The following is a 72,089-nucleotide window of genomic DNA, read 5'->3' on the forward strand; positions in this document are numbered from 1 at the left end:
AAAATCTGTCCAGCAGGGGACATTTTTGTTGCAACTTAGAAATAGGAAGTTTTGACCATGTCATGGGTAGGCCCTCATTATGCCCTGTTGGGCCTTAGTTAGAGGGAGTGTCAGAGGAGTTTTTCCAACCATAGTTCATAGGATTTTAGTTAGAACCATGTGTCACAAGTTAATTCAAGTCAGGGCATTTTCTTTCCAGAAAAATAGGGGAACCATGGACTTTAAGCTTAGGCCCAAGGAGGCCCAAGCTAGGCCCTTGAGCCACATCAAGTTTGGGAGATGCCTTATGGTCAGAAGATTCTAGTGTAGAAGTTTTGGAGGTAAGCTTGTAGTTTAAGAGTGTCTAATGCACTCAAGAACCCATAGATCTCATTCTGATATTTACTCCAGTGAGCACTTTCACTTAACACATAGTTTTAGAGCACTTATGAGTAAGACCTAGGTTGACCGCTATTGTTGCAAGATAGTATAAAGCCATTAGAATTAAAGGCCCAAGTGAGGGTCAATAGGTTTTGGATAGTTTAGTAAAGGCACATTGAGTAAGGAAGCCAAAATTTGGAGACTTTGTCTAGTTTAGCGACCAAGTGACTTAAGTTGTGAGTCGAGATCATCCAAGCCTAGTGTTGCATTATGATGTGTGTGATATTATTTGGTATTAAAATATGATATGTGAGTATATGTGGCTATGTGTATAATTATATTTATAAGGTGAATATAAATTGCGTGCATATAGGCCTAAGTGCCATTTGTGTTGTAAATAGGTTAAGTTGGTGAGAATATATTATAATGAGGATTATTATTATTATTATTCTAGGATCTCGATACGAGGGTAAACTTGCGATAAAGGTTGAGTGAAACTTCCAGTTGCTCCTACCAGCCAGACCAGACCAGCCTTTCTCAAGGCAAGTAATTCAACCTGTCTTTCGTATTCACTGTAAATGTGTAACAATTAGTTCATATATATATTGATGCAATTATCCTGAGTCATTTGATATACTTGAACCAAGCGATTCTTAAGTTTATCTTGAATTATATAGAAATGCCTTGAACCCTCAAGTACGTATTTCAAGTAGATCAAAAGTCTTATCACGTTAGTATATTAAAGTAATTGGAATGCAATGATAAAATAAAGAGTTGTTATAATACTTGATTGATCCTCTTGATTAACATGCTAATGATTCCTAAAGTATTGATATCTCACCTGATGCTTGAACCCCTATAGAAACTTTACCTTGATACCTAAAAGCCAGATATTCATCAAAGTTGTCCATAATTGATTGATACCCCTCTTTCTTACCCTAAAGTTCGACAATCCTGATATACCTTGAGGTAAAGATCATTTTCTTCATACCTTAACACCCCTAATGTTCATGAAGCTTATCTTCTTGATGTTCTAGTACTTGTACCTTGTCGAAAACCATTTCTATAACCCTAGTTTGGCATTACTCTTTCATATTATCCAATAGCCTTGCTAAAATATCCTTATCAAAGTTCTTGTATTTGGAAACCATTCAATTACCCTAATACAGTATAGTCTAGTGGATCATGGCCCTGAACTTCGGTGACAAATTTCCAGTGTTTCAAAGTTGATCTATAATCCCTTGATAAAAATGTTTACTACTTAAGAGATTTTATTATAAATCGGCATCAGTTTTTGAAATGATTAAAATGTGGATTTTCAGTCCCAAAGGGGGATAAATGTTTTCTTTGAATAGTGGATCTGGACTGAGACGCGAGTCCTTTCCACACTCATATTGTAGGCTTAAAAGTTGCCTAGGGATCCCATTAATGTTTTAGAACCCAGCGAGGTTCAGGATTACTTCGCGGCTGATCACCGGCTGTAATCCGTAGCGTCATAAAATGATTTTGTTTAAGTAATGATTTGAAAATGTTTTGATTCAAGCAAATGATGCCATCACCCAAAATTTTATCTCTTGTTAATATTGATTATGCCTTCGCATTGTCTTTCTTTTATATATATCTCGATTTATGCTTTGTACTGTATTGTTTAGCACTTGTTGAGCATTTGGCTCACTCCTTGCTTTACCCTGATATTACAGCTAGCAGCTATGGTTAGATTCAAGCAGACTGCACGTAAGACATGTGATGTAATAACCCCAATTTTTGGAATTTTTGAAACACGGATGAATAGTAACTTTAGCTGATGATGCTGATTAAGGAAAATTATCAGACCACGCTATATAGGAGTACTGTTATGGAAATTCTAAGATCGTATTAGTATTCTATAAAGTAAATAAGTATATGTAAAGATCGTCAGAATCCAAATTCAAACACTTTGATTTTTCCCAAAAATCCACCAGATACCGAAAGAATTGAGTATAAGGTAACATGATTAAAAGGATTTAAATTTAAGGATTATAAGAGAGGATCATAAAAGGAATATAATGTATTAAGAAAGGTTAAGGGAACCCAAGTAATAAGATCCCGGGTATGATCCCTCAAATGATAAACGAGAACGAAAGTTAAGCGAACCGTATAACAGATCAGCGATCATTAGCCAAGTAATTAGGAGTTAATCAAAGAGTTAGTGGATGATGATGTCATCACACCAACAAGAAGAGGACAAGTGTGGGAAGATGACATGGGAGGATGACATAAGCATGACCAAAAGGGAAGGAAGTGTTGGTTGATTATAAACCACACAAATATCACCATGGTTAAAAGGTAATTAATCAAAACAAAATCAAAACACCCAAGCCAAGGCAAAACAAATCACAAAACACAAATTAGAAGTTGACTTTTGCTTTCCAAGAACAAAAGCTCTCGGCCAAAACCAGAGCAGCAACTTCAAACTACCATATCACCTTCAATACTCACTCAAATTGTATGTTCTATAGCTCTTTGGAAAGGTATTGAGATGGCCTACAAATCTTGTTCACAAGTCTCGTCCAAATAAGCAAGGTAAGACCCTCATTTTGACAGTTCTTTCAATCTGACTTTTAGAAACTTCAAAACCTAACTTTGTGTTCTTGATTTCTTTGGTAAGATCAAGCTTGTAGGAGGCTCCTTAAGACTTCCTAGCTACCCTAATCACTCCAAGGAAGGTATAAAACCTCATACCCTAGCTTTACTTTTGAGTATTTAGGAGTGGTTTTGATTGTTATAGTTTATGAGAAGCATGATTCTTGGTTGTTTAAAGTTTGGTTGAGTTTGTAGAGAGTTTGATTGTTAAATCTTGATTAAATAGTTAATGAACTTAAGTAAGCTCTTAGTTCATGATTGAGAAGTAATATAAATTGGAAATCTTGAGTTGTTGGGGCTGTTGTAGTAGTGTATGGATGAAGTTTGGTTGTAACAATGATTGTGGGTTGATTGTGGATTGATTTGGGGTTGTACAAGTTTGGGAAATCGCGTAAACATAGCCGTCGTAATATCTGATTTACCCTAGACTGCTTTTGTTCTTAACATCAGTACCTGTGAACTCACTGTTAGGTTTTGACCATTGCCATGAATAGATAGTTCATGTTACGAGCTTCGTTTTGATATGTGGTTCGTCTGAATCCGATGTACGGTTTAGGAGAAACGACCGTTTTAAGTAACGACGTTTCGCGAACGAACCATTACCCCTCGCCTTACTTTGAAACATTGGTTAAGGACCTTAAATGACTAATTGGGGTATAAAACATTTATGTAAAGTGGATTAGGCAGTTGGTAAGGTACTCGCGAAAGAATCGCCTTAAAACTCTTAATGGTTAATTTATTAAAAATGGTGGAGCTGACGGTACTCGAGCGACTTAAGAGAATCATTGAGCGCAAAGCGAGCGTTAGAGTCTAATTGGATAAAGTATAGATTCATAAGCGACTTTGGTTTAATTCCAACTTATATATGGTTTATAGGTTACCAGACTCATCCCATGACTTTTACCACCCCCAGTCGCTCAGCCAAGTTTTCTACCCGTTATACTGTTGTTGTGATGTAAATATATGCATATGCATTATCATGTGATAAGTGCATGATTGTTATTAGCAAATCTTGCGATATATTGGAGCATGCTGATATGGTATATATGCATGTCTGTTTCGTAATCTTGATATCAAATTGTTGATTCAAATGCTTATAAACTGCATAATACCTATGCTAGAGATAAGCAGTAGTTGCGTATGCCCTTAGTATAGGGGACCCAAAGGTGAACATTTTTCTAAACCGGGAGTCGATGTTCCCGAGTATAATATATATATATATATGGTTATAGTTTTCAAAACTATTAATCGAAAAAGGTTTATTCGATAACTTTATTTTTATTTATTTAATGAATATTAGTTGAATATTCATTCGAGGACTTATGACTCCGTTTATTTTATTTAATGAATATTAGTTGAATATTCATTCGAGGACTTATGACTCCGTTTATTTTATATAATGAATATTATTTTGAATATTCATTCGAGGACTTATGACTCCGCTTATTTATTAAATAATATTCTTTATTTTATTAAAGAATAGTGTTTCGATAATCAAACTTATTTTCGATTATTCAAATAAAGATCGTACTTTCGTATAAGTATATCTTTGGTTATTTATTATTCATTTCAAGTATGAGTTTTAAAACTTCTACTTCAAATTATTTATATAGAGATTATCCTTATGGGAATATTATTTAAATAACAATATTCAGATATTTTCTAATATATCAGGACTGATTTATTTCATTAAATCAGCATTACTCCAAACATTCTTAAAAATGTTTTCGAGTCTTCAAAATGATTTTTAAAAGTTAGAGTGGATCCCAAAACTCATTTTTATATTTAAGATCTTCCTTTCGAAGGGGATTTAAATACTCGCTCAAAACCTGAGGGATCCAGCTCAGTGGTGTATTTTACATTCGCAACGAGGTTGCTGTTTTGAGAAAACATCTTTATTACTTGCCCATCGTTCGGGAAGTTCATCTATTTGAGTCGGCATAAGCAACATGGGCTCAGTGGGCATCCATGAAAGTGTAAGTGTCTCAGTGGGAGTCCATCAAATGCGTAAGTGGCTGAGTGGCAGTCCAGCATGAGGTCCTATTGCGGCCAGAGTGATGACCAGTGGGGAATTCGTCCATCTACTAGTAGAAAAGGTTACTTATTGGTATCTTTGCCTGATCAGCAAGATATCAGGTTTATGCCAAGGTTTTCCCCTTTCCAAATTCATTGGATATTGCAACTCTGTTTATAATTTTCATAACAGAGGTTTTCAAGGAGTGTATGAAATGTGTATATATATAGGTTTATACATATATCGGGACTTAATGAAGTATCTCGTAACTTCATTTCTTTTAAATGATATTTCAAAGATTCAATCTATTCAAGTCTTATCTTGTAGTCTCATCAGTGTGATGAACTTTTGAAACTGATTATAACTTGAACGGTGGTAGTTCAAGTAGTATTTGGAAAAGATATAAGTGTATTGGAGTATCTTGTAACTTCATCTTTTAAACTTATATCTAGTAAATGATTATCTTATGCATGTCAAAGATTTTCAGAAAAACGTCGAGACAAGGTTAGATATATGAGATCACCTTGCAACGATATTTTTATACAGTTATAAACTGGAACTCTGTGTATATTATACATGTCAGAGGATTTCAAAGATTTGAGAGGTATATATGTATATATATATACTGAATATTTTTGCGACTTGGTCGCGTTAAGATAAGAAACTTGGTTCATTTCTTTTTGACCAAGACTTTCATGAGTACTATGAGAATGCTCATATATTGTTAATTATTATATATATTATTTCAGTGGGCTTGTTGCTCACCCTTGCTTTCTTCTTTCATCACACAACAACAGATAAACAAGATGAACAGGATCAAGCTCCCAATTCGTGAGCGGTTAGGAAACGTTCCGCAGTTTCCTGTAGGCGTTGATGCCGTTGTAGCTGAGGTAGGAGCTACCAGTAGGCTAGGCTTTCAACTTTTGTTGTGCCAGACTTATGTATATTTATGAATTGTAATAATGGCAAAGAATATGTAAACTATTCAGAAACCCTTTTTATGGTGAAATGGTTTATAATTGTGGAATAAAATGACTTGTGTTATTTTTGGTATTCATCTCTGAGATTATAACTTGTGGTGTGTGTGTATATTGTGGGGTCACAGTACGCAGTAGTTGGTTGACTGTTAAGATTAAGTATTGATAAGGGAAATGGAACTCGTGAAAACCCGAATCCCCGACCCCGGATTTGGGGGTGTTACATGTGACGCTGATGCGTATGTCCGAGCTCAGGTAGAATAAGAGATAGTTTTGTGTGAGGACTCGAATTTAAAATCAGTTGTAATAGATGGTAGTGTTGGGCTGTTCCAAACCCTAAACTGTAAGATCTTGGATTCGGTTATGTTTACTTTTTTCTAAATATTGTAATAGTTATATTTATTTTGTTTGTTAAGTTGGGGGTGTGACACAATTACCCTGTTTGACATGACATTGTCAATTACACTATGAAGCAGATGTCTTACTCTTCCATCCTTGGCAATAGATGAGATGTCTTCAAGTATATAATCACCTTTCTCCTTTGGTATCATTTTTGCTGGTTGATCAACAAATGCAACAGAGGGCTTGGTAGGCTTATATGGTCCATCATTAATTCTATCAAGGTATTCTGGATTTGTGGCTTCCAGAAACATAGCCATCTTTACCTTCCATATAGGATACTCAGATGCTCTCAGTATGGGAACCCTAATACTCTCATATCAACTGTGGGTTTGATTGTTTTGAGTATCTTGAGTTTTGGTGGGCTTAGATGGAGTTTGTGTTTCGTCAAACATGATTGTAAACTGGATCTCACTGTTTGTATATCAACAGAGATGCTTTGATACCACTTTTTATGTCACACAACACTATAGAAGGGGGTTGAATATAGTGTTTATACAATCAAATCGATTTAGAACACAAGTATGTAACAGTAATCAAGTTTATTCAATATAATAAGCTCTATTACAAAATAGGTTAAACTACTCTGTCAGTGATGAACAATATCACTAAGAGCTGTTAGGTTACAATGAATAATGTTCTCGTGAATGATAATACTTATAGTGTAAACCCTAACCTGTGTTTATATAGTACACAGTTACAAGATATATTCTAATTGATACGGAATATAATTTTGTCTCCTAAAATATATTAATTAGATATTATCTTCTATAAGTCTTCTAGTCTTCTAACTCTTCATGCATATCTTCTTTTGTTTTAGTCCAGATCCTCTCCTGTAAATTAGCTGCATTCCTTATCTGAAGTACCCGAACTTAAGTCCTGATATAAATCCCGACGGCCTTAAGTTCTGATATAATTTCTGACTTCAGTAAGTCCTGATTTCCAGTAAGTCCTAATATTAATTTATGAGACTAAACACAACAGATTAGACATGACATCACAAATATATCTAACATAGTTTTAATGTATTATCCTTATTTGTAGTTGTCAATGATAGTTTCAGTGTGATCTCTGTTTTTTTGTTTCATTAGTTACATGGAATTATCTATCTGTATTTTTTCTTGACAATTAAATGAGAATTTTTCTTAATTTCCTGCATATCTTTTAGGCATTATACCATGAGTTGTGTAGTTGTTCTAATCTATTAAATATTAACTTATTTTTCACATTAAGGGAAGACGAAAGAATGGCACCAAAAAAGCAAAAGCAATCGAAAAAGACTGCATCACAAAATGTTAGCGGTGGAAGCCCTAAGCAGTTGGAGAATGTGGCGAACAATCATGAAAATAGTGAATGGCATGCATCAGAATCTCAACCGACTAACTTAGAACAACCAACAAATAATACAACTAATACTGCTACAAGAAAGTCTGGGGGTAAGCGAGGCGTATGTGCAATGTACAAAATGATTGTCAAGAAAGCTCGCGGGAAGAAAGTTAAAGTCACTTCTAATGAATGGGGGATTCCTAATGGAGAAACTAGATCCCGTTTGCAGTCTTATATTGATATGTTGGCCAGGACTACGATTCCAATCGACATTCCTACCTGGCCAAATGTAGACCCTGAATTAAAATCAAAGCTTTGGTTAGATCTTTAGGTACTCGATCAATTGTGGAAAATTATTATCAAATTAGACAATGAATAATGTTTTCCTGTTATGATTTTGTGAACTTGTGTTTTTCAGGCTACGTTCAAAGTTAAACCAGAAATTGAGGACATAGTCCTAATGTTAGCAGGCTATAAATGGCGAAAGTTTAATACTGATTTAACGAGAAAGTATGTGCTTCCATTTATTGGAGAAAAGAAGAAGCTGAGTTAGCCTCCAAGAGGATATGGTTATGTTAGTAAGTCAACTTGGAAAAGATTTGTGAGACAGAGAACTGATCCTAACTGGATGGTATGTTTTAATTTTATAATATGTTATTTTGGTGAATTTTTTGCATATGTTGCCATTTAGTTAAATTTGTAATTTTTTTTAGGAAATTTATCAAACACAAAGTGAAAGAGTGGCTCAGAGAAAATATCATCACCGATTGTCAAGAAAGGGCTACATCAGTTTAAAAGAAGATGAGGTAAGAAAAGTCTATTTAATTGTATAAGTATATTTAATTGTATAAGTGAAAGGGTAAATGTAGGTATATGGGTAAATGTAGGTAAGAAAAGTTTATTTAATTGTATAAGTGTATTTATGTCTTTTGATAATTTATAGTGTCTTTGTGATTAGGTAAACTTATTCTTTAAAAACATAATAATGTTTTTCGTTGATTTTAAAATTATGCGTGATTTGTTAAATATTTTAATAATATAAAATATGTATAAGATTGTTTTTATATGATTTAAGGCCCATCTAACCATCTTTTATGTGATTTAAGTTATTTATTAATTTGCTGGAAAATTTCCGTATGAATTTGGATTAATTAACTACCTGAATTAATTTTAATCTTTGAAAACTTATGTTCCCCTGCTTCTCTGAACCTTTAAGACCATGATCAGGCCATTACACAATCATAGATAATCCCAGTTCTTTATTTTTTTATTTATTTCTTTATTTTTATTATTTATTGCGTTATTTTTAACAGATAAAAAAAAAGGAAGGTTGAATCCGGGAGAAGAACCAAATAGAGCGATTTTTTGGCAAAAGGCTCATAAGCGGAATAATGGTCAAGAGGTCGATGAAGAATTTGCTGTTGTATGCGATAAAATTGTAAGTTTCAACTCCAATGAAAAATTGTGAAAACTAGTTAACTCCATTTTGGGTAAATTATTTTCTTTTGAACCGAACGAATTGTTGGAAAAAAAGAATAAGGGTGAGATACAGTTTTCTGGCGGTGAAGATATTCTGACTACGGCTTTGGAGAGTCGTGAGCATTCTGGAAGGGTTCGGGCTGTTGGAGGGTACATCACTCCAAAGCAATACTTTAAATTTCCGAGAGAGCAAAAGCTTCGAATCACAAAGGCAGAGTTGATGGCCCGTAATCGACAAAGGGATGAACTGGTTCATAAAAAGACGCAAGCTCTCGAGGCAGAGATTGCTTACTTAAAGTCATTGATAGAAAATGGAGGTACTTTTCACTCTTCGATGCGGTCTGAAAAGGCAAGTTACGATCCGGAAAAGGATAAAGAAATGAAGTCAAAGCCACCATCTGCAAGAGGAGTTGTGTTGATACCTGAAAATGATGAATGTATTCTTACAAATGCCCCAACTAGGCCTTCACCTCCTAGAAGTTTGGTAAGTTATTTTAATTTTGTTAGCAACATTGTGATTTATCTTACTAAGGTAAATCATTTTTACCTTAATTTTAAATTTTGTTATTTAAATATTATAGGCCCAATGATCTTGTGAGCTATCTGTGGAGAGAATAGAGAATAAGGTTGCATTTGGTATGGTATATCCTCGCGAGGATAATTTAACTAATTCAGTACATGGACTTGATATACCAATTGGACATCAATGTGTCTCCGTTGATGGCCTCATCAAACCAGATGCCTTGCTTTCCGCTGAAACGCGTGGTGATATGATGATTGTCCGCGATGCTCTAGGTTCTTTTTTAGCATGGCATGAGGAATTAATTAGCTATACAAATGTTACGGTATGATGAATAATATATATCTATAATATTGTCTGAATTTTGAAATTAAATTGTTCATTTCAAGATATTAAAAATAAAATGGTAGGTACATTTTATTTTGGTTTATATATTATCATCAGGTGCAGAAAAAAGAAAGGCACCGAACAAGTGCTGGAAAAATAAAAAAGAATGACGGGTTGCATGATTTGAAGGAACAATTCATTCAAGCAAAGCCAGGTGCGAAAGTGCCAAATGGCTTTAACCTATTATATAACCATGCAACAACTTGGATGATAACTGCCGGGGTTAGTATCCAGGTTCGGTGTGAGCCGGATGTGTTTGGACATAAAAAAATGATTTATTTGTTGCACGAGAATGTTGTCTCTTTATTGGAGTTTGAAATGTTGGGCCAAACTGTAGTTGCATCTTACATGGCGTAAGTTACCTTTTTTCTTTTCCCAATAGGACATGATCAGTTTGTTTTAATATTTGTAATTTTCCAGAATTTGCATTCTAATATCAGTAATCTTTCAATAGGCACTTGTATTATGAGATTAGTGAAATACTAGAACTGGCGGAGACATTTGCTTTTATTCATCTGGGATCCACATATCACGAGAATGCTGATTTTGAAACTTATATTTTAAACCGGTTGAAAGAGGGTAACCCGAATCTGCTATTCTTTTTGCCGCATAATCAGAAGTAATTATTACAATACTGAAAATTAAAAACATGGATAGTACAAACTTGTATATGACGTGTCCGATCTGCCTTTGGTTTTTTTTGTGAAAACAGTATGCATTGGATTTTGTTTATTATCTGGGAAGGTGAAGTATATATTCTAAATTTACTACCTCACCCGACACAATTTCCAGAACTAGAAAAGAAGTTATTGTAATATCTGGTATATATCGTGTAATTATTTTTGCTAATAAATAAATATTATGTATGTCCAGTATTTATTCTTTGAATTATTTGTTAAGTGATATATGTGTTTGGATGTTTAAAAAATAATACCAATTGAGTATTTTAATTTTTATATGTCCAAAATAAAATATAGATAATTGTCATATCTTCCTATTTATTTTTATGTTGATTTATGATTTTATAGGAAATATATGGATTTTATAAATTCTTTTTCAGAATCTTTATAAACTATTTTATACAATCGGGAACCAGCCGACGTCATCCGTTTTTACATTTTAATAACCAAAACTCTTCCGAGAACTCCTTCCTAACCTAATTGCAATATTCCGGGCATTTTCCATGTTTTGACTTTTTCGATCCAGCGTACGGTTTTTCCCGTGCGGGTCCCGGCGCGATTTTTTTGATACAAAATTTGTTTCGGTAAATCGATAAAATCCGTATTTTTTATAAACGGGATCTTTTTATTAGACTATTATAATTATCATTTCGTAATACGTGTAACCAGGCGCTGAGACCAAGATCGCAGTACAAATTGTACAAATTTGGATAATTATCCCGAAACCGGTAGCGTTTGGATCCGTATTTATAAATAAACATACTATTTTATATCCGGAATGATCCAACGGGATACTAATTTCCCGTAATTATAAATAGCCTTTACCGTATTTTATCTCGTACAGAAAATCATTTGCAGCCAGTAAATTATATAATTTTACAGAGAAAATACTTATATTCATATAAACTTTTGAGAATCAAACTGTAATTTCAAGGCGTTACCAGATTCCGATTGGAAAGCTCGAGTACTCAAAATGAAGGTCTTGAGGTGTTCTATCAGAATCAATAAGCCTTAACACTGCAGAATCAAAGGAGTAAGCAAGGCGTAGGAAAGGGAAGCAGGTGATCAGAAAATGGAATCGACATGTAGAAAATACAGCAAGTGATCAGAAAATAGAATCGAGGCATAGGAAAAGTAGACGAGTGGTTGTTGAAGAGAGTCATTTGACGAGTACAAGTGAAATTGGAATCGATAGTGATAAGTTAAGAAGGATATGATTGATAGCGAGGTTTCCCAATTCAACATACAAGCTAGGATTCCAGATTGAGTTGGATCGAGCTAGAAGGAGCTTACTACGGTAGTGAGATAGTAAGATTGTAAGAATAATTTCATTATCGGTTGTAAGTTAAATTAGTCGGTATTTGGTACATTTTACTAAAAGTTAAGGTAGTGGCTTGTTTTCATACTTTAACCTGTTGTGATACGTGGCTATGTAAAGCAGGGTCATTCCAAATAATATTTCATATACAGGTTTATATATTGTGTATGTGTTGTGGACCCCAAAAATCTGACCCGGGTTTGGAGGGCTCCATAGGTTGGTATCAGAGCTATAGGTTATAAGTCACTGAAACTAGCCTAGGTTTTCGGGATTGGATAGAGGGTTAGGATTAGGAATAGGAAATAGAAAGATAAGTCATCGTGAGGTTGAGTGCAACTGTATAGTAGGTCTGCGGCACGGTTCGTGTTGCGATTCAGGATTCTTAGCTTGCGACGTGATTTCCAGACAACGGCAATGGCAGATCCTATTTTCCCGGTATCATCTGATCATTTGGAGCCTTCCGTTTGAGGATCATCATCTTCTTTCAGATTTGAATTGCATCTTGTTCTTCCATCAGTATTAATGGTATTACCTTCTGTTATGACAGTTGCGCATCTCCAAGTTATTCTACGCTATTCTATCACCTCTTGATACGAGTCTACCTATTCAAGAACCTCCATTTTCTTATTCTTGTTCTTCTGTACATTCAACTATGAATGTATCTTTTCAGTTTATTCTACACCATGTTCTATACCTTCAGTTTAAAAACCTGTCTTATGGAACAACAGTATTTACGATAAGGGATGCGATAGCTACAGTAAATGGTAAGTACATGAGATATTAATAAAGGTGAGAAGAAGTTTAGAAAGAAGATTCACGTGGTTCGAAGAATGGCTTCTACCAGATTAAATGGGGCCACTAGTGAATAGACCACCCTTGATTAGTTGGGGGAAGGACTAGAGGAATTTTGAAAGAGTTAGAGAGAAAAGTATAGATCTGGAATTTTCGTAGAATTAGATGATGGTGCTATGATAAATGTGATATATAAAGTAGTGATGTAACGTGATATAAACAAACTTTGTTCTATGAAATAGACTTGTTGGCTGTTGGATAGACATGTTCCACTTAATGACTGCAAAGAAGATGATAGGAGTACAACCAGTATGGGAGCTCTGAAATGAAGCCACGAATAAGATAATATGCAACGACAACTAAAGTTTTCATCGATTAAGGAAGGTAATAGACCTAATGAAGAAGAGGAGATAAATGGAAGTGAATGGACCTTTGTGTGATCGTTTCCTTAACTTGGTATCTAGTTATAAGAAGAACAACAACTAACTCATATAGTAAGGACAAACAGATGTGTGATTTTCAACATTTGTAAACAAGTTTTCGAAAAAGATTTTCCCTTACAAAATTTCTAAAAGCTTTTTTTTTGGAATAAAATAAGTTTTAAACATCGGTTGTCAAGTTACTACTTGAGTTTCTTGTTTGTTAAAAGACCCGAATTACCTGGAAGGATGCTGTTTCAGACTTAGTATTGCTAATTCAGAGAACGAAGTAACCTGTGATTATGAAAAGTTGATTATTCCTAACAGTAAGGTGCAAGTATTGTTTGATAAGATTAACAACAGAACCAGCGTACGGAGTAACTATTCATCCAATTACTGGGACTATCAGAGTTCAAGGAATTCATTGATTTAACGGAAGCCTGAGCATGACCGAAGAAGATTGGGAAGATTTCCAGACTTTTCTAAAAGAAAAATATATTTAACAAAAGGATCATTATGTTGAATGATTCATGGTTATTCTAAATTAAAAAGAGGAAACTCGAAGTTATTTGATAAGAACGCCATTATGATCGAATTGTTAAATTATTATACGTGTAGATACGATATTACAGACGCAAGACCTAACAAGTAAGAATTTACCATAATACTTAGTTTGCGAAGGCATTTCAACGTACCTTCTAAAGTTGTTATATGACACAATTGGGATATGATTGAACAAGCTCGAAAGATGAATACAAGTGAAATGTGGATGGTGACCAATTGTATCATTCTTGTCCTTAATATTACAGCGTATATTCCTTTTTAATTCCTAAAAATGTATGAACTTCTTTTCTTAATAAATTCTTTCTGATGATATCAAAAAGGAGGATGTTGCATTCCTTTCAAATTTAATTGTTCCCCTCAAGTTTTGCTCTCTGATTGGGACAAACAGTGTTATGGTGAGACGCTTTGTCGGAATGACGAAGAGTCGGGTGGGATGCCACCTAATCATGTGTTGTATGCCATATGGTATGAAAGACTGGCCATCTTAAGTACCAATATGGTTGTCTTATTCATATTCAAATCATTACTTCTTCTTTCTTTTCAACTCTAAATTCATTAAATTTGTGAATCCTTCTAGTTGTTACGTCGTACAGTCGTTATTTGCAAGGGTTTTTCAAATAAAAGTCAACGTATTATGAACCAAGCAAGCAAAGTTCCATCTACCTTTCATGCATGAAAAGGAAAGAAGGGCATATGGCAGGGATTACAAATCACTAGCCCTAGCCAGGGATGCAGTAAGAGTCAAGGGAATCTACTTCAATAAGGAATACGTCTCCAAGAACGAGAGTTTGCGATTTGTCTGTGAATTATGTTATTCAGAATACGGATGTGATGACGGGAATGACTGTTGTGGATACCTTATGCGTTAAAATATTGAAAGATGTGGGAGCAATTTGATCGTTTATCTCTCAGGGTTTTGTTGATAAGATTATGACTAAAGGACTAGCAAGTTAAGAACGTGTAATTATTAAATAAGTAAGTACCAATAGTGGAATTGAGATTTCTAGCAATAAGTGGCGAGGAATTGATATCATTTGAGATAAGAGGATTGGACATTATTCTAAAGAATGGATTAATTATTTAAGCATGATGCCCAGATAGACCATCGTGATGGAAGATAGTTCTGAAGACGCCAAATGAGAATATGAAGAAGTTTAGAGGACAAATGAAGGTAAAGAACTTGTTAACAATGATTTAAGATTACAATGACCAAAATGTAAGTGGTATGGCAATTACAAATAAAGGTCAGGAGCAAACAGAACTTGAAGATTTTATAGTCTCAAGATATGTTTCCAGACGAGTTACCAATATTTCCTTAAGATAGAGAAAGTGAGTTTATGATTGACTTAGTACTTGATATGAAGCCAGTGTCTAAAGCCCTGCACAGAATGGCGCCAGACAAAATAAAGGAGTTACCAGAGTAAATGCAGGAGATAATTAAAAGAGAAAGCAACTGGACCTAGCGCACCCCTAAAGTGCACCGGTATGATTTGTTAATAAGAATGATGGAAGTGTGAGATTATGTGTCGACTAGCGGAAGCTCAACAAGTTTACTCTCAAGTGCAATTATCTGTTACCTCGAACCAATGATTTGTTTGATCAAATGAAAGAAGCAAAGTATTTTTATAAGATTGATTTAAGACTGGTTATATTACCCATTGATGATTGAACCTATAGACATATCAAAGATAAATTTCAGAACTAAGTACTGTTGTTATAAAATTCTAGTAATGTTATTTGGATAAACTGATATACCAATAATATTTAAATTTGATGAGCACAATCTTGAAGGAAGATCTGGATAAGATGTAATTGTGTTACTTAAGGTCAAAGGAGAACCATGCAAATTATTTAATGATAGCTGGGAAGTCAAAGAAGAAAGAAGTGGTATGAAAAGTTTACAAGGTGAAAGCTTTAATGGCAGGAAGTATAATTCATAGAATAAATAGTCAGTGAGAAGGAGACCAAAAGGAATCCAACAGAAATTTAAAATATTTTAAATAAAGAAAGATCAAAAGCACCAACGAAAGTAAGAAGCTTTATTATTGGTTGGTTATCGGAAATTGTTCAAGGGATCTTGAAGTTTGCAACACCTTTGATGAATTTTACTAGGAATAGCGAGAAGTTTATATTAAATGGTAAAATGTGAAGAAAGTTTTGCGGAGTTAAAGGAAAGAATAGTTACAACACCTGTTTTATCATTTTGAAAGTATCAAGGAGAGTTGGTAGGTTGTAGCGATACTTCTCATAAGGGAATAAGATGTGTGTTGATGCAACACAATAAAGTTATTACATATGCATCCAGACAACTGAAACCTTATGAGCAGAAGTACCCTATTCAAAATTGAGAATTAGCAGCAACAATAATATTCGCTTTGAAAGATTGGGAAACATTATATGTATGAAGAAAGATATGAGATATATATGGACCATAAGAGTTTGAAAGTGGGTATTCATGAGGAAGAGCAAATGTAGTGGCAAGCGATAAGCAAAAAGGAGAGAACGAACATGGAGACTGCACCAGAAGGGTTATCTATGGAATTTTAGAAGTTGGAATTGGAGGTCAGGGTTCATGATCCAAAAGGAGCAAGAATGGATAGTATGACCTTTCAGTCGAAGTTGTTAAGAGAAGATAAAAATATATCAAAAGAAGATGATGGATCAGAATGTTAACAGTTAGCAAGAAGAGATAATGGATCACGATATTAACAGTTTAATGAGAGGAAATTTATGCACTGAAAAGAATGATCACGGTACCCTTAGATTTTCTTTCTGAACTTGGATGCTACAAGTGGCGGAATTTAGGAATGAGATCCTAAAGCGAATTTACAATCTTAAGTATTTAATTCGTTCAAAAAATACCAAATTATAGAAAAGTTTAAAGAAGAAGATTGATAGCCGAATACGAAAAGGAAATTTCACAACGGATCAGGAGGTGTTAGGCATATTAAATAAATAAGGCAAGTGTCAGAGGCCTAGTGGATTATGGAAACCATTAGAAATACAGAATGGAAATAAGAGTATATTACTCTGGATTTTATAGTCAGATTACCAAGAACGAAAGCAAACCACGATGCTAATTAAGTTATGGTGAACGAGTTGGCTAAATCAGCTCAGTTGTTGCCTATTAATGAAAGATATTCACTGGATAAGTTGATTCGCATGTATTTAAAGGATATAGTAGTTTGTTATGGGGTCCCTGCGTCTATTGTATAAAGTCAGGATCCACGATTCAATTCAAGATTTTGTAAAGGTTTTTCAGAATGTTGGACACCAAGTCAAATATGAGTACAACTTATCATCCGCAGACTGACGGCCAAGAGCGAGAAGATGATCCAAACAATTGAAGACATGTTACGTGGTTATGCCATTGATTTCAAAAGAAATTGAGGCAAGCATTTGCCCTTAGTAGAATTTGCTTACAACAACAGCTATTGTGCCAATATTGGGATGCCGCCATACGAAGCTCTTTATGAACGTAAATGTCGATCACCAGCATATTAAGATGAAGTTGGCAAACATGAAATATTTGGACTAGAGTTGCTACAACCGATAAAGGAAGCTGTCAAAATTATTTAGAAAAGGATAAGAGCCACGCAGGATTGTTAAAGGAAATGTGTAGATCAAGCTAAAAAGAGTATAGAATTTAAAGAAGAAGATTTAAAATTGTTAGCAGTGTTATCGTAAAAAGGGATCATCCAGGATCAGAAGAGAAAAGAAAATTGAGTCCGAGATACGTTGGACCTTTTGAAATTTCGAAATATATTGGTAAAATAGCATACGAATTAGCGTTACCCAGCATGGGTAGCATATTCATAATGTTTCTATGTGACAAGGTTAGAAAAGTACGGTATAGAATTTTAGACATGCGATAGGATGTGAGCCGATAGAACTTCAGGCCGAATTGTACTATATTGAGAATCCAATAGAGACTGTAGAAAAGAAAGAGAAAGTATTAAGAAAGAAAGTTATAAAGTTAGTAAGATTATTGTGGAAACCAAAGAGTTGAAAGGATAGCCCGAGGTTTAGAAAGTGATGTAAGTGAAATACTGCCCTGAGTTATTTGCTTAAGTGATTCTGATGACAGAATCCTTTTAAGGGGGGAAGGATGTAATATCTGGGATATATCGTGTAATTATTTTTGCTAATAAATAAATATTATGTATGTCCAGTATTTATTCTGTGAATTATTTATTAAGTGATATATGTGTTTGGATGTTTTAAAAATAATACCAATTGAGTATTTTAATTTTTATATGTCCAAAATAAAATATAGATAATTGTCATATCTTCCTATTTATTTTTATGTTGATTTATGATTTTATAGGAAATATATGGATTTTATAAATTCTTTTTCCGAATCTTTGTAAACTATTTTATACAATCGGGAACCAGCCGACGTCATCCGTTTTTACGTTTTTATAACCCGAAACTCTTCCGAAAACTTCTTCCTAACCTAATTACAATATTCCGGGCATTTTCCATGTTTTGACTTTTTCGATCCCGCGTACGATTTTTCCCGTGCGGGTCCCGGCGCGATATTTTCGATACAAAATTTGTTTCGGTAAATCCATAAAACCCGTATTTTCGATAAACGAGATCTTTTTATTAAACTATTATAATTATCATCTCGTAATACGTGTAACCAGGCGCTGAGACCAAGACCGCAGTACAAATTATACAGATTTGGATAATTATCCCGAAAACCGGTACCGTTTGGATCCGTATTTATAAATAAACGTACTATTTTATATCCAGAATGATCCAACGGGATACTAATTTCCCGTAATTATAAATAGCATTTACCGTATTTTATTTCGTACAGAAAATCATTTGCAACCAGTAAATTAAATAATTTTACAGAGAAAATACTTGTATTCATATAAACTTCTGAGAATCAAACTGCAATTTCAAGGCGTTATCAGATTCCGATTGGAAAGCTCGAGTACTCAAAACGAAGGTCTTGAGGTGTTCTATCAGAATCAATAAGACTTACAACTGCAGAATCAAAAGGAGTAAGAAAGGCGTAAGAAAGGGAAGAAGGTGATCAGAAAATGGAATCGACATGTAAAAAATACAGCGAGTGATCAGAAAATAGAATCGAGGCATAAGAAAAGTAGACGAGTGGTTGTTGAAGAGAGTCATTTGACAAGTACAAGTGAAATTGGAATCGATTGTGATAAGTTAAGAAGGATACAGTTGATAGCGAGGTTTCCCAGTTCAATATACGAGCTAAGATTCCAGATTGAGTTGGATCGAGCTAGCAGGAGCTTACTACGGTAGTGAGATAGTAAGATTGTAAGAATAATTTCATTATTAGTTGTAAGTTAAATTAGTTGGGATTTGGTACGTTGTAACAAAAGTTAAGGTTGTGGCTTGTTTTCATACTTTAACCTGTTGTGATCCGTGGTTATGTAAAGCATGGTCATTCCAAATAATATTTCATATACAGGTTTATATATTGTGTATGTGTTGTGGACCCCAAACTTCTGACCCGGGTTTGGAGGGCTCCACAGTTATCAAGGTAAATTTTTATTAGCGTAACAGTTTGGTATAATTCACGATTATTTGTGTACATTGTTTGAGATTTTATGTTTTTTATGCAGGGCTTTGAAAAGTTACAACTCTGAAACCGGTAGGAGGAACAAGATGGCCAAGGAAAAGTTTCTTAGTGTAAGTACAATACATCGAGTACCTATTTGTGCTTAATATATATGATTTATTTGACATGCCTGATTTTTCATTCAATTAATGAAATAGGGATCTCCCAAACAACCTGGTGGGATTGAATGCGCTTATGTTATAATGCGATATATGAAAGAAATTATCGTTGATGACAAGTTGAGTTTTGCTAAAAAGGTATACTTTGACGCTTCCATATTGCTATATATTGAGATATTGTCACTTTTCATTAGTACTGAATTGTGTTTGCTTGGAATTTATAGTGGTTGGCCAAGACTCGATCGTCTTACAACATTGAACAACTAGATGAAGTTCGCATTGAGGCCCTCCAATTCATCCAAGAGCATATGTGACAAATTCTAGTACTCGAGGTCTTTCTTTTGCGTAGTGAACGTACATTTGGTAATTTAAACTGCAGTTCGGTGTGGGCAGTCTTTCATTTTGGTTTGTAGTAAGATTTTAAGTGTCTCATGAACATGTGGTAAAGTGTAGTTAGTTAGTTTGCAAATGCAGGGGTTGGTATTGGTTGATGTAGATTTTTGAATGGTTATATGGTCGAATGGTTGAATGAATGAATGGTTGAATGAATGAATGGTCGAATGGTTGGATTTATGTGGATGCTTGTTATTCCCAGTTTTTAGTTTTGGTTATATAGTACAGGACATCGGTTTTATTTATAATAAATGTCTATTAATAACGAATATATCATTTTTTAGAAAAATAGTGATGTCTACAAACTTCTTATACATCACATTTAATAAATTAATATTGATGTCAATAAAACAATTGGACGGACATCACTTTAAATGAATAAATACTGATGTCTCAAAAGCAATTGCACATCACATTTAATGAAGAAAAACTGATGTCAAAAAAGTGAACATAGACATCACTTTCTTTGGGAAACAACTAATGTCTATGTGACAATATAGACATCACTTTCTTTGGGGGGAAAACTGATGTCGATGTGACAATATAGACATCAGTTTTAAAGAAGAAAAATTTATGTCAAAAGATATAATGTACATCGCTTTCAGATACAAAACTGATGTCACAGAATGACATGTTCAAGTATAAATTGAACATAGACATCATCTTGTTTTGGAAAAAACTGATGTCAATGTGCCAACATAGACATCACCTTTTACTAACAAAATCGATGTTTAATATCCAATTTTACATCACCTAGATCAAAATATTCGATGTCTGTGTTACAAAAAACATAGCTCAATATATGTTTAATATGTTTTAATAGGTGTAATTTATTTATTAAATAAATTATTTCTAACAGTTTTTATAAAAAACAATACATGGACATCAGCCATTTTTCCAGAAGTGATGTCTAAGCAGGTAAAAGACATGGGGTTTTGGCCGATGTCTAGAATAGACATCACCGACATCAACATCGGTTGCTATACAGCATAGACATCGGCCAAAAACCGATGTCTATGGATATTTTTCTTGTAGTGGAAGGATGTAACGACTGGGAAATTACGCTTGTATTATATCGTATTAATGAAAAATTATATGTCTTATTATGTCATCTATGTGTAACTAGTTGTAAAATCCTAAGTGTTACGTGTGCTATGTGTATTTTGTATGGTCCAGATATTTTCAGGATATTTTTCAGGTATTTTATTTCGTATTTAAAGCCTTTGTATCAAAAGTTATACGACCCGAACTATGTTTTAATAGATGATATTTCAAATAAAATAATTGGCCTTATCTTTCTTAGAATGTCTTGTATCATCGCATTATTCTGAACATCTGAATATTTTATAAATTTCTCGTTTCGCGAAAAATGACTGTTCCGGGCCCCATTGGGTGTTAAAACCCCCACAAAAATCATATTTTTATTTTTATAAAATTACAGGACTTTCATTTATAACATTTCTTTGTATTTTTGAATTATTCACAATTTTTGGGAATTTTTGGCATATATATTATATATATTAATAATTTAAAAATTAAAATTTAATACTCAAAAATTATAAAATTAGGGGCCAATTAATTTTAAAAGATGTATAATTAGGGCCTTAATTTTAATTAGGAGTATTATTTTACCTACTAAAAATAGCCTAATTTTTATTTAAGTATTATTAATTAATTACTAAAAATCAGAAAATTATCAAAAATCCTCTATTTTCGGGTCAGGTATTCCAGTGTCGGGTCGAACAATCAAGCAGTGATTTTGGACTGATTTCTGCATCAAATCGATCGATGTGAGTATCAAAATTAATCCATTTGATCCGTTCTTTCGATTCTTGGCGTTATTTCATGTTTTGATGCGTTATTTTTCAATTTTAATTTCTAGGGTTTATACTACTTTTTGATTTTAGGGTTATTAGGATGATTTGATGATTGATATAGCTTTATTGTGATGTTTACAGTTGATTCATGGTATTTAATTAAACAAACGATACCATAATAGATGAATTCGATTTCTAGGGTTTATGTTTAATTTTCAATTAATCATTTTTTATTTTAGAAGAGGCTGAGGTTGTTTAGAGGTTAGGGGTTTGATTATATGTGTTATAAGCTTTAATTTAAGCTATTAATCTTAAAGTTTCATGTACAATTTTGTGATTTTGATGTTTCGCCGGAGATGGAGTCGATTTGATCGGAGAAGTTGATCTGAGGGTTATTCCGTGATATTGTTGCCAGAGTTAGATTGCCAGAACGATTTAGAACTGAAACCAGCTTAAAAACGAACCAAACGGTTACGTTTTTGGCCTGAAATCGAGTCACCGGAATCCTGACCGGTCACCGGATTCTGGGAATTTTCCGGTCATGTTCTTCATGACCCGGAAATTAACCCGGTTGACCCGTTTATAAAACCCGAGTTTGATCCGTTTTTGTCAGAGTTGGTTTTCTGACAATTATTTCTGGAAATTATTATTTTTTTATTTTTATTAATTATAAACTCAGTTTTTATTTATTTTGTAAATTGATTAATTAATTATTTAATAAATGTATATTATAAATAATTCTTAAATATTTTCTAAAAATCATAATCATTTATTTCTTTAATTATTTAAAAATGATTAATTATTTTGATAATTAATCAAATTATTTTTAATAAATCATAATAAATTTATTTTAATTCCAAAAATTATGGAAAAATCATCTTTAATTCTAGTTTTTCCCAAATATTTATTTAAAAATATTTTTAGGGTTCAATAATTAGGAATAATTATTTTATTGAATAATAAATTGATTTATCTGTATTTATTGAGTAATAATTGAACCGTTTATCCGATTTGAGCGAAACGAAAGCCTTTCGACTTAGAAAAATGATTTATTTTCATTAAAAATAGTTTAAATCCTAATTTATTTTAGAAGCGAGTTGACTTTCTATATTTATTTACTTGTAAGCCTTATTGCGTAAGAAACGAGTCACATAAATCCCGAAAAATAGGAAACGAGTCAGATATTGTTCAGTTAAGCGAATAGTGAGTCAATTTCGATTCTAAAAATTATTTTAAACCTACAATGACTATGTGAACTTGTGTGTTATATGAATTATGTGGTTAATAGAGTCTTATTTGCTAGTAATTAATGTACGGGTTAGTAATACGCGTAAGGGTAGACGATAAAGGCTATGTGAAGTCGGTTTGAGACGTGATTGAGATGCGGGATGACTAAATAAGTCTATTTATTTGATAGAAGCAAAGCCAAAAAGGTGAGTCGAGCCGGTGATAGAAGACGGTGAAGTACTTGGAGTAAATCGCGTGAAAGGCAAGTTTTTCCCCTATTTTAATTTCATAATAGTGAAATTACTTCAGATTCTTATCGTAATTGCACACTTATGATTCCTATTCACAAACACTAATTCACAATTATTACTCCTTAGTTCATATTTCAGTTCGATTCCTGATTTCTCCTACTTCGTTAAATCCTCTATTCATATTTCAATAGTTATATATATACATATATCTTGATATATTCTGATATTGGGATATATCAAAGCATACTGATTGTCCCGATTGCTCCTCTATGGACTGGATGGTCATGATTGGGATGAGGTATACACTTGATCCTAAGGGCTGGGAATTAACCGGATCTTTGTGTTGGGCCGTGGAGCCTAGGTACCTGAATGGATCTATACATTGAGGTATGGATCTGCACTGTATCATGGCTGATCAGCAGGATATAGGTGCGAACTTGTGCCAGTTTAGTTCGTTTGATATTCGCCGATAGTGGCCTTCGTTCTTTTCTCGCGAGGTTATATCTTTGCAGATGTGACCGAATTACCGGTTCATTTAGCTAATTATAACACTGTTTATATATTGCAGACTTGTTGAGCAACTTATGGCCCACCCTTCTTTTTTTGTTGTTATTCACCTTATTATTTTCAGTTAAGAAGGAAAATGGAACATATTAGGACTTGAGTGGTAAAGAAACGAGTCAAGTCGCGGGACCCTCTCATACCAAAAGTGTTGATCCCAATTCAGGAGAAAAGCTTTGAGTTGCCCGATCAGGTGTAGTGTAGATAGTTGATATATTGGTTTGAATATTAAAGAAAAGTTGTAGTTAAAACTTGTTAGACAATGGCTTGTAATAAAGAGAGTTTGTAATATTTTAAATCGGGTTTGTAATAAAGTTAGACTGTGGTTCTTGTTTTCATACTTCAACCTAAAAAGATCCTGGTTAGTGTTAAAGGGGTTTAGATATATATATATATATGTTTAATTATTATACAGGTTGTATAGGTTTGGTGATTAGCTAGTAACCCCCAGATACCCCGGGTCTGGAGGGCGTTACAGCCTGGATCATTCTCAAAATCTCCATAGCTCCATGCGGAAACACAGTTTTGATTATGAAAGGCCCGGATCACCTCGACTTCAATTTCCCAGGAAAAAGACGGAGACGAGAGTTGAACAAAAGAACTTGCTGCCCCGAAACAAATGATTTAAGTACCAGACCCCTATTGTGCCACCTCTTGACTTTCTCCTTATACATTTTATTATTTTCATACGCTTGAAGTCAAAATTCATCGAGTTCATTCAATTCAAGGATTCTCTTCTAACCAGCTGCATCCAAATCAAAGTTCAACTTCTTCAAAGCCCAATACGCTTTATGTTTGAGCTCCACAGGCAAATGACACCCCTTACCATAAACCAACTGAAATGGAGACATTCCTAACGGAGTCCTGTATATTGTTCTATATGCCCAAACAACTTTATCAAGCTTCAAAGACCAATCCTTCCTTGATGGACACACAAGTTTCTCTAGAATATGCTTGATCTCTCTGTTAGACACCTCAGCTTGACCATTGGTCTGAAGATGGTAGGCTGTAGCAATGCAATGATTCAAATTATACCTTTGCATAATAGTAGTGAACTTGCGATTGAAGAAATGCGATCCCTCGTCAGTGATTATGACTCTTGGAGTCCTAAATCATATGAATATATGCTTCTGAAGAAAATCAAACACTACCTTCACATCATTTGTTGGCAAAGCCTTAACTTCAACCCATTTTGACACATAATCGACCGCCAACAAGATATATTAAATATTGCAAGATGAGACCAACGGCCCTATTAAGTCAATTCCCCAAACATCAAAGACCTCAACCTCGAGAAGCATATTAAGAAGCATCTCATCCCTCTTGGACATATTACCCACACTCTAGCATCGATCACACTTCAAAATAAAGTGATGCACATCCTTAAATAATGTAAGCCAGAAGAATCCCGCTTGAAGGATATGAGCTGCTATCTTCTCTCCACCATAGTGGCCTCCATAAACAGTTGAATGACAGTCTCGCAAGACCCCCCTATTTTGTTGTACATAATACATCTCCTGATGATTTGGTCAGCTCCTTGCCTAAACAGATATGGTTCATCCCACATGTACCACTTCACCTCATGAAGAAACTTCTTCCTTTGAGAATAAGAAATGTCTGGAGGCATTATATTACTCACAAGGTAGTTCATAATGTCTGCAAACTATGGCTTTTCTTCTTGTACCCCAAACAGCTGCTCATCAGGAAAAGACTCATTTATCAATGTCTTATCTTGTGAAGTTGCTCTTGGGTCTTCCAAACGAGAGAGATGATCAGCGACTTGATTCTCAATACCTTTTTTTTCCTTGATCTCTAATTCAAATTCCTGAAGCAAAAGAACCCATCTAATCAATCTAGGCTTCGAGTCCTTCTGCGAGACGAGATATCGAATCGGAGCATGATCAGTAAAAACTATCCCCTTCATCCCAAGCAAATAAGATCAAAACTTCTCAAAACCGTAGACAATGGCCAACAGTTCTTTTTCAGTAGTAGTATAATTCAGTTGAGCACCATTGAGGGTCTTATTTGCATAGTAGACCACATGAAATATGTTATTCTTTCTCTGCCCAAGAACTGCTCCAACTGCATAGTCACTTGCATCGCACATCATCTTAAAAGGTTCATTCCAATTAGGTGCAGTTATGATAGGTGCCGTAATCAAACTCTTCTTCAAGAACTCAAAAGCAGCTAAGCACTTGTCATCAAACTTGAACAGGACATCCTTCTCTAGAAGATTACATAAGGGTTTAGAAATTTTAGAGAAGTCCTTGATGAACCGCCTATAGAAACCCACATGACCAAGAAAGATGCAAACTCCCTTAACAAAAATTGGTTGAAGAAGATTTTCAATGACCCCCAACTTGGCTTTGTCCTCCTCAAGACCTTTACTAGAGACCTTGTGACCAAGAATAATGCCCTGTCGCACCATAAAGTGACATTTTTCCCAGTGGCGAACTAGATTGGTCTCAACACACCTTTTAAGAACTGCGCCAAGATTTTGCAAGCACTCATCAAAAGAATTGCCAAACACAGAAAAGACATCCATGAACACCTCCACATTCTGACCAATCATGTCAGAGAAGATAGCCATCATGCATCTCTGAAATGTGGCAGGTGCTCCACACAAACCAAAAGGAACTCTTCTGAAGGAGAAAGTACCAAATGGACAAGTGAAAGTAGTCTTTTCTTGATCTTGTGGAGCAATGCAAATCTGATTATAGCCTGAATAGCCATCCAGAAGACAGTATTACTTGTGCCCAGCCATTCTGTCAAGCATCTGATCAATAAAAGGCAGAGGGAAGTGATCATTTCTCATGGCCTTGTTCAGCTTCCTGTAGTCCATACAAACTCTCAACCCCGTGACTGTTCGAGTAGGAATGAGCTCATTCTTCTCATTAGCTACAACCGTGATACCTCCTTTCTTCGGCACACATTGAACTGGACTCACCTAAGAACTGTCACAAATGGGATAGATGATCCCTGCATCTAGCCATTTGAGAATTTCCTTCTTCACAACTTCTTTCATGATTGGATTAAGCCGTCTTTGTTGCTCAACAGTAGGCTTGCTACCTACCTCTAGCAGAATTTTATGCATGCAATAAGAAGGGATGATTCCCTTAATATCTGCTATAGTCCATCCAATTGCCGATTTGAACTCTCTCAGAATCCTTAAGAGTTTTTCTTCATCACTACCTGAAAGGTCAAATGCAATAATCACAGGCAAAGTAGATGCATCACCTAAAAAAGCACCTTAAGTGTTCAGGCAATGGTTTCAGCTCAAGTGTAGGAGCTTCCTCAATAGATGGCTTGAGGCACTTTGGAGATTTGTTTAGCTCCTCCATTCCAAGAGATTCAAAAGGCATATCCATCTTCCGCTTCTAGGGAGAAGCATTCAGATATTTCATCTGTTCATCACCTTCATCATCTTCACTATCTTAATTCCCCAACAAGGCCTTTTCTAAGGCATCAGACCTTAGCAGTTGATCAAGTTCAGAAGTAACCACAGAATCGACCAACTCCACCTTTAAGCACTCCTTATTTTCTGTAGGGAATTTCATGGCATTAAACACATTGAAAGTCACATCCTGATCTAGCACTCACATGGTGAGCGCAACCTTCTGCACATCGATCAAGGTTCAACCCGTAGCCAAGAATGGTCTTCCCAAGATTATGGGAATCTTCTTATCCTCCTCGAAATCAAGAATTACAAAATTAACAGGAATGATGAGTGTGTCCACCTTGACCAAGACATCCTCCACTTTGCCTCATGGATATGTAATAGAACGATCGGCTAACTGCAAGGTCATATAAGTCGGTATTGGATCAGGTAAGTCCAACTTCTTGAAGATTGACAAAGGCATCAGATTGATGCTAGCTCCCAAGTCACATAAGCATTTGTCAAATGAAACTTTTCAAATGGTGCAAGGAATAGTGAAACTTCCAGGATCTTTAAGCTTCGGAGGCAACTTCTATTGCAGCACAGCACTGCATTCCTCCATGAGAGCAACGGTCTCTAAGTCATCAAGCTTTACTTTATGAGAAAGTATACCTTTCATAAACTTCGCATAACTAGGCATCTGTTCAAGAGCTTCAGCGAAAGGTATGTTGATATGAAGTTTCTTGAACACCTCTAGAAACTTCTCAAACTGCTTATCCAGCTTTTTCTTCTGCAGTCTCTTAGGAAAAGAAAGTGGAGGATAGATCTGCTTCTCCCCTGTATTACCCTCAAGAGGAGTGTGTTCAATAGTAGTCTTCCTTGGTTCCACTTTAGCTTCCTTGTTCACTTCTTCCTCAGCCACAGCTTCTTCATCCGAAACTTGAGAGTGTTCGGGATTCGCAACCTTCCCTGACCTCAATGTAATTTCCTTTACCTGCTCATTAGCTTCCCTCTTTCTTGGCACTTCAGTGTCACTAGAGAGTGTACCAGTTTAATGATTTAGCAAGGCATTGGCAATCTGTCCAATTTGATTTTCCAAGGTCTTGATAGAAACCGCTTGACTCTTGCACATGAGCCTCAACTCCTCCAATTCAGATTTTTCATTAGACTGTTGCAGTTGGAGTTGTTGTCTTGGTGCATATTATAGTTTCTGAAAACCAGGGGGGTTGTACTACTTTGCTGGATACTGCTGATAAGGCTGCTGAACCACATTTTGAGTGTTGCTCCAACTAAAGTTAGGATAATTGCAGTTATTGGTGTTAGATATATTTGTGATGTCATGTCTGCTCTGATTTTTTTAGTTTCAGAACTTACTATCAGAACTTAACTGGAAATCAGAACTTATTGAAGATAGGAAGTTATTAGAACATAAGCCATCAGGACTTACATCAGAACTTAAGTGCGGATACACTTCAGGGATGAAAAGCGGCTGATTTATAGGAGAGGATCTGGATTAAACAAAAGAAGATATGCTTGGAGAGTTGTACAGCTAAAGGACTACAGTAGATTATCTCTGATTGATGTATTTTAGAAAACAGAATATATCATATCAATTAGGAGATATCTTGTAAGTGTGTAGTATATAAACACAGATTAGGGTTTACACTATATCTGTTATCATTCACAAGAATATTATTCATTGTAACCCTAGCAGCTCTTAGTGATATCATACATTACTAAGAGAGTAGATTAAACCTATTGTAACAGAGTCTGATATATTGAATAAACTTGTTTTCTGTTACATACTTGTGTTTATAATCGAATTGATTATAGATACTATATTCAACCCCCTTCTATAGTCAATCTGTTAAGCTTACAAACAGTTAAGATCCAAACAAACAATCAATCATGTCTGATCAATAAAAAACATAAGACCCTCAAGAACCTGCAAAGGTTCAACCCATTCAAAACACCAGTAGATATGAAACCATCAGGGTTTTTATGCTCAGGGTGTCTGAGTACCCTGTATGGAGTGCGAAGATGGCCATGTTTCTGGAAGCTATAGATCCAAAATATTTAGACATAATTTATGATGGTCCATACAAGCCCATAAAGCTTTCTGTTGCAGTTGGGAATGAGCCACAGAAGATGATTCCCAAAGAAAAGAGAGAACTCACCACTGAAGACATCTCTTCACTAGGCAAGGATGTAAAAGTAAGACACTTGCTTCATAGTCCACTTGACAATGTCATGTCAAACATGGTGATTGGATGCAAAACTGCAAAAGAAATCTGGGATGCATTGGAAGTGAGATGTCAAGGAACCAATGCCATCAAAAAGAACAGGAGGTCAATACTCACACAGGAGTATGAGCACTTTGACTCAAAATCTGATGAGTCACTAACTGATACATATGACAGATTCACAAAAATGTTGAATGATCTGTCACTAGTGGATAAGGAATATGATCCAAAAGATTCAAATCTGAAATTCCTACTAGCTCTTCCTAAAAAGTGGGATTTGAAAGCTACTACAATAAGAGACAACTATGAACTTGCTGATATGTCTCTTGATGAAATCTATGGGATGTTCAAGAATCATAAACTTGAGATGGAGCAAAGAAAGAAGAAGCATGGAGGGAAGTCTAAGACAGTTGATTTAAAGACTGAAGAAAAGCCAATTGTCTCTAAGAAGGCAAAAGGAAATGCTCTCATCATACAATCTAATTCAGAGTCATCAGATTCTGATAATGATGATTCAGAACCTGAAAATTTATCTGAAGTGGATGTTGATGCAGAGATGAGCTCTTATGGTGAAGGGTATCACAAAGATAGCCTACAAGAAATTCAGAAAGGGTAAGAAGTTTTCCAGGAAAGGTAAAAGTTCTAACAAGAAAGGATTCAGAAAGACTGAAGGCAAGGGAGGAAAGTCTGACAGAGGAGACAACTCAAATGTCAAATGCTACAATTATGGTGAAAGAGGCCACATCTCTCCTGATTACAAGAAAGGAAAAGGTGATAAAGGCCAGACACTTATCACAAAGAAGAAAAACTGGGCAGACACTTCAGAATTTGAAGAAATGGTGAACTATGCCTTAATGGCAAATGCTGATAGCAGTTCTGATGCTGCTGAACTAAAGGTACCTCTATCAACTCTTGCTTTTGATACAGAAGATATTACTGAGTCGAGATTATTTCTGAAAAACATTTATATTAGCTATAGAGATCAGACTTTAGAGAATGAAAGATTAAAATCTGAAAATCTAAAGTACAAAAATAGAAATAGCTATCTTGAAGAAGAGTTAGTCAAGATGAACACTATTCAGACAGAGAGAAATAATGTTATGTATATTAAGAATGAATTGCTTAAACAGAATGATTATCTAAAAACTGAATTAGAAAAGGAAAGAGAAATCATCAGGACTTGGACTAACTCAGGTAGAACAACTAAGAATATTCTAAGTAGTGGAAACTAGAAAGAGGGGTTAGGTTATAAAGATTGTAAAAGTGAGAAAGAGACTTTGCCAATTAAGCCAATTGCTATCAAACAGACTGAAAAGCCAAAGGTAAATCCTGTTAAATTTGTTGCAAAAACTGTTGTGTCTGATTCTGAAGAGATGAAAGACTCTAAAACAGAAGTCAAAGAAAAGTCAACTTCTGACAAATTAGAACAGGATAAACCAGCTTTGGTAAACATTGGCTTAATGACAAAGAAACAGCTTAAGTATAAGCTGAAAGAGATTAAAAATGTGAACAAGGTAAAGGAAGCTAGGAAAAATAGGAATGGAAAGGAAGGTGTTAATAAAAGTAATAATTATATCCCTGTTCCTAATGCTCCTAGAAAGAAATGCTATAATTGTGGAAACTCTAACCGTCTTGCTTCTTTTTGCAGGAAAAATAAAGATATAAACTATTTACCTCCTAGATCAAGAGTTAAGAGTCAGTCTGTTAGGTTTAAACCACAAAATCCTTATTTTCATTGTGGTAGTTTATGGCATTCTATTTATACTTGTAAGGAATATCATAGTTTGTATTATGATTATTATGAAATAAAATCTTCTTTAAAGAAAATTAATGTAATTCCTTCTAGTGTAAATTCTGATGCAAAGTCTGATAAAAAGCATGTTAGCATAAACTCTGAAACTAAATCCGCTACAAATGCTAACAAACTTAACAATGACAAAGGATCCAAGCAAGTCCGGGTCCTTAAAACTAATCAATAGTGGTCTTTGTGATTGCAGGGCAACAGGAAAAACATCCTGGTTCTGGACAGTGGATGTTCAGGACACATGACTGGAAATAAAGCCCTGCTATTAGACTTTGTGGAGAAAGATGGCCCAGGAGTTTCTTATGGAGATGGCAACATGGGAAAGATTCTAGGATATGGCAATGTCAATCTTGGGAATGTCATAATTGAAACAGTTGCTCTTGTCTCAGGACTTAAACACAATCTGCTAAGTGTGAGTCAAATTTGTGATAGAGGTTATTATGTGGATTTCTTTGAAGAATACTGTGAAGTTGTAAGCAATTCTACAGGCAAAGTGGTTCTTAAAGGTTACAGACATGGTAACATATATGAAACCAGACTGTCAACAAATTCTGATGGTTCTGCAATTTGTCTGTTAAGTAGAGCATCAATTGAAGAAAGCTGGAATTGGCACAAGAGAATCTCTCATTTAAATTTCAACAACATAAATGAGCTAGTAAAGAAGGATCTTGTGAGAGGACTGCCAAATCAATATTTTCTCCTTATGGTCTTTGTGACTCCTGTCAAAAGGCAAAACAAAGAAAATCTTCATTCAAGAGAAAAACTGAATCCTCAATTCTTGAGCCTTATCACTTACTACATGTTGATCTATTTGGTCCAGTCAATGTCATGTCTATTACAAAGAAGAAATATGTTATAGTTATAGTGGATGAGTTCACAAGATACACTTGGGTGTATTTCTTGCACAAGAAGAATGAAACTACATCTACTCTAACTGATCATGTCAGACAGCTGGATAAGTTAGTTAAAGATGTTGTTAAAATAATAAGAAGTGATAATCGCACTGAGTTCAAGAATTCAATCATGGAAGAGTTCTACAAAGAGCAAGGAATAAAGCAGGAATTTTCTGTACCTGGAACTCCACAGAAGAATGGAGTTGTAGAAAGAAAGAACAGGACTCTTATTGAAGCTGCACGAACTATGCTTGATGAATCAAAGCTACCAACCTATTTTGGGTTGAAGCTGTGTAGACTGCTTGTTTTACATAGAATGCTACACTCATAAATAAGCATGGAAAAATACCATATGAGATGGTGAAGAAAAAGAAACCAAATCTGAAATACTTTCATGTATTTGGATGCAAGTGTTTTGTTCTTAAGACTCATCCTGAATAGCTGTCAAAATTTGATTCAAAAGCTGATGAAGGAATTTTTGTTGGATATCCACTTTCCATAAAAGCCTTCAGAGTCTACAATTTAAGAACAAGGGTTGTCATGGAATCTATCAATGTATCTTTTGATGATAAAAAGATTACTGGACTTGAAGATTTCAATGATCATGATCTGCTGAGATTTGAAAATAAAGATATAAATTCTGATTCTATAAATTCTGATGACCTGAATCCTGATCCTGTAAGTTCTGACGGGTTAAATTCTGATGTCATTGAAATTGTGGTAACTGCTCCAACGGAAAATACACCTGTTCAGGGGGAGCAAGCTGATGATCATATTACATCTCAAGACTCTCAAGAAGCATCAGAACCAGTCACTGGCTCTTCAAGTTCTTATTCATCAAGTTCTGATGAGCCAAATTCTGACAATTCTAGAAACTCTATTTCTTCAATTCCTGAAGGATCCAACTCAAATTTTGGAATCTCAGAGAGCATAACTTCAGGGGAGCATCAGCTGAAGTTATGGATTATGGGGAGGATCCAGTTCTAGAGATCAACTTTTATCTGCAAGGAAGTGGACTAAATCACACACATCTGACATAAAAATTGGAGATCCTGAAGCAGGTGTCAAAACTAGAACATCAACAACAAATGAATGTCTCCGTCATTCCTTTATATCTTATACTGAACCAAAGAAAGTGGAAGAAGCTCTTCAAGATGTTGATTGGGTGCAAGCAATGCAGAAAGAGTTAAAAAATTTTTAAAGAAATAAAGTCTGGACCCTAGTACCAAGACCAAAGGACAGATCAATTGTTGGTACAAAATGGGTGTTCAGAAATAAAAGTGACAGTGATGGCATAATTACAAGAAACAAAGCAAGGCTGGTTGCTAAAATTTACTCTCAACGTGAGGGTATTGACTATGATGAAATATTTTCTCCAGTTGCTAGATTGGAAGCCATAAGAATCTTTTTGGCTTATGCTGCTCATAAGAAGTTTAACGTCTTTCAAATGGATGTGAAAAGTGCCTTTCTCAGTGGAGAATTGGAAGAAGAGGTATATTTTGAACAACCTCCAGGCTTTGTAGATCCAAAATTTCCAAATCATGTCTACGGGCTTGACAAAGCATTTTATGGCCTTAAGCAAGCTCCTAGAGCATGGTATGAGACTCTGACTCAATTCCTTCTAGAAAGTAGATTTCATAGAGGCACAATTGACAAGACTTGATTCTACCTCAACCATGGAAAGGACTTACTTTTGGTACAGATAAATGTTGATGATATCATCTTCGGCTCTACAAATACAAAACTTTGTGTAAGATTTTCCAGGTTAATGCAGTCAAGATATCAACCGAGTATGATGGGAGAGTTGAGTTATTTTTTGGGACTTCAAGTCAAATAAACTGAAGAAGGTACTTTTATCAGTCAATCCAAGTACACCGGAAATCTACTCAAGAAATTTGGAATGCAAGACAGTTCTACTGCATCAACTCCCATGGCCACTGCCACCAAGTTAGATAAAGATACCGGAGCATCAGTAGATATTACTAACTACAGAGGTATGATTGGCTCTTTACTCTATTTAAATGCAAGTAGACCAGATATCGTGTATGCTACCTGTCTTTGTGCAAGATGTCAGGCTAACCCAAGAGAATCTCATCTAATAGCTATGAAAAGAATTTTCAAGTACCTCAAGGGTACAGCTGATCTAGGATTGTGGTATCCTAGGGAATCAGATTTTAAGCTAATATGTTACTCAGATGCAGATTTTGCAGGATGCAAAATAGACAGGAAAAGCACTAGTTGAAGCTGCCAATTTCTTGGAGGCAGATTGGTTTCTTGGTTTAGCAAGAAACAGAAATCAATTTTCACATCAACTGCAGAACTAGAATACATTGCTACAGGAAGCTGTGGTGCACAGATTCTGTGGATAAAGAATCAGTTACTGGACTATGGGTTAGAATTTTCTAAAATACCCATTTACAGTGATAATCAAAGTGCTATTACTATGACAAGAAATCCAGTTCAACACTCAACGACAAAGCACATCAGGGTTAGGTACCATTTCATAAGGGAACATGTGATGGAAGGTATAGTAGAATTGCATTTTGTTCCAACAGATCAACAACTAGCTGATATCTTCATAAAACCACTATGTGAAGCTACTTTTACCAGACTGGTAAATGAACTTGGAATGGTTTCAGGTTCTTTCTCAAAATCTGTTTAGTTTTTGTTCTCATACATCAGACTTTATGATCAGTGTTTACAGATTTTCCTATCTCAATGTAATATATGCTTAAATTGTAACTTATTAAACACTACTTATTATCTGATGTGATTCTATATACTCTGAAAGTGTTTTGAATGTTCTGTGACTATTCAATCCAATGAGGATTATCTTGTTAGATGCTGACTTAGTAGTCTTTAACAAACTATGTATCCCATGTTTGAATTAGTTATTTATGCGGAAATCAATAACACAAGCAAATTCTAATTTTGATATTAGTCAAATTTACTTCCTGTATCTTATTACTAAGTCACAAACTAGATTATTGCTTCTTATCTGTCAAATTCTGATGTTAGTAAATCTTAAGGATGAATTACATGCTTGATAAGCCTCATTTATCTGAAGAAAATAAAAGAAAAGAAAAAATTGAAATCAGGTACTCCTTTGAGATCTAGAGTAATTTATGTGAAAGGGAAGATACAAGTGCATTGCTGGTATTAAGTTATATGCATTAGAAAAGCAAATTAATTTTTCTTGGTGACTTTTCACATTCTCTGATTATTGGAGAAATATTCTGATAACAACATTAATTTTGATGGCAGCTGTAACTCATTTACACTGAGAAGCCCTTGTCAAAATAATTTCAAAAGATGCATAAAATAAGCACAAACAGTTGAGGTGGATTCTTGCATAACTTTATTCTACAGTAGACTTCACAATTCAAGACAAATTTTAAGCATTTTTCTTAGTTATGCTTTATTTCTAAGATATACTGAAGTTTATCATACTTTAATCTTTATTAGATCATTTGCACATACACACACTATCACTCCATATGAATGATGAAAATTACTGCGGTGATTAAGTTGTTTCTGATAAATAGTTAAGTATTATTTGCATAAATTTTGAGGACAAGTTCAGATTATGTTCTGATGATTAAACTCTGAAGAAACCAGTCAGTATTTGTGTGAAGAAACACAGAAATAGTCATTCACTTTTTGAGTACAGAAGCCATGTTCTGATGACCATTAAATTCTGATAATAGTCAAGTTCAGATGCAAATCCTGATGCTTGCGTGGCATTATTTATTTACTTGACTTATTTTTGGTATTTACTGTTACAGTTATATTTCTCAAAAAAATAATTAGGTGAGATGAAAATAGTCATACCATTTGTTAGTGGTTTGCGTGTTGATTTGGTATGTGCATGAGTGCAATAATTACTACACGTTTACTGTGCCCACTATTTATGTTTTGACTGATTACATGTCGCCTAGTGTAAAAACTGCCGTTTCTAATTCAAAAGAGACGTTACCATGTGTAGAGTATAAATATCAGAGATAAAAGATTATACAATCTTTTACCCACTCTTTTACTCTATTCTCTCTCTCTCTCTCTCTCTCTCTCTTATTTACTTACTCTCTTATTTTCTGACGTTCTCTTACAGGCATTTTATCAAACACTTTGCAAACACAAAATTTTCACTTGATTTTTCAGCAGAAATGGCACCAAAGGATGTTATTTTTAATGGAGCTAAGTTTGTCCCAAACAACTACTCTGCTATCTTGAACAAGGATGAAGCTCCTTCAGAACTTCACTTCGTTCAGGATTTCTTGGCTCAGAGTGAGATTGGGTATGCTCTGACCCAACCTCAAGCAATTTCTGGTAAACAAGTGCTGGAGTTCTGGAAGACTGGAATCTATGATGTTGGAGGTAAAAATGGATTTCCAAGAATCATCTTCTCATCAGGAGAAGATGAGTATATGGTAACTGTTACTACAGTGATGCAGGCTCTTCATCTGCCTGAAAACTGCACTTACAACTCAGCACCTGGAGAATCTGTTCTTCAGAACATGATGGAAAGCTTGGGATATGAGAAAAGCTTGTCCAAGCTAGGACAGTTGAAGAGGCCTTACATCAGGAGGGAATGGAGCTTCTTCTTTGATTGCATCACAAAGACTTTTGCTAAGAAATACTCCAATTTCGATGTCATTCCAATCATGAGTCAACAAATAGGGTATGCACTTCTTAATCAGACTTATTTTGATTATGCATTTGCTGTGTTAGGCTATATTTGTAACACCCCCAAATCCGGGGTCGGGGATCCGGGTTATCACGAGTTCCATTTCCCTTAATAATACTTAATCTTAATAATCAACCAACTACTGCGTACTGTGATCCCACAATACACACACACCACAAGTTATAGTCTCAGAGATGAATACCAAACAATAACACAAGTCATTTTATTCCACAATTATAAGTCATTACACCTCAAAAGGGTTTCTGAATAAATTTACATATTCTTTGCCATTATTACAATTCATAAATATACATAAGTCTGGTACATCAAAAGTTGAAAGTCTAGCCTATTGGTAGACCTTACCTCAGCTATAACGACATCAACGCCTACAGGAAACTGCGGAACGTTTCCTATCCGCTCGCGAATTGGGAGCTTGATCATGTTCATCTTGTCTATCTTTTGTTGTGTGATGAAAGAAGAAAGCAAGGGTGAGCAACAAGCCCACCGAAATGATATGTATAATAATTAACAATATATGAGCATTCTCATAGTACTGATGAAAGTCTTGGTCAAAAGAAATGAACCAAGTTTGATATCTTAATGCGATGAAGTCGCAAAATATTCAGTATATATACATATATACTTTTCAAAATCTTGGAAGTCCTCTTCCATGCATAATACACACAGAGTTCCAGTGTATAACTGTATAAAAATATCGTTGCAAGGTGATCTCATATATCTAACCTTGTCTCAACGTTTTTCTGAAAATCTTTATCATGCATCAGATAATCATTAACCAGATATAAGTTGAAAAGATGAAGTTACAAGATACCACAACATACTTATATCTTTTCCAAATACTACTTGAACTACCACCGTTCAAGTTATAATTAGTTTCAAAAGTTCATCACATAGATGAGACTACAACACAAGATTTGAATAGATTCAATCTTTGAAGATCATTATAAATAATGAAGTTACGAGATACTTCATTAAGTCCCGATATATATATACACCTATATATATACATTTCATACACTCCTTGAAAACCTTTGTTATGAAAATTATAAACAGAGTTGCAATATCCAATGAATTTGGAAAGGAGAAAACCTTGGCATAAACCTGATATCTTGCTGATCAGGCAAAGATACCAATAAGTAACCTTTTCTACTGTAGATGGATGAATCCCTCTCCGGTCATCACCCTGGCCGCATTAGGACCTCGCGCTAGACCGTTACCCGGCCACTCACGCGTGGATGGACTGTCACCCAGCCTCTTACACCTTCATAGACCGTACCCCGGCCTGTCGCTTATGCCGACTCAATTAGATGGACTTACTTCCCGAACATTGGGCAAGTAATCAAATTGTTTTCTCAAAACAGCAACCACGTTGCGAATATAAAATACACCACAGAGCCGGATCCCTCGGATTTTTGAGTGAGTATTCAAGTCCCCTTCGAAAGGAAGATCTTAAATTTGAAAACGAGTTTTGGGATCCGCTCTAACTTTTAAAATCATTTTAAAGACTCGAAAACTTTTTTAAGAATGTTTGGAGTAATGCTGATTTAATAAAATAAATCAGTCCCGATATGTTAGAAAATATCTGAATATTATTATTTAAATAATATTCCCATAAGGATAATCCTTATAAAAATAATTGAAGTAAAAGTTTTAAAACATATACTTGAAATGAATAATAAATAACCAAAGATATACTTATACGAAAGTATGATCTTTATTTGAATAATCGAAAATAAGTTTGATTATCGGAACATTATTCTTTAATAAAATAAAGAATATTATTTAATAAATAAGCGGAGTCATAAGTCCTCAAATGAATATTCAAAATAATATTCATTAAATAAAATAAACGGAGTCTTAAGTCCTCGAATGAATATTCAAAATAATATTCATTAAATAAAGTAAGCGGAGTCATAAGTCTTCGAATGAATATTTAGAATAATATTCATTAAATAAAATAAAGTTATCGAATAAACCTTATTCGATTAATAGTTTTGAAAACTATATCAATATATATATATATATATATATTATACTCCGGAACATCGACTCCCGGTTTAGAAAAATGTTCACCTTTGGGTCACCTATACTAAAGGTATACGCAACTACTGCTTATCTCTAACATAGGTATTATGCAACTTATAAGTAATTGAATCAACAATTAGATATCAAGATTATGAAACAGACATGCATATATACCATATCACATGCTCCAATATATCACAATTTTGCTAATAACAATCATGTACTTATCACAAGATAATGCATATACATATATTTACATCACAACAACAGTATAACGGGTAGAAAACTTGCCTGAGTGCTACGGGGTAAACTTAAGCTTAGAGTGGGTCCGATAACCTATGAACAACAACATTAGTCGGAATTAAACCCCGGTCGCTTAAGAAACTAGACTTTAACCAATTGAACCCTAACGTTCGCTTATGGTCACTTCTACGCTTAACGAATCACATAAGTCATTCGAGAACCCTTGGCTCCACCATTTTAAATAAATTAACCATTAAGAATTTTAAGGCGATTCTTTCACGAGTACTCTACCAACTGCCTAATCCACTTTACATAATTGTTTCATACTCCAATTAGTCATTTAAGGGCCTTAACCAAGGTTTCAAAGTAAGGCGAGGGGTAATGGTTCGGTCGTGAAACGCCGTTACTTAAAACGGTCGTTTCTCCTAAACCGTACATCGGATTCAAACGAACCACATATCAAAACGAAGCTCGTAACGTGAACTTTCTAATAATGGCAATGGTAAAAACCTAACAGTGAGTTCATGGGTCCTAATGTTAAGAACAAAAATAGTCTAGGGTAATCGGACATTACGACGGCTATGTTTACGCGATTACCAATTTCGTACAACTCCAATTCAATTCACAAACAACCCACAATCATCACCATTCCACCATCATTCAACCACAATAAAATATCATTCAACCATAACTCAATATCTCAACTTATTCATCTAAACCAAGTCAAAAATGTGGCCAAGAACTTTAAATCCAACAAGTATCACTCCTAACTCCAAAATCAACAAAACCACTTACTAAACAAAGCTCTAAATATGATTACACACCCATTACACTAACCCATCATCTAAACATTAGGAAATCCAAACAAAAAAACTTAAGACTAAGATCATGAAGAGTTATACCTTCCTTGAAGCTTTTAATCCATGAAAGATCCTTAGAATGCCCATGGAAGCCTTAATCTAACCTCCTACAAGCTTGATCTTTCAAAGAAATCAAGAACACAAAAAATAATTTCAAGAAAGTACTATTCACCATCTTCTTGAATGATTTATAGGAAATGCTAGGAAAGGATTTTGAAGCTAAGATTCCTAGGAAGCATGTAACTTAACTAGGAGAAGCTAGGATAATTACCTTGTAAATTAACAAGTGGAGGAGCTTGGACTTCCCATTTCTTAAGAAAGAGGCCGAGAGCTCTTACTTGGAAATGTGTTTTTGTGATTTGTGATTTGTTTGGTTGGTTGTTTTGCTTTTGTTTTGTTTAATTATCTTTTAACCATGTAAAATTGTGTGGCTTGAAATCAACCACCTTTCCTTCCCTTTTGGTCATGCTTAGGTCATCAATCCTATGTCATCTTCCCATGCTCGTCCTCTTCTTATTGGTTTGATGACATCATCCTCACTAACCTCTTTGATTAGCTCCTAATTACTTGGCTAATGACCGCTGATCTGTTATGCGGTTCACTTAACTTTCGTTTTTGTTTATCGTTTGAGGGATCATACCCGGGATCTTATTACTTAGGTTTCCTTAACCTTTCTCAATACATTATATTCCTTTTATGATCCTCTCGTATAAACCTTGAATTTAAATCCTTATTATTCTGTTACCTTATACTCAATTCTTTCTGTATCTGGTAGATTTCCGGGAAAAATCAAAGTGTTCGAATTTGGATATTTGGATTCTGACGATCTTTACATACACTTATATACCATATAGAGTACTAATAAGATCTCAGAAGATCAATAAAAGAACCCCTACATAGTGTGGTATGAAAAGTTTTCTTATTCAGCATAATCAGCAAAATCACTATTCATAAGGGTTTCAAAAATTCCAAAAATTGGGGTTATTACAGTCTCCCCTCCTTAAAAGGATTCCATCCCGGAATCAGATAGAAAATGAATAGGGATACTTTCTTAGCATTGCACTTTCTAACTCTCAAATAAATTTTCCCACATTGTGGTTCTTCCATCAAACTCTGAATAGTTTGATAACCCTTCTCCTAAGCACTTGTTCCTTTTTTTCAATCTATAACCCTTCCTGGTTGCTCCATATAGGTTACGTCTGGTTGCATGTCTATGCGCTCCTATGCCCCTATTTATCTGGCATCCGAATTACACTTCCTTAACATTGATACGTGGAACACGTTATGAACTTGCTAGATGTTCGGGGGTAGGGCTAGCTCATATGCTAACTTCCCAATATGTCTTAATACCTCAAAGGGTCCAACAATTCGTGGGCTTAACTTCCCTTTCTTTCCGAACCTCATCAATCCTTTCCAAGGGAATACCTATAACAGCACTAGGTCCCCTACTTCCTATTCCTTGTCCTTTCATGTCAAATCAACATACTTCGTGTTCCCATCTTGGGCTACTACCAGCCGTCCTCTGATTAAATCTATTATATCCTTGGTCCTTTGGACCACTGCTGGTCCGAGCATCTTGCGCTCTACATCTTCATCCTAACATAAGGGGGATCGACATTGTCTTCCCTCAAAGATCTCATAAGAAGACATCTCGATACCTGACACACGATCTATTATCGTGAGAAAACTCAATCCGCGTTAAGTGATCATTCCAAATTCTTTCAAGTCTATTGCACAGACTCTCATTATAGCTTTTAGCATTAGAGCTTTTGCTTCTCAATACCCATTCTTTTCCAGTTCGTAATCGCTACTACCTTCCGTTCCTAATATTATACTGGTTATACTTTTGCTCGTTAGCGTTCTATAACCTTTTAATAACCATGTCAACCTTAGTATCACGAATGTGTTTCCATTCCGAATACCACCATAACTTTACTACTCCTTTTTCAGTTGTTTCTATTTTCCAAAGTTTGATCAATCATATAGAAGTAAAGGAATTTGTTGAGAGATCACTATGATCATAAACACTTGTTCTATTGCATAGTTAGTACAGAAGGTGGCCAGCCTTTAGTACTTGACAAGCAATTAAACAACATGTGGTATCGTACTAGGCTTCTATCACACAGATAGATAGTCATTCAGAAATACCTCCCCTTCTGGAAGGGTTGTTCTTCTCAGCTTACATGAAATGAAAAGAAGAGAAAAGAACGAACTGAAGAGAATTGTATATACGTAAAAAAAATTATTGCCATAAAATATCTGGCTTGGAATCTACCTCTGAACTATAGAGGTTTGTCATAGGAGAACAAAACATATATGTATTTATATCAATATCAAGTATTATAGCATCGTATTTCACATGCCTAAATATTTTTACTATTCCGTCCATCATTCTATATACCCATGCTCTTCCTCGAGCTTATACACAATCACCTTTAAAACTCCCTCGATATCGAAAATCGAATCTGGGATCTCATTCTAGACATCATCGTTACTAGAATTCTATGCTTGCATCGCAACCTTCCTCATATAGTAATACGACTCTCTATTGATAAGAAGGAATAAATATTCAATAGGTAAATAATCGACCTAGTTTTTCTATCAAAGATAACTTATACGTCAACACGACCCGATTAGTGGTACTCAATCTCAACATCCATTCCAATACAACTCTCACGGTTGTAATCAGCTCATTACTCGCAGAATCATTGCTGCATTACTATGGTCCACCACTGACCTACTGTCGTCATTCACTTTTTATAAAATCTTAATATCTAACCATACGGAGTCCATACATGTCGTATAGAATTCTTCTAAGGAGTTAACATAATCACCATTCATAATTCATGAAGAACACTCCTGAACTTGACGTACGTATGACATGAAGCAGATAAAATTGCAGAAGAGTTTCAATGAAGGCAACGATAGCAGGTTAATACCATTATTAACCATATTTCTTTATTTGGAGATATGAAGCTCAAAGGTTCATTTAGTCCTTTCATAACATGGTCCTGACTTATTCTCTAGATAGGACCTTCTAAGATATGTAGCTCGCTCACGACGATAACGTGAATTAAATCTTTATCAAACTACAATTATGGTTGAGTATCGCACAATCATCAGAAGGAATGTCAATCTTTCACACCATAATACAACCTTTACGGCTTTAACCCTCATCACTGTATTCCTCTGGCACGAGTGCCTATGATTGCTCTCTTACACTTAGAGTGTCGGCCACCTTATTGGCCTTTCCTGATAGTAATAGTTCCTTACAATCAATGTCTTTTGAACGATCTTCAACTAAATTTTCTACCTCATTTCCAATCACTGCTTGTGTGAAAATGCTCTTCCTTAAGATTTGGTGAGGAAAAAAAATATCACCAATTTTGCATAAGTTATTGCCTCGGTCTTTAGAGGCTAACATTGTCACGACTGACTCTCGATTATACTTAGGACATCTCTTACCTTGGGTCCTTCTCGTTTTCACCAATCTCGACCTCCATTGGGTCGATCTACAGTTTCTTATGGTTCAACACGTGCCCACCTGGCATTATTATAATTACGTCATATTTCCTTTATCAAAATTTCTATTCTTGAGAACTTTGAATATTACCTTTTTCCTTGTAAAACCTCTAAGGTTATCCTTGAATCGTTCCTCCTGTATTACCTAGATACGGGGCATATCAAAATACCATTTACTAATACTAGAACCATTGTCTATGTACTTCTAAAAATTTTCTCTACTGATCTTTTAAAGGTTGTTGTTACCATAATCCTTTTTAATTTATACTGCCAAAACTCATGATGTCCCAATTAAGGGCGAAATGCCAACCTTTATGCATTCCCCTAGGATTCATCTCAAGTTATCGAAGTTATATCCTTAATTCCACCTTTAAAAAGGTACTTGCATCCTTCCATGGATAAATCAAGTCATATATCCTTGATAGATTATCTTATTCAATCATTCCCACCTCGATAGTCTATACCAATTTCACAATAGCATCCTTATTCAAACTGAGGTCAACCCATATGGCCTTCAAAAGATAATAATGGTTACCCGCTTTTCTTTCCTAATTTGGTAATGACAAGAGGGATGTTCTGGAAGATATTGGTCGTGTTCAACGTGAACTTCTTCTTAATAATTCCTCATTTACTTTTGTTGTTTATCTTAACAGTCATCTCAATGTTGGGATATCTTTCATACTTGGCGTCTCCCTTTCTGGGTATCATGCCACCGGTCTTACACTTCACATTCTTGAAGGTCACTTCCTTCATCCAATTTTCCTAATTTCTTACTTTCTTGTCTCCTCAGTCTATCCGCGTCTCATTATTTATCCTTCGAACTATCTCAAGGTTTCCTCGAATCCTCCCAACTTACAGGGGATAACATATATGTATCTCTTATGCCTTCAACCATCAACTTTAACTCATGGTGAATCACCCTCATCTTGACGATTACTTGGCTAATGACCGCTGATCTGTTATGCGGTTCGCTTAACTTTCGTTTTCGTTTATTGTTTGAGGGATCATACCCGGGATCTTATTACTTAGGTTTCCTTAACCTTTCTCAATACATTATATTCCTTTTATGATCCTCTCGTATAATCCTTGAATTTAAATCCTTTTTATTCTGTTACCTTATACTCAATTCTTTCTGTATCTGGTAGATTTCCGGGAAAAATCAAAGTGTTCGAATTTGGATTCTGACGATCTTTACATACACTTATATACCATATAGATACTAATAAGTTCTCAGAAGATCAATAAAAGAACCCCTACATAGTGTGGTATGAAAATTTTTCTTATTCAGCATAATCAGCAAAATCACTATTCATAAGGGTTTCAAAAATTCCAAAAATTGGGGTTATTACAATATTGGTGATAGAATGAAGGAAGATGCAAATGTAGTATATTTTGCTAGGTTCTGTCAATTAATTTATAGTTATTGTTGTTCTGATAAGCCACAAGTGTTCAGTGACCTAATGGAACCTTTTAAGTTACATAAAAGGGCATTTACTGACTTATTATTTGCTGATAACAGGAAGGAAGTACTAAGACCTCTCCAAACACCCCAATCTATCAAACAGTTTTTAGTCAACACTATCCCAGACACTTACACAGCCATATTCCCTGATGTAGCACCATCACAACCATCCACTACTAAACAACCACAGTCTACCTCACAACCACCAACATCAGCATCTTTGTCAGCACTTCACAGTCCAGACCCAAATCCAAAACCAAACCAACCTCTGGTACTTCTCAAAAGGTGCCAGTTGTAAAATCTGACACATCCTCCAGACCCAAAACCTCAAGAGCTAAATCTGTTCCTCAATCTCCACCAAGGAGAAAGAGAAGGCTGATTCTGAGAGATGAATCAGATGAGGAAGAACATGTCCAGGTTCCTGCTTCAGAACCTGTGACAGAAGAAGCTGAAGAGTCAACTCTTCAGAAGGAGAAAGTAACTGAAGCTTCTTGCATTCAGAAAAGAAAGAGGTCTTCACATTCTGATACAGATCATGTCACCCCTCCATCTAGAAAATCAAAATTGAGGAAGGTGAGAGCAGGTGTGCATATTGCACAAACTCCATCTAAGGATGCTGAAGATGCTGAGGAAGGGGATCAGGAATCTCTGATCTCATCAGAACCTATTATGATTGAAGCCCTGCCAGCAGCTGAAGAAGTTCTGATTCAGGAATCTGAAATTCCTGAAGTCCACAGATCAGAACTTGTAGAAGAATCTGTGATTTCTCCACCTCACTCTTCAATCAAAGCTACAGATGATGTTGAAGAACAAGAGACAAGTCCTGAAATAGATATTCATAATTTGAATATACCTACTGTTCTATATCTGGAAGCTCCAACTACAAAACAACCAACTTCTGTTACTTCTCCAATTTTATAGGTTGAGATACCAACAACACCAATTCTTGATCTTGGAACTGAAGATCAGAATTTGGACAAAGTTACAACTGCTTCAGGGCTCCTACAGCCACACACACCTTGGTGTTATCTGAAGATGAGGAGATTCTAGCAAGTTCTGGAGAGTCAGCTCCAGTAAATACTCCAGTGCCTACAGGAAATGAGGCATTATTCCATTTTGAGGAAGAGGCTGCTCCAGTTCTATGGGAGGAAACCTTTAGAGGGGCTGAGTGGATGCATAAATGGAATGATACTGATTTTATTCCCAGCCCACATGTTCTGACAGAACATGTTTCAAAAGCTGATGAGTTGCTGACAAGTTCTGACTTCAAGCATCAACTAAAGGTCACTGCTCCCAGTACAAGAACTCTACAAGTTCAACACTCCACGACTCATGCAAAGGTTGATAAACTTCAGGAAAAAGCTGATAAGCTAGCCATGATGCAAGATCTAGATAGGAAGAGGTTTTTCAGACCAATTCAAGAAAAAATGGATGATATTGAGCTTGATCAAGCCAAGTAGCAGGCCCAACTGGATGAGGTATTACAAAATCAAGCTGCTCAACAGACTCAGTTAAATGAGATCCAAACTTCAGTGGAACTCCTTCTTTCTCTACTCTTGACAGATGATGCCAAAATGGGGAAGAAGGTAGTTAACTTCAAATGCTCACCAAGCCAAACACTGAAGGAAAAGGATGATCATGGAGATGACCAGGGAAACTCTAAAAAGAGTAGAGGTCAAATTCAAGGGAATCAGCTGAGCAGAATTCCCACTCAACAGACAAGTTCTCATCAGAGAATGTCTGGTAGAAAGAACTCTGATAGATCTGCTATGCAAGGGAGGAATAAAAAAGGAAAGAAGCCAACGGATCAGGATGTTCCTTTGTTGATCACAAATGCTGATACTCCAAATACTGATGATCAAGTTCTGACAACTACTTCTAATATGATAGTCCAAGTTGGAAGCCAAGAGTCATAGAAGTTTTTGCAGACTTTGAAATTCAAAGGAAAGAAAGTAGTACTCTTCTACAAAGATCCCAAAATTCAATCTGTTGATGAAGAATTGGCCAAGAGACTATTTCTTAAGGATAATCCAGGAGTGGATTTAGAGGAATTAAGAGAAGAAGAAGCTAAATTTGCTGCTGAGAAGAGCAAACCCAAGTCAAAAGCTTCTGATGCTAAAAAGCCACCAAGGCCAAAAGAAAAGGGGATTGTGATAAGAGAAAGATCTGCCACAGAGATTCCTAGATGAAGGACTAGATCTCAAACTACTATTGATCCTAAAGACAAGGGAAAAGGAAAAGTTGGGGAGACAGTCAAGAAACAGAAGTTGAAGATTCCTCAAATTCTAATGGATCATGTGTGCAAGATGGTTCAAGTCTTTGATAATGCTGCTGCTGAAGATGAAACAGTTGAAATTCTGAAGAGAAAGAGGATGAAAGAAGAATCTAAGACAACCTATGACATAGCTCAAGTTGTTCAGAGTGAAGAAGATAAGAAAAAGTTGTTATGGAACAAGTCTATTCCAGTTCAGCCTAAGATAAATCAAATATTGAATCAACTTGCAGTATTTGTGGTAAAAGCCAAGCAAGCTAGATGTGACGACCTCAACCCCGGTGTGGCGCCCTCCAAACCCGGGTCAGAAGTTTGGGGTCCAGACACACACACACCTTATTTGTAAGCTGCTTATAACAATGATAAAGATAATAATAATATGCAGTGACCCTATTTACCAACTACCACGGATCGCAACTGGTTAAAGTATGTATACAAGCCACACACACACTTATATTATAAACGCCCAAATCCCAACTATTCAAACTTACAACCGAATATTAAACATTATTACAAACTTCATAAACTTAAACTATTCCAAAAGCTGTCAGCTAGCTTAACTCGATCAACCTGGACCCCTAGCTCTCGCACTGGATTGGGGATCCTCGCTACCAACAGGTTCCTTCTTAACTGGAAAAGTACATAAATAACATCGCATAAATGAGCTAACTAGCTCAGCAAGTCACAATGACAAGACTGAGAATAATGATCATCAAGTGAAAAGAGTTATGGTATCAAGTGAACAATGAATAATGATTTAGAATTAGATATTATAATTTTATTTTAAAAACAAGGTTAGGTTGCTGATCAGTCACGCACTAACCTCGAGCAAGGCACGCAGCTCTGCTCTAATGACTGGATCCAAGGCACACATTGGCCTAACTTGACCACCAATCTGGTCTGACCACGAATCTGGTCCACAATTTTATAAAACAATCCAATTCTAACATAATAACAGAATAAATAATGTAAAGCAGTAAACAAAAATCATAAACAACATTGGATGTCCAATAATGAGATGGTTCCAATCTTCACAAATGAAATATGGCTATCAAATGGTGAAAGAAATGGATAACAAAAGAATCAAAGTTTCGAGGTTATAAGGATTTGGTCTTTCAGAACGTAAGGTACAATGGTTTGAATATGTAAGCAATCTGATTCAGTGTTTGGTATTTAGTTTGCATGTATTTGTGGAGTACTATCGTATATCTGTGGTTCGTATTCGGTGATTTAACAATCAATGGTTTATAAAGAATAAGGTTTACGGCTCAAAGATCAATAGCTGGACACAAGGTTTAGGGTTCAGTGCTTCAAAGCACTAGCAATATAGGACTATCAATAAACTACAATATATCTCGAGAAAGTTCTGAACACTTTCCTGGTACTAGCATGCTATACTTCAATAATTTCCACAACCATTTTACTCCTCGACTATCTGCTTTCCTTTCCTAAGCTTTGCCTCTTCTGCTCACATATCATTTCAACTCATATGATTCTATTCGGTATACACTTCTATATACCCTTCGTTTTACCCTAATTCGACTAACGGATTGAAAGTTATGCTAAAAACAAGTAAACACTGAACATATAGACCGACAGTCAAACAACAAGTCACATATAACACGTAACACGTCAAACAATCAATGACATTCCATTTATAAAGAAGTCTCGGGTCATAAACAGGCTTTTGGGTATTTAATATGATTTTTAAAATATTTTTCGGAATTAAAACGGGTCGTTGGGTAAATTTTAAAGCAATAAACAGGGTTCGGTTGGCCAAATCTGGCTTTAAAATAATTTTATAATAATTATCGAGTCTTGAAAACAATTTAAAATAATATTTTAAAGCTCGAAACTATTTTTCGGAATTTTTAAATCATTTATAAATAATTAAATCTAATGAAACAATTAATTAAAATCAATTAATAATTAATTAAATCAATTAATCAATTAATTTCGAATTAATTGACCAATTAATTAATTAATTATTAACTAAAATTAATTAACTAATTAATTCAGATTTATTTTTGAATTAAAAATAATTTTTGGAATTAAAATAATAATTTTTGGAATTTTCATTAATTAAAAAAAATTATAATTAAAATAAATTGGAAATATGATTTTTAAATATTTTATAAACAGGAATCCTATTTCTGCAACTTCTGGAAACTATAGGGACTAAACTGCAATTTTGCAGTTCAGTTGCCGGAAAATTACGGGAATCGCCGGAGAATACGTTCCCGGCATCCGCATACCACCATCTCCTCCAGATATGATCTACAGCTCACAAAGAACAGAACCCAACAATCAATTCATCCTTATAACCCCAGACCTGGCTGGAAAATGGCCAAGAAACCACCGGTTTCCGGTGACTCGACGAAAACTTCAAATGACAACTCCCTTCAAACCAGGGATCGTCTGTTAACGAGCTATACACCAATCAATTGCAAATTTCAAGAGGAACAAAACCCACCCATCTAGAACATTTAATAACCCCTGGAACAAAAAACCCTAAATTTCAATTAAGAACCTTTGGGTTTCTCCACAGTACTCTTACTAATTTTACCACTTTATTTCTTAACACTTTCTCCCTTTCTTTTAGAATCTCTGTCGGACTCTCTACATACGACAAATCTGCTTGAAGCTCTATTGGCTCGTATTTGATTATATGCCTGGAGTCTGGATTATACTTCTTAAGCATCGATACGTGAAAAACATTGTGAATGTGCTACATGTGCGGAGGTAACGCCAACTCGTATGTTAGGTCACACACACTGTAGAGGGGGTGAATACAGTGTAAAGTACAATCAAATCGAACTCTAATAACTCAAGTAACAGAAAACAAACTTTATTAAAACAATAAACTCTGTTACAGTATGGAACTGTTACCTCTCAGTGATGAATAAATATCACGAGAGCTGCTAGGGTTATATGAATAATCTTCTCGAATATATTAACACTTATAGTGTAAACCCTGTGTCTGTGTTTATATACTACACAATTACAAGATAATCGCTAATTGATATGGAATATAATTTTGCTTCCTAAAATATATCAATCAGATATCTTTTCTTCCAAGCATTCTATTCTTCATAGAACTCCTTCTTCATGCATATCTCTTCTTATGCTTATCTCGATCTTCTTTCCTTTAATCAGCTGCTGTCCTTATCTGAACGTCCTTCAGTACTTAAGTTCTGATATCCATCTTCTGATGATTATCTCCTGATAATATAAGTACTGATATCCTTAAGTCCTGACTTCCAGTAAGTACTGATTTATCCTGTTTAAGTGAGATCTGAAAACTAAACATAAATCATATTAGCCATGACATTATCAAATATATCTAACAATCTCCCCCAACTTGTAAATTAGCATAATATACAAGTTTAATAGATATTTTATGATGTCAAAAACATTAAGTACAAATGCATGAGAATTAGACTAGATAACTATAACTTACAGTCCTTAAAGCTTTACCAATCTTTAACTTCTGATAACAGCTTAAGTCTGTACAAATATCAGAATTTAATCAGTTGTAGATCTTGACTTGGCTTCATTATCTGATCTCTCTGATGTCAGGAGTTGTTCTGAGATAGTTCTTTAACAAACATTTCTCAGCATATCTAAGTTCATCAATCATCCTCCTTTTAGCATCTTTAAGCTCTACAGTATCTTCACCAATCTGAAAGATTACAGCCCTGAGATCATTAATCTTAGCTTTTCTTATATCCTGATCCAGTCTGATCAAATATGCCTTATCAGACTCAAGATTGAATTCCACAGCCCTGTAACCCAGAAAAGTAGTTATAATCTTAGCAGTGTTAGACTTCATTTCAACTATATCACCCTTGTGATCTCCGTACTTTGGAACATATGTGCTGTCAGACTTAACAGAATAAAACCTTTTCTGTCTCTGAATCTGATCCTTCAAATAGTTTGCAGCACTTCCTGTCAATCTGTCATTCACTTGAAGTAAGAATAGTACATGCTCCAATTCTTCAAAATACTTCAATGGAATGGCATTTTGCCTTATATGATAAACCCTACCATCTTTCATGAAGTACAACAAGATGTGTTCTTTCAAGTAGGTATGGTAAACCATTTGTACAGATTCCAGATGATTCAATCTCTCAGGAGTTGCTCCAATACCTGGTTCACTCAAGGAAGTTGGATCATTGGTAGTGTTCTGTATTCTTCTTTCATCAGCACTTCCCAATCCAGTTTTATCTCTTGCTTCCTTTCTAGTAACTACTCTTGCTTCAAAACCACTTGCAGCAGTCTTCAAAGGTTGAGTCTGTTTTGCTTTAGTGAATCCTGGTAGGAGTGTCTTTGATCTATCTTCTGATATCAAGTTAACTTGAGAGCTATATCAGCGGTTACTTGTTTCTTCGAAATATCAGAACTTACTGACTCTTGACTCTGAACAACTTGAGCCATGTCAGAGGTTGTCTTAAGAACTTTTCTTGAATTCAGAGCAAGATCATCCTTTTCATCAGTGATTTTTTCATTCTCAGGAGGCACATAAACCTTGATAGGTTCACCAACCTTTTCTTTACCCTTGGATCTATCTGCGGTTGTGATTTAGCCAATGTTGCTTCAGTATTTGTCCTTTCTTTTATCACAATGCCTTTGAGTTTTGGAAGTGTCTTTTTACCAGAAGCTTCAGATTTAGATGCGACTTTCTCTGATTTAAGTCTGGCTTCTTCTTCCATTAAACTCTCCAAGTCCATTCCTGGATTTTCCTGAAGAAATAACTGTCTTGACATTTCTTCATCAAGATCTAAAAGTTCATCAAAACTTTTACTTTTACCAGTAGCAGAACTAATTCTTTTCCCAGTATCAAAACTTATCCTGTGACTTATGATTTCAGCTTTTCTTGATGAGAACCCTCTACCTTGACTATATCCTCTACCCATTCCAGAGTTTCCTTGATCATCCTTTGCATCATCCTTCCCTTTCAGTGTCTTATCAGTTTTGCATTTGGACTTAATTACTTTCTCCCCCTTTTTGGCATCAGCAGGTAAGAGAAGAGAGACAAGCAATTCCGCTGAGGCTTGGATTTCATTAAGTTAAGATTGCTGAGAAGCTTGATTTTTCAGAATATCACCAATCTGAGCTTGTTGGGTCGCTTGAGTCTTCTCAATATAAGCAACCCTGTCAAAGGTAGGTTGGAAGAACTTTTTCTTATCAATCTTTTGAACTTGTTTTTGCTTGATTAGTTCTTCCCTTAAGAAATGTAACTCTGCATGACTATTTGAATGGAGACCTTGTAAATGTTTAGTACTCAATGCAGTGACTCTAAGCTGTGTTTTGAAATCATCAGTATTTAACATTTCATCAGCTTTTGTCAAGTGCTCATCCAGATTCCGTGCAGATGGAGCACAGGTGACTGAGTTCCATTCTTTAGTCCACTCCTGTCCTGCAGGAGTTTCACTCCAAGGCACTGGTGCTTCTCATATAACAAACTTCTTAACAAGTTCAGATTTAAGAACAGTTTGTTGAGGGGCATGTCCTGAAGGACCTGCTTCATCAGCATCTGCATTTGGAGCAGCATCACCAGTATCTCCAGCATTTGCAGCATCAGAACTTAAAGAATCAGTATCTTCTGATAAAACAACAGTATGAGTGGCAATGGAGGCGTCAGCAGCATCCTCTAATTGCTGATCTGGTTCCAAGTTCTGATCAACAGCCATGTCCTGATGCTCACCTATATTCTGATCATCAGCATCTAGATGCAGAGAAGGTATAGTAGATAATTCTGGAGTTTGAGCAGCATCAGTAACAGGTGTTGTTGATGGATTAGTTGTTGTTGGAGCTTCTAGGTAAATTACTTCAGGAACAACCAAGGTCTGGATATCAATATCAGCACTTGTGCCTGTATTAACAGGAGATGTAGGCTTTTGAACAGGAGACACAGATGGTGTGGTGGCCTTTTTCAGTAATAGCTTCCTGAGTTGGAGTTGATGGAGAAGTAGGGACTTTAGCAGATTCCTTTTCTTGTGAGATCAGAGATTCCTGGTATTTAACATTTCATCAGCTTTTGTCAAGTGCTCATCCAGATTCCGTGCAGATGGAGCACAGGTAACTGAGTTCCATTCCTTAGTCCACTCCTGTCCTGCAGGAGTTTCACTCCAAGGCACTGGTGCTTCTCATATAACAAACTTCTTAACAAGTTCAGATTTAAGAACAGTTTGTTGAGGGGCATGTCCTGAAGGACCTGCTTCATCAGCATCTGCATTTGGAGCAGCATCACCAGTATCTCCAGCATTTGCAGCATCAGAACTTAAAGAATCAGTATCTTCTGATAAAACAACAGTATGAGTGGCAATGGAGGCGTCAGCAGCATCCTCTAATTGCTGATCTGGTTCCAAGTTCTGATCAACAGCCATGTCCTGATGCTCACCTATATTCTGATCATCAGCATCTAGATGCAGAGAAGGTATAGTAGATAATTCTGGAGTTTGAGCAGCATCAGTAACAGGTGTTGTTGATGGATTAGTTGTTGTTGGAGATTCTAGGTAAATTACTTCAGGAACAACCAAGGTCTGGATATCAATATCAACACTTGTGCCTGTATTAACAGGAGATGCAGGCTTTTGAACAGGAGACACAGATGGTGTGGTGGCCTTTTTCAGTAACAGCTTCCTGAGTTGGAGTTGATGGAGAAGTAGGGACTTTAGCAGATTCCTTTTCTTGTGAGATTAGAGATTCCTGATCTCCTTCCTTAGCTGCTTCTTCTTCATCATCTGAAACTGGCCTTTTTGCCCTCTGTTTCTTGTATCTCTTTGAAGATATGGATTCCTTGGGAGTTGCAGCAACAGTCATTCTTCTAAGCCGTTTGAGAAGCTTAGATCCCCCAATTCTAGAATCCTTCTGAGAAGAAACTTTCTCAGCTTCTTTGACAACAGGTTCTGATGTAGAAACCTGTTCTTCACTGTCTGACTCGTCTCTCAAACCAATCCTCCTTCTCTTCTGAGGTGTTTGAGGAACAGTCTTTGTCCTCTTTGGGTTAGAGAATGAGGACTTCACAGTAGGTCCTGAGGATGAAGATTGAACTTTCTATGAAGTGGTGAGATATGATTTGAGATATTGCCTGAGGGTTGGTTAAGTAGTATGGGTGGTATGTTCTGATGGTTGTTGTGGTATTTGGGAGGTGGTTGTTGGTTGGACATCAGGATAAACAGATCTATAGGATTCAGGATCAGCATTTACTAAGATCTGTTTTACAGACTGAGGAATCTGTAAAGGTCTAACCACTTATTTCTTAGTGTCAGCATTTACCAGGTCATTAAAGTAACGTTTTGCAACTTTGAAAGGTGGAGTTAAGGTACTAGCTAGCCGAGGTTCATCAGTATAAAAAGTATATATGAGCTGACAGAATCTAGCAAAGTAGACAACATTCCTATCCTCTGTCATCCTATCCCCAATAAAACCTATCACAGCAGTTGCAAAATCAAAATGAGTTTGGTTAATGATAGCATACCCGATGTGCTGACTCATTATAGGGATGGCATCAAAATTGGAACACTTGTTCCCAAAAGCTTTAGTGATACAATCGAAGAAGAAACTCCATTCCCTCCTGATATGAGCCCGTTTCAACTGCCCAAGCTTTGCCAAACTCTGCTCATACCCCAAACTGGCCATTAACTCCTGAAGAGCTGATTCCTCTGGAGTTGAAAAAGTACATCCTTCTGGTAGATGTAGACCCTTGCGTATTGTACCAGGAGTGACTACATATGTAGAATCACCCACTTTGAAAACAATACTAGGAGTACCATTTTGACCACCATTATCAAAGTTTCCAGTCCTCCAAAATGTCAGAACTTGTTGGCTTAAGAAGACTGAAGGTTGGGTCAATGCATACCTGATTTCACTGTATGCAAGAAGATCTTGCACAAAATGCAACTCAGGCGGAGCTTCAGCATTATCAAGAATTGCAGCATAGTTATTTGGAACAAATTTAGCTCCATCAATAATTAAATCCTTAGGTGCCATGAAAATAATCGAGATTTATAAGTGCCTGTTAGGTGTTTGATAGAATGTCTATATGAAAAACCAACATTAGAAGAAGAAATAGAGTAAAAGCAAATAGAGAGAAAAAATATAAAAGTGAATAAAGATTAGAAAATCCTCTCTCTGTCTTACTTATACTTTTGAAAAAAAAATGTAACCGTTGGACATCTATCAGACAAGCAGTAATAACGAATAGTGAATGGGCATGGGAAAACAGTAATCATTACTTACCCACTTGCAGTTTTTCAAGGAAAAACCGTTCCACATACCCAGTTATTCCGTTCATCAAGGTAAATTAGTTTTAATTCAGAATTGAAACTGTTTTCACTTATTCAATTATTTTTTTTATTTTTTTTACTGCAACACCAATATTCTGGAAAAAAAAATTCGAGTGAGTATGACCAAAATAAATCAAGGGAACAAGTACTGATAACGTAAAATCAGAACTTAAGTTAAATTTAGATTATAATGGTCATCAGAATATGAATATTTATCAGGATTTATTAATACATTTCAGAACATCTCAGAGACAAGAACTTGCAAAAAAAAAATTCATTAATATATTGAGAGAATACAATCATGAAATTTAAAGTACATCAGAACTTTTACAAGATTGTCCTAAGCTGCTAAACCTAACGTCAACAGCCTTTGTCCTAGCTCAAAAAGCAGGGCAAGGCTGACGATGAAGAAAAACAGGAAGAAGAAAATAAATCATTTCTTCTTCCTACTCTCGATAAACAGAATAGCGAGTCATATGATTCGCTCTTGCTGGCGGAGAGCTTCCAGCCTTTCCTCCTCCAATCACTCCAGATGGCGATGGTAGTCCATGTAGAAGAACAGGAGGTGGGTGAGTACCTCCTGGGGAACTGAATCCCATATCTCATCAGGAATGGCAGTAGCGTGCCATTCCTGCTGCCAGGCTTCACAGCTCAGCTCCATGTTAAATGTTTTATAGTTCATAAACATATTGTAATTTACCATGGTGTTTTTGATATAAAGATTATGAAGGTGAGTTTGTGATAAAATATTTGATGGGAAAGCTGATGTGAAGTGGTTGTTTATATAGGCAAGAGAATGCCAGGAGACGCAAAGAAATTTAATGCTGATAGGTAGAATTAATTCTACCTCGTCTCCCCAGACTTGGAAAAAGAAAAACAGTCATTGAAAAGGTAAAACATGGTTTAATGCGCACAAGTAGCAAGTAAAAATTGACTGTGCATATACGAGTACCACTATCCCTAAACATAGTGACTGTTAATCTTCCACTTCAACATATTCTGGTTTAAACTGAGACTGTTTTTAAATTTTATCCATAAATAAGTCAAGTAAAGAATCAGAATTTAATATCAGAACTTAGACTTATATCAGAACTTAACGGTCATCAGAACATAATTTCTTAAGTCAAAAAATGAATGCCTATCTTAGTAAGTCCTCACACAAATTCTGATTTAGATTCTTCAGAACTTAATCATCAGAACATGCAATCAGAACTTGTCCTCAGAATTTGTGCAATGTGACACAATAACTGTTCATCTAAAATAACATAGATCACCACAGTTATTTTTATCATTCATATGGAGTGTTTAGTGTGTGCATTAAGCTAAATATCAGACAAAGAGTAAAGTCTAATTCACTTCAATACATCTTAGAAATAAGGCATAACTAAAATTTTACTAAAAACCTGTCATTATTCTGAAACCTACTATTGAATGAATTCATGCTTGAGTCCACCTCTACTATGTTGTGCTAATTTTGTGCATCTTTTTAAATTCCATTTTACAGTGGCTTCTAAGTGTAAGTGAGTCACGACTGCTTATCAGAATTTATCCTATTATCAGAGTATTTCTCCAGTAATCATAGAGTGTGAAAAGTCACCAAGAAAATATTTTATTTGCTTTTCTGATGCATATTACTTAATACCAGCAATGCACTTGGGTCTTCCCTTCCATATTTTTTCTCTAGATCTCAAAGGAGTACCTAATTTTTAATCCTTGTTTCTTTTTCTATTTCTTTTGATACGTGAGGTTTATCAGCACTTAGTACATTCAACAGATTTACTAGCATCAGAACTTAACATATAAGTAGCATTATTCTAGTTTGTGACTTAGTAATAAGATAGACAAAGTAAATTCAACTAAGCTCAATATTAGAATTTGCTTGTGTCAATAGATTTCCACAGAAATAATTACTTCTAACATGGGATCATTAGTATATTGAAGATTACTAGGTCAGCATCTAGCACAGGTATCCTCATAGGATTGAATAGTTACCTAAACAGACATATCACTATCAGAGTTTAGAAAGTTATATCAGACAACAATCAGTACTTAAGCAAGTTTTCAATTAAGCACAGAATACACAAAGAGAGTAATTTCTGTAAATACTGATCATAAAGTCTGATGCATCAGAACAAAACTAAGCAGATTTAGAAAAAGAACCTGAAACCATTCCAAGTTCATTTACCAATCTTGTAAAAGTAGCTTCACACAATGGTTTGGTGAAGATATCTGCTAGTTGTTGATCTGTTGGAACAAAGTGCAATTCCACTGTACCTTCATCCACATGTTCCCTTATGAAGTGGTACCTGATGCTGATGTGCTTTGTCATTGAGTGTTGAACTGGATTACCTGTCATAGCAATAGCACTTTGATTATCACAGTAAATAGGGATTTTGAAATATGTTAACCAATAATCCAGTAACTGATTCTTCATCCAAAGAATCTGTGCACAACAGCTTCCGACAGCAATGTACTCTGCTTCTGCAGTTGATGTGGAAATTGACTTTTGTTTCTTGCTAAACCAAGAAACCAATCCGCCTCCAAGAAATTGGCAGCTTCCACTTGTGCTTTTCCTCTCAATTTTGCAACCTGCAAAATCTGCATCTGAGTAACCTATTAGTTTAAAATCTGATTATCTGGGATACCACAATCCCAGATCAGCTGTTCCTTTAAGATACTTGAAAATTCTTTTCACAGCTGTTAGGTGAGGTTTTCTTGGATCTGCTTGAAATCTTGCACAAAGACAGGTATCATACATGATATCAGGTCTACTAGCAGTTAGATAGAGTAGAGAGCCAATCATACCTCTGTAATCAGTAATATCTACTGATTTACCAGTATCCTTGTCCAGTTTTATTGTAGTGGCCATTGGAGTGGATGCACTTGAATAATCTTGCATTCCAAATTTCTTCAGCAAGTTTCTGGTGTACTTAGTTTGACAAATAAAAGTTCCTTCTTCATTCTGCTTGACTTGAAGGCCCTGAAAATAGCTAAGTTCCCCCATCATACTCATCTGATACCTTGACTGCATCAGTTTGGCAAACTTTTTGCAAAGTCTGTCATTTGTAGATCCAAAAATGATATCATCAACATAAATCTGGACCAGAAGTAAGTCCTTTCCATGGTTGAGGTAGAACAGTGTTTTGTCTATTGTTCCTCTGGTAAATCCACTTTCCAGAAGAAACTGAGCTAAAGTCTCATACCATGCTCTAGGAGCTTGCTTAAGTCCATAAAGTGCTTTATCTAGCCTGTAGACATAATCTGGAAATTTGGAATCTACAAAGCCTGGAGGTTGTTCAACATATACTTCCTCCTCCAATTCTCCATTGAGAAAAGCACTTTTCACATCCATTTGAAAGACAGTAAACTTTTTTTGAGCAACATAAGCCAAAAATATCCTTATGGCTTCTAACCTAGCAACTGGTGCAAATGTTTCATCATAATCAATTCCCTCCTGTTGAGAATATCCTTTTGCAACCAGCCTTGCCTTATTCCTTGTAATTATGTCATCACTATCAGTTTTGTTTCTGAATACCCACTTTGTACCAACAATAGATCTATTATTTGGTCTTGGCACTAGGGTCCAGACTTTGTTTCTTTCAAATTCATTTAACTTTTCCTGCATTGCTTGCACCCAATCAGCATCTTGAAGAGCTTCTTCCACTTTCTTTGGCTCAGTCTGAGAAAGAAAAGAATTGTAAAGACATTCGTTTGAAGTACATGTTCTAGTTCTGACACCTGCATCAGGATTTCCAATTATCAAATCAGGTGTATGTGATTTAGTCCACTTTCTTGCAGATGGAAGGTTTTCTCTAGAACTGGATGTGTAATAACCCCAATTTTTGGAATTTTTGAAACCCTTATGAATAGTGTTTTGCTGATTATGCTGAATAAGAAAACTTTTCATGCCACACTATGTAGGGGTTCTTTTATTAATCTTCTGGGATATTATTAGTACTCTATGTGGTATATAAGTGTATATAAAGATCGTCAGAATCCAAATCCGAACACTTTGATTTTTCCGAAAAATCCACCAGATACCGAAGGTAACAGGATAAAAATGATTTAAATTCAAGGATTTTAAGAGAGGATCATAAAAGGAATATAATGTATTGAGAAAGGTTAAGGGAACCCAAGTAATAAGATCCCGGGTATGATCCCTCAAATGATGAATGAAAACAAGCGAACCGTATAACAGATCAGCGGTCATTAGCCAAGTAATTAGAAGCTAATCAAAGAGGTTAATGGGGATAATGTCATCAAACCAATAAGAAGAGGACAAAGGTGGGAGGGTGACATCACATGGTGACATAAGCATGACCAAAGCAAAGTGTGTTGTTGGTTGATTTAGAACCACACAAAAGTTACCATGGTAAAAGGTAACAAAACAAAACAAATCAAAAGCAACCAACCAAGCCAAAACATTTCATTTTCACCAAAACACAAAGTTCATTTCATTTCTTCATCAAAGCTCTCGGCTTTTCTTCTTTTTCAAAGAGGAAAAATTCAAAATCCTAGTTCCAAGCATTGTTAAATCATGAGGTAATTATCCAAGGTTACTTATACATAGATATAGCTATCCCATAAATCTAAGCTTCAATTTCCTTCACAATCTCTTCCTAAAAATCATGGAAGAAGAGGGTGAATAGTGTTTTTCAAGAACTAAAATTTTTGTTCTTGAGTTTTTGTTTAGATTAAGCTTCGATAAGGACTTTTAAGGGTGATTCCAAGCTAATTACTTGGTTCTCCACTCTCCAAGGAAGGTATAACCCCTCCAAACCCTAAATTTACTTTGAGTATTAGGTTTAGTTTTGTTGTTATAGTTCATGAGAGGCTTGATTGTTGTGTATGTAGAGGTTAGTTGGTTTTGTGATGTTTTTGGAGTTGTAATTCTTGGATTATTGATTAATGAACTTAAGTATAGTTTAAATTCATGTTTGAGAATAGTATAAATTGATAATATAGAGTTGTTGGGGCTGTTATGGTGAAGTATGGATGGAGTTTGGTTGGGATATTGATTTTGGGTTGATTGTGGGTTGATTTGGAGTGGTATAAATTTGGGAAATCGCATAAACATAGCCGTCGTAATGTCTGATTTACTTTAGACTGTTTTTGTTCTTAACATTAGGACCCGTGAACTCACTTCTAGGTTTTGACCATTGTCATGTCTAGATAGTTCATGTTACGAGCTTTGTTTTGATATGTGGTTTGTTTGAATCCGATGCACGGTTTAGGAGAAACGACTGTTTTAAGTAACGGCGTTTCGCGAACGAACCATTACCCCTCGCCTTACTTTGAAACCTTGGTTAAGGACCTTAAATGACTAATTGGGGTATGAAACATTTATGTAAAGTGGATTAGGCAGTTGGTAAGGTACTCGCAAAAGAATCGCTTTAAAATTCTTAATGGTAAATTTATTAAAAATGGTGGAGCCGAGGGTACTCGAGCGACTTAAGTGAATCGTTATGCGCGAAAGCGAACGTTAGGACTCTAAATGGTTAAAGTCTAGTTTCTTAAGCGATCGGGGTTTAATTCTGACTTATGTTGTTGTTCATAGGTTATCGGACCCACTCTAAGCTTAAGTCTATCCGGGAGCACTCAGGCAAGTTTTCTACCCGTTATACTATTGTTGTGATGTATACATTTGTATATGCATTATCTTGCGATAGATGCATGATTGTTAATTAGCAAATTCTTGCGATATATTGTAGCATGCGATATGGTATATATGCATGCCTTTTTTGTATTCTTGATACATATATCTGTTGATTCAGTTGATAATACCTATGCTAGAGATAAGCAGGTAATTTGCATATACCCTTAGTATAGGGGACCCAAAGGTGAACATTTTTTCTAAAACCGGGAGTCGATGCTCCCGAGTATAATATATATATATTTATATATATATATATATATATATTTATGAATAGTTTTTAAAACTATTAATCAAATAAGGTTCATTCGATAACTTTATTTTATTAATGAATATTATTTTGAATATTCATTCGAGGACATATGACTCCGTTTAATTTATTAATGAATATTATTTTAAATATTCATTCGAGTACTTATGACTCCGCTTAATTTATTTATGAATATTATTATTGAATATTCATTTGAGGACTTATGACTCCGATTATTTACTAAATAATATTCTTTATTTTATTAAAGAATAATGTGTCGATGATCAAACTTACTTTTGATTATTCAAATAAAGATATTACTTTCGTATAAGTATATCTTTGGTTATTTAATATTCATTTCAAGTATAAGTTTTACAACTTCTACTTCAATTATTTTTATAAAGATTATTCTTTATGAGGATATTATTTAAATAATAATATTCAGATATTTCCTAATATATCGAGACTGATTTATTTGAGTAAATCAGCATCACTCCAAACATTCCTAAAAATGTTTTGCGAGTCTTCAAAATGATTTTAAAGGTTAGGGCGGATCCCAAAACTCATTTTTTATATATTTAAGATCTTCCTTTCAAAGGGGATTTAAATATTCGCTCAAAACCTGAGGAATCCGGCTCTGTGGTGTGTTTTATATTCGCAACCAAATTGCTATTTTGATAAAAGAGTTTTGATTACTTACCAAATACTCGGGAAGTAAAATTCTTGGAACAAGTTAATCCATTAACAGGCATTGCCTGGGAAATATCGGTGAGTTTCCCTTTCCAACTAGATACGACTTCTTGGTTGAGCCGTATCAACAAGTTCTACTTGGGGAAAGTGGGGACGAGCTTTACGTTTTAGAGTCATGGATTTCATCTGAACTAGGAGTGGCGTAAGTGGTCGAGTGGCGCCGGCCCATCCTTATTATATTGGCCCAAATGGCCTGGAAGTTCCGCTAAGACGGTACATTCCTTAGGAGTCCAGTGTTTGGTTGACAAGTAAATCCGACAGGTTCTCCTCTACATGTAGAAAATGGTGGGGTTGCACTACTACAACTGATCATCGTAAGTGGTCTTCCTGGCGCGACAAACTCCCGTAATGAGTTCATCATCCAGTTGGATAATTCTGCAACACTACCCGTAGCATTTCGATCGAAAGGCTACGAATGGGTGGTTGCCGAAGCTTTGACAAAGTCAAACAGTTATAATGGTGTTTCCATTGAACGAAGTATCTCGTAACTTCATTTCCTTTAAAAATATTTCAAAGATTGAATCTATGCAAGTTTTAACTTGTGGTCTCATCTATGGGATGACCTTTTGAAATTGATTATAACTTGAACGGTGGTAGTTTAAGTAGTATTCGGATATAAGTATATTGGAGTATCTTGTAACTTCATCTTTTAAACTTATATCTAGTAAATGATTATCTTGTGCATGTCAAAGATTTTCGGAAAAACGTTGAGACAAGGTTAGATATATGAGATCACCTTGCAACGATATTTTATACAGTTATAAACGGGAACTTTGTGTATATTATACATGTCAGAGGATTTCAAAGATTGTGAAAAGTATATATGTATATATATACTGAATATTTTACGACTTGGTCACGTTAAGATATCAACTTGGTTCATTTCTTCTTGACCAAGACTTTCATGTGCACTATGAAAATGCTCATATATTGTTAATTATTATACATATTATTTTGGTGGGCTTGTTGCACACCCTTGCTTCTTCTTTCATCACACAACATCAGATAGACAAGATGAACAGGACCAAGCTCCCAATTCGCGAGCGGATAGGAAACGTTCCGCAGTTTCCTATAGGCGTTGATGTCGCTGTAGCTGAGGTAGCAACTACCAATAGGCTAGGCTTTCAACTCTTGATGTACCAAACTTATGTATCTTTATCAATTGTAATAATGGCAAAGAAATGTAAATTTATTCAGAAACCCTTTTAAGGTGTATTTGAAAGGAATATGTCCTAAGTCCAATCATGTATTAGGATTTAGGAATAACTCTTTATGTAATCTTTTTTGATTTCATTGATTTTAATAAAAGACTTGTTTTATTTTTATTACGGGCTCTATCTATTTAAGTGTTTAAATAAGATATACCATAGGTTAGAGTAAAGCTTTTTATGGATTATGATGAGATCATAATAGTGAGACCTACAAAGATGATAACTCTAAACTTAAATAGTTCCTGGTCATAGGATTACTAACTGGTAATTAATAATCCGCAAAGATCGGTACATACTATGCTTGCTTCATTATGAAGGATGTCTATTCTCATAGACATTTGTGTGGTGACACTATAGCTAGTATGTAGGTGCTTATTATGGAATAAGTTCACTGAACATGACTCGCACAGCTGAACAACTGATGGAGTTCACTCACGTGTCAGCAGTTGTTCACATAGTGATAGTTGTACAAGTATCCTTAGACTTGAGGTCATCATAGTCATCTTGTGTACACTGAACTATGCTTTGGTTTAGTTCTTAGTCTCCAGGGACAATTATTAGGGCTCTACTGGGTATAGGAATTTGTACACGAAGATAGTGTATGATCAATAAAGGATCTACCCCTTCCAGTGAAGGAAGCGAATGTTCAAGGCTGATCCACTTATGCTAGTTCAGGAATCTCTGGCCAGAGTGAATGAAATTAGAAAGGAGTTTCTAATTTGCATAGAACTACGCATAGTAAATGGTAAGCAAGTGATTGAATTAGATAGGCTTGACACGAGATCCATGCCTTGTATTGAATTAGATAGGTTCTTAGTATTCTAAGCAGTGAATTCATATTATCCGGATAGTCGCGATATGCTGAGAAGTATCCCTCACGATGTAGAATAAATGTGATTAATTAATTAATCATATTTAATAAATTAGAGAATTTATATAAATAATGATAAAATAGTTTTATTATTATTTATTTCTACTACCGGCTTAATATTGAACCTACAGGGTCACACCATAAAAAGAGAATGATTTTATGGTGGAGGAATTAATTAATAATGGCTAATAATTATTTATTTGTGAAATAAATAATTAATTGGCAAATTTAATAATTGATTAAATGAGATTTAATTGATTATAAATTAATTAAGAAAAGTTCTTAATATTATTAATTAAGGATTTAATTTTTGGAAATTAAATCAAGAGAGAGAATTATTTCTAAAGTGTTTAGAAAAAGGATTAATAATTAAAAGGTGTTTTAATTATTAATGAGAATAATAAATGGGATAATAATAATATTATTTATGGGAAAATTTCAGCTGAAAATTTTGCCTATAAATAGACTATTATAGACCCTATTTTTATTGGAACCCCAAAAACCTAAAAAGTTTGGAAAACCCAATTCTCTCCACCTCCTTCCTCCTCCTTAACATCGTTTTCTTGGTGGATACCGGTGGAGTGCTTCACACTTGAGGAGCAACTGCTAAGGATCTCTAATCGTTGTCTCCGAATTATTTTAAAGGTTAGATCCTATCCCTCGAATTTTTATTCATGATCTGTATGCTTTTATTTGGATTTTATTTGTGTAAAAGTGTTTTGCCATGCCCCGCTGCGTTAAAAATCCAACATTGGTATCAGAGCATAGGTTGTATGCATATAGATCTGTGGTAAAAATTTCAGAATTTTATGTGCTTGTATGAATTAATTATGATTTTTATAAGTTATATCATGGATTAATTTTGTCTGATGAGAAATCGTTTCTCAGAATAATTTTGAATTTTGATCTGGGTTCTACAAGTGTTGTAGATCGTCTGGGTATTTTTTTCATAATTTTATGATGTATAGATTTTTTATTATGAATTTTTGAAGTTGTTTTAATTAAATTCATAATTCAATATGTATATATAGTATATATATATATATATATATTTGTATATACATCTGTATTGTTGTTGTAGAATTCTGTGTTGCGCGGAAAACAAACAAGACAGACATGTCAGGCGGCTATCAGGCGCTGTCAGGCTCGTTTTCCGAGGAAGAAAAGGCGGCTGCTGCAAAATAATAAAAAAAATGGGGGTGTCGCGCATTCCGAGAATGCGTTACACACCTGTGGTGTATTCACGGAATGCGTGACACCTTTTAAATGGCTTAAAAGGGTTGTAACGCATCACCGGAATGCGTTACAGGGCTTGTAACGCGTTCCTGTAATGCGTTACAGCCCGACTGTTTACATTAAAATTGATTTTCTGGGAGTTTCGTAACTCCGTTTTAGGCGTGCAATATACCGTTGGATTCGTTTTTCCGAGACGGATCTAATGGAGTGATCAATTTTAGTTTATATAAAAGTTTTTAACTGTTTATATTTCCATGAAGTGTTTTAAAGCTGTTTTTAACTGTTTTAACTGCTTTTAAATGCTTCATGTGATACATAGAGATGTATAATGCTTAGACTAATGTGCTAGATGATGTAACATGCCTACCTTGATGTTTATTCATGTTTATATATGTGATATATGCTTAGTTTATCATGCGATGATAGATTTAGGTGAACTTAAATGAACATAAGGCGTTTGTTAGACAACCTAGTATAGTGAAATTGTTTCATAACCTTAATAACAATATTAAGAATACAATAATGAGATTCATGTGTTTGTGAAACACGTAATTGAATATGAATTTTCGATATGAGAGAAAGGATGATTCTGTCAACAACAGATTTCTATCTGTAAGAAAGGGTTATTAAGTGACGCCTCTTGACAATGCTCCACCCGATCTGGGAATCATCTGATTATTGATTATTGATTTGAAATATTTAATTTAAAAGGAAGAATTTCTTTATAATATGATTATGATTGTAACGTAATATAATCCCTCTAAAATTAAATAATATCAAGTAGTAATTGGCCAATGATACAACGGGCTTGTGTCGGTCATAGCCTTCCAACATGATAGAAAGTAGTTCTTATTTTTAAATCATTGTCGTTTCGTGCCAGAGTCGAGGGCTTTGATTTCGAAATAAGAAATACTTGTCTATTACATAGAGATGTGTACATTGAATAAGAATCTAAAGGTCGTTACGTGCCACAGCCGTGGGCCTTTGGGGACTGATTCAATTGTACGGAATGTTGGGTTAGACTTGACTTAGAATATTGAGTTTGTCGTGCCACAGCCGTGACTCAATTATTCAAGAGGCTAAAGTTTGATTAGGGAATAATATTAGATGTAATTGATAAGAGTTGTCTGCCTATTGAACATTACATGGCGGTTCGTGCTACAGCCGGGGTCGTGTAATGGAATGTAGGATCCCTATTCCCACTAGCATTATGAATGCTTAATTTTTCACGTAGGGGGTTGAATAAATTAGATAAACTAGTGGGAGCCACTTATGAATAAAGAACCGATTCATGTAGTATTTTAAAATGAAATCGAATATTTGCTAAGTGTTGTTATATGTTTATCATTTACAGATTTACAATATACATTATATCTTCTACACTATCACTCAGGAACATACTAGATGCTCATAAATTGACTGGTCCTAATTATGCTGACTGGCTTCGAAACTTGAGAATTGTTCTCAGGATTGAGAAACTGGAATACGTGATTGACTCACCTAAGCCTACTGAACCTGCTAGTGATGCACATAATGATGAACATGTTGTGTATCGTAAGTGGATAGATGATGCAAATGTTGCTCAATGCATCATGCTAGCTTTCATGAACATTGAGCTACAGAAGCAACATGAGCATATGGATGCTCACACTATCCTCATGCATCTACAAGAGTTGTATGATGTGGCGGGGAGGACAACTCGATATGAGATATCGAAGGAGTTGTTCGGTTGTAGGATGTCTGAGGGATCATCTGTGAATGACCATGTACTTAAGATGATCAATTTGATTGAACGTCTTGGACAACTTGGTTTTGCCATGGCTGGGGAGCTGAGCCAAGACTTGGTCTTGCAATCGCTTCCGAGTTCGTTCTCGCAGTTTGTTGTGAACTTTCACATGAATAAGTTGGATGTCAGCCTGCCTGAACTCCACAACATGTTGAAGACTGCGGAATCGAATTTTCCCCCTAAGAAGAGTTCTGTTCTTCTAATTGGTGAAGGTTCCAATCCTAAGAAAAGGAAGAGGAACTCTTCCAAGAAGAAGAAAGTAGGTGAGAAAATGCCGGTTCCACCAAAAGCTGAAGACCCCAAGAGCAAAGTTGTTTGCTTTTACTGTAACAAGGTGGGGCACTGGAAGAGGAACTGCAAGGTTTACCTTGCAGAATTGAAGAAGAAGAAGGGTAGTGAGACTACCGCTTCTGATTTAGGTATGTTCATGATAGAAGTGAATATGCCATTAAATCAAATTTCTACTTGGGTATTAGATACCACCTGTGGTTCTCAAATTTGTAATTTGTTGCAGGGACCAAGGAGAAGTAGGACTCTTGAGGAAGAGGATGTGATTCTACTGATGGGAAATGGAGCAAGAGTTGCTGCTGAAGATGTAGAATCATTTCATTTACATATGCCTACGGGCAAGACTATTGTTTTAAATAATTGTTATTTTGTTCCCTCGATTGTGAGGAATATTATTCCCATGTTAGACTTGGTTGGATTTTCATTTATTATTGAGAATAATGAATGTTCTATTCTTAGAGATAATATTCTTTATGGACGTGGTACTTTAAATAATGGTCTGTATAAATGTGACATAATTTACTTCAAATTGAACAAACTAATAAAAGAAAAGGGATGATGAAAATCTCACTTTATTGTGGCACTGCAGTCTCCATTTAGTAGACATGGAGAGAGGACTGCAAATTTGCTAGGAATGGTACACACAGATGTATGTGGACCAATGTCTAAGCAAGCCATGGGTGGATTTTCAAACTTCATTACTTTCATAGATGATAGATCTGGATTCGGATATGTGTTTGATGAAACACAAGTCTGAAGCCTTTGAAAAGTTCAAAGAGTATAAGTATGAAGTGGAGAAACAACCAAACATAGTATTATAACTCTTCGATCAGATCGAGGTGGTGAATACTTTAATGGAGTGTTTCTAGATTATCTCAAAGTAAATGGTATAGTCTCCCAGTGGACTCTTCCAGATTGGTATCTGAAAGGAGAAATCGAACTTTGTTAGACATAGTTCGGTCCATGATGAGCTATGCAAATCTTCCAGTATTCCTATGGGGTTATGCATTGGAAACCTCAGCATATTTACTGAATATGGTGCCTTCCAAAGAGTATAAGTATGAAGTGGAGAAATAACCAAACATAGTATTATAACTCTTCGATCAGATCGAGGTGGTGAATACTTTAATAGAGTGTTTCTAGATTATCTCAAAGTAAATGGTATAGTCTCCCAGTGGACTCCTCCAGATTGGTATCTGAAAGGAGAAATCGAAATTTGTTAGACATAGTTCGGTCCATGATGAGCTATGCAAATCTTCCAGTATTCCTATGGGGTTATGCATTGGAAACCTCATCATATTTACTGAATATGGTGCCTTCCAAAATCTGTTCCTTAAACTTCGTATGAGATATAGAAAGAAAGGAAACCGAGTCTTAAACACGTTAAGATTTGGGGATGTCTAGCTTATGTCAAGTAAGTTGACCCAGATAAGCTGGAATATCGATCCGTAAAATGTAGTTTTGTGGGATATCCTAAAGAGACTTTAGGGTATTACTTTTACACCGATCATCGGGTGTTTGTATCCAGACATGCTACCTTCTTGGAAAAGGAGTTTATCCTTGAAGGAAACAGTGGGAGCAAAATTAAACTTGATGAAGTTCAAGAAGCACAAACTACTACGGATCAAGTGGAAACACCTGTTCTGACTGAACAACCTTTTGTGGAACAGCCCATTCATAGATCAGGGAGGGTGTCTTGCCAACCTGAGAGGTATTATGGCCTTGTCATTGAGAATGACAATGAGTTGTCGATCATTGATGATGATGACCCTGTAACCTATAATGAGGCTATAAGTAGTGTTGACTCAGAGAAATGGTATAGTGCCATGATATCCAGAATGGAATCTATGTATACGGTATACAAAAGATAGATTATAGCAGATGGCCAGGTGGAGACCTATAAGGCCAGGCTTGTGGCAAAAGGATTCAAACAAAGGCAATGGATTGACTTTGATGAAACCTTTTACCTGTAGCCCTGTTAAAATCAGTTCGGATTTTGCTTGCGATTGCTGCTTACTATGACTATGAGATCTGGAAATTAGCCAGATGGTTTTCTTTCCAAGAGAAATGAAAACCTAGTGTGTAAGCTGCTGCGAACCATATGTGGTTTAAAATAAGCTTCTCGTAAATGGAATATCCATTTTGATGAGACAATCAAAGAGTTTGATTTTATCAAAAACGCAGATGAACCATGCGTCTACAAAAGGGTTAGTGGGAGCGTGGTAACATTTCTTATATTGTATTGAATTAGAGTTGACACACATAACAACATAGCAGACCCACTCACAAAGCTACTTTATGAAAGTCACTTTGATCGTCATAAAGACAATATGGGTATTAGATACCAGAGTGATTGGCTTTAGTACAAGTGGGAGATTGAAAGGAATATGTCCTAAGTCCAATCATGTATTAGGATTTAGGAATAACTCTTTATGTAATCTGTTTTGATTTCATTGATTTTAATAAAAGACTTGTTTTCTTTTTATTACGGGCTCTATCTATTTAAGTGTTTAAATAAGATATACCATAGTTTAGAGTAAAGCTTTTTATGGATTATGATGAGATCATAATAGTGAGACCTAAAAAGATGATAACTCTAAACTTAAATAGTTCCTGGTCATAGGATTACTAACTGGTAATTAATAATCCGCAAAGATCGGTACATACTATGATTGTTTCATTATGAAGGATGTCTGTTCTCATAGACATTTGTGTGGTGACACTATAGCTAGTATGTAGGTGCTTATTATGGAATAAGTTCACTGAACATGACTCGCACAGCTGAACAACTGATGGAGTTCACTCACGTGTTAGCAGTTGTTCACATAGTGATAGTTGTACAAGTATCCTTAGACTTGAGGTCATCATAGTCATCTTGTGTATACTGAACTATGCTTTGGTTTAGTTCTTAGTCTCCAGGGACAATTATTAGGGCTCTACTGGGTATAGGAATTTGTACACGAAGATAGTGTATGATCAATAAAGGATCTAACCCTTCCAGTGAAGGAAGCGAATGTTCAAGGCTGATCCACTTATGCTAGTTCAGGAATCTCTGGCCAGAGTGAATGAAATTAGAAAGGAGTTTCTAATTTGCATAGAACTACGCATAGTAAATGGTAAGCAAGTGATTGAATTAGATAGGCTTGACACGGGATCCATGACTTGTATTTAATCGGGACATTGTAGGGTAGAAGGAGTTTATTGTACGGTAACTATTCACTGAATAGGTTCTTAGTATTCTAAGCAGTGAATTCATATTATCCGGATAGTCGCGATATGCTGAGAAGTATCCCTCACGATGTAGAATAAATGTGATTAATTAATTAATCATATTTAATAAATTAGAGAATTTATATAAATAATGATAAAATAGTTTTATTATTATTTATTTCTACTACCGGCTTAATATTGAACCTACAGGGTCACACCATAAAAAGAGAATGATTTTATGGTGGAGGAATTAATTAATAATGGCTAACAATTATTTATTTTTGAAATAAATAATTAATTGGAAAATTTAATAATTGATTAAATGAGATTTAATTGATTATAAATTAATTAAGAAAAGTTCTTAATATTATTAATTAAGGATTTAATTTTGGAAATTAAATCAAGAGAGAGAATTATTTCTAAAGTGTTTAGAAAAAGGATTAATAATTAAAAGGTGTTTTAATTATTAATGAGAATAATAAATGGGATAATAATAATATTATTTATGGGAAAATTTCAGCTGAAAATTTTGCCTATAAATACACTATTATAGACCCTATTTTTATTGGAACCCCAAAAACCCAAAAAGTTTGGAAAACCCAATTCTCTCCACCTCCTTCCTCCTCCTTAACATCGTTTTCTTGGTGGATACCGGTGGAGTGCTTCACACATGAGGAGCAACTGCTAAGGATCTCTGATCGTTGTCTCCGAATTATTTTAAAGGTTAGATCCGATCCCTCGAATTTTTATTCATGATCTGTATGCTTTTATTTGGATTTTATATGTGTAAAAGTGTTTTGCCATGCCCCGCTGCGTTAAAAATCCAACAGTATTGGCATATAATTTTGGAATAAAATGACTCGCGTTATTTTTTTTGGATATTCATCTCTGAGACTATAACTTGTGGTGTGTGTGTTTATTGTGGGGTCACAGTACAGAGTAGTTGATTGTTTATTAAGATTGGGTGTTATTAAGGGAAATGGAACTCGTGACAACCCGAATCCCCAACCCCGGATTTGGGGGTGTTACAGGATGCTCCCCCATGATCCATGCTGTCTTCATTTTCATTTTCTGATGCTCCCCCTAAAACTATGCTCTCTGAGTTGGATTCTTCAGAATTTAGATTTTCAGAACTATCAGAACTTGGCTTATCAGAACTTGATGGATCAGAACTTGAAGAGCCAGATGTATGTTCTGATGCTTCTTGAGATGTGGTAAGATCTTGAGTATGCTCCCCCTGCATAGGTGCATTTTCCTTTGGCGTAGTGACACAATTTCAATAACATCAGAGTTTAATCCATCAGAGTTTAC

Source organism: Apium graveolens, chromosome 5, assembly GCF_009905375.1.
Source record: "Apium graveolens cultivar Ventura chromosome 5, ASM990537v1, whole genome shotgun sequence".
NCBI classification, from domain to species: Eukaryota; Viridiplantae; Streptophyta; class Magnoliopsida; order Apiales; family Apiaceae; genus Apium; species Apium graveolens.